The sequence below is a fragment of the Rattus norvegicus genome, chromosome 16, assembly GCF_021556685.1.
Source record: "Rattus norvegicus strain SHRSP/BbbUtx chromosome 16, alternate assembly SHRSP_T2T, whole genome shotgun sequence".
NCBI classification, from domain to species: Eukaryota; Metazoa; Chordata; class Mammalia; order Rodentia; family Muridae; genus Rattus; species Rattus norvegicus.
The window spans coordinates 9512856-9584313 of NC_141549.1; the positions used below are offsets into that span (position 1 = coordinate 9512856).

General features: G+C 47.0%; 1 protein-coding gene, 2 long non-coding RNA genes and 1 other non-coding gene across 11 annotated transcripts; 3 read left to right on the forward strand and 1 right to left on the reverse strand.

Annotated features, from left to right (window-relative positions):
• Positions 1 to 2353: 2353 nt before the first annotated feature.
• Positions 2354 to 2482, forward strand: LOC120097604 (small nucleolar RNA SNORA17). The gene has a single exon (XR_015640564.1). It is a non-coding gene; the product is annotated as a small nucleolar RNA SNORA17 (small nucleolar RNA).
• A 14676-nt stretch (positions 2483 to 17158) lies between these two features.
• On the forward strand, positions 17159 to 19119 carry LOC134482540 (uncharacterized). Of its 2 annotated transcripts, XR_015640486.1 has the most exons (3): positions 17159 to 17234; positions 17437 to 17591; positions 18872 to 19119. It is a non-coding gene; the product is annotated as an uncharacterized LOC134482540 (long non-coding RNA). The 2 variants fall into 2 exon arrangements; XR_015640485.1 differs by lacking the exon at positions 17159 to 17234 and having other exon boundaries at positions 17349 to 17591.
• An 11691-nt stretch (positions 19120 to 30810) lies between these two features.
• Positions 30811 to 42551, forward strand: LOC120097424 (uncharacterized). 6 transcript variants are annotated; one of them, XR_015640228.1, is made up of 4 exons: positions 30818 to 30941; positions 33223 to 33756; positions 38061 to 38185; positions 40829 to 41863. It is a non-coding gene; the product is annotated as an uncharacterized LOC120097424 (long non-coding RNA). The 6 variants fall into 6 exon arrangements; XR_015640230.1 differs by having other exon boundaries at positions 30823 to 30941; positions 38061 to 38384; positions 40829 to 41396; XR_015640227.1 differs by having other exon boundaries at positions 30875 to 31110; positions 40829 to 42551.
• A 581-nt stretch (positions 42552 to 43132) lies between these two features.
• On the reverse strand, positions 43133 to 51067 carry Npy4r (neuropeptide Y receptor Y4). Of its 2 annotated transcripts, NM_001444607.1 has the most exon segments (2): positions 43133 to 46430; positions 50820 to 51067. In NM_001444607.1, a coding segment is annotated over 1 exon segment (1128 nt). In that variant the 5' UTR covers positions 46374 to 46430; positions 50820 to 51067; the 3' UTR covers positions 43133 to 45245.
• Positions 51068 to 71458: the final 20391 nt, after the last annotated feature.

Sequence of the window (71458 nt, forward strand, 5' to 3'; positions counted from 1 at the left end):
GAAAGGTTAAATGGATTAGCTCTGACTCCCACTGGCCTATTAGGTAGGAACTGGAGGGAAAACCCCTGCCCTCCTCAGCAGAGGCTTGGGATAGTAATGTGCTGTCCTGTACTCCAGGTTCCTAGAGTTGGGTGCCTTAGAGTTGGGAAATCCATGTCTCCAATAAGAATTCAAAACCTCTTCACTGTACTGCAGTGACCCTCATGGGTCAGAGTTGACCTTGCCCACCCTGTCCCCTGAGAAGTGGCCTATCTTTACCACCTGGTTCAATAAACCAAAGTACTTCTACAATAAATCATACACTATGGGTTTTGGGGGTTGAGACAGGGTTTCTCAACCTTGGCTGTCCTGGAACTAATTCACTCTGTAGACCAGGCTGGTCTTGAACTCATAGGAATCTGTTTGCCTCTATCTCACAAGTGCTGGGATTATAGGCATGTGCCACTACCACCCAGCTAAAATAGACTGTTTTTAATCTCGGACTAGGAAAAATCCTCCAATAGAAAAATAACGATAAATTAGAGTTCAAACTTTTCAACTTTATCAGTAAGAAAATCAATCAACAAATAAAAGACTAGAAAAAATGCAAAATGTAAAAAAGGGCTTGTGTCCAGAGTATTTAAAAATCCCCATATCTCCATAGTGAAAGGCCTGATTTAAAGCATGAACTCCACAGAGAAATATCTGTGGGTCGCGACATAAAATGTGTGAGCATTTAAAGCCTTTAGTAAGACTCATGTCCCATACTGCTAATAAGAAAATAAAATAATGTGCACATTTGCAGAAGGCGTTGGTCCACTTCTTGTTAACTTTTAAACAAATACTTTTCTCTGAGATCCACCAAGTCCACTCTTGAGATTTTTAATCTGGAAGAAGTGAAAATATATTCTTTTCCTTTAAAAAATAAAAAGACTTAGACAGTGATACTTAGATAAAATTAAATAAAAGATAAAATAAAAGAAGATAAAAACCAGAAAGGATCCCAATATCTGTTTACAAGGGAATGAATAAGCAAACTGCAGTGTATTCAGACAATAAAGCACTGACAGGCGATAAAACGTGAGTAAACTTTACAGACTGCACAGGAGGAGCTCAAGCAGTCCAGAGCAGGAGATGTCAGGCATAAAGGAATATATGGTAGTCAATCCCGTTTATGCAAAATCGACCTATAGTGAATGAGAGGAGACTAGTGTTTGCCTTGGGGACAGAGTAGGAGTCAGCTGAGAAGATACTAATGCTCTCTCTAGAGTGCTAGATCTGTTCTAAAAACAGGCGGGCAACAGGGGTGTGGCACGGGAAACTTTGGGCTTACGGATTTAGTTAAATCCAACCATAAAAATAGGGCTGCTATGAACAGATGATGCAGACAGTGCAGACTTCTGTGGGACAAATGACTGGGGAATGGGGTTTCCGAGTAGTTTCTGTTTCCTTATACATTTCTGAGGGCGTTCTTTTCACTGGGACTCCATGGAATCCGTAGGACAGTTTCAGAAACACTGTCATCTTGACAGGAAGTGCTCCAGACCCGTGAACAGGAGGTGTTTTTTCATTGTCTCGAGTCTATCCACAATGCCTATTTGGTGTTCAGTGTACAAATCCTGCAAGGTTTTTTTGTTAAATTTATGCCTAAGTATTTTTCCAGTTCTAAATCATATGCTTCTATTTAAATGCAGACCATACATTGCTACTTCATAGAGATACAGTTGATTTATTTTAAAATTATTATTTATGTCTGTATATGGTATATACTCTGGTGTGTGCATGAGTATAGAGCCAGATGTTGACCTCAAGGTCTTCCTCAGCCAGTCTCCAGCCTGATTTTTGATAATGAGCACAATGCTTGCCAATTCAACTAGACTGAGAGACCAGCAAGCCTCGGGGTTCCTTCCATCTCTGCCTCCCCAGAGCTGGATTACAGACTTTTTTACACATGTGCTGTGGACAAAACTCAGACCCTTCCAGAGCAAGCTCTGTACCTCCTTCTCTCTCTTCAGCTGCAAGACACAATCAATCGATTTCTAATGCCGATCTCACATCTACAGACTTGTTGGACTCGGTGTGACTGCCTGCTGTGAATGCCTTGTGCGGGCATGTATCACTATGCCTGATGCTACCTTCTACTGTTGCTTTGGATTTTACAGGAAAACATTTTAACTTAGACAAGTAGTATCCATCTAACGTAATGTTACTAAGAGATGTTGCAATAATCACGTCCCCTTCCTTTGTGCTGATGTCATCAACAAATTACATCTTCGTGCACTGTAAGTTCATCAGCAACACCTTAGAGTGGCTTATTTAGGAAGCTGTCTTCTGAACCAGACAGTATAAAACGAGCTATAAGTTACATTAGACCCTTTCCCCTAGAGGCGTAGCTGGTGTGGCTGCTGTGTCACATCTGCGTCAGGAGGTGGCAGAGCGGAGAGAAATTCTATCTATGATCGGTGTTCTAACCTGTGAACATCTGTAATAGGAGTCTAACGGTCCCTGAAAAAAAGCAAGCCTGAGTTGACGACCAGTCCAGCCTAGTGTCAGGGTGCCCATACAGGGAGCTAGCCTTAGACAACCAGCCATCTGGTTGTCTAGACCCTGATGGATTTCCAGGGCAGGGAATGAGCTGGAGACTAGGAAAACCCCACCTGGGTCCTTCGGCCCCAGGGAAGGAGTGAGCCCAAGACAGATGACCCTCACACAATGGTCCTCAGACAGACCAGGGGCAAGGAACAAGCCCAAACAACCACCAGTCTGGCACCATGAAGCCCAGACAGTATGTAGTTTGAGATGACCACCATGCCAGGGCAGTACAGGCCTAGTGAAGCAGACCATGCCCAAGATGACCCTTGTTCAGTGCTATAATGTATGAGCGGGCATAGCACTCCTGAGACCATCCCAGATGCTCAGAGACCCTGGGCTGGCACCACTGAGAGGAACAAGTAAGTTGTGGAGAAGTGGAAAAGAAAGAGAAACAGAGGATTGGGGGACGATGCAGAGAAGCAGAACTGGAGGGGAGTGAGGAACAGCCTGGTCAGCAGCCAGTAATGCTCCCTGGGACAATGGTGGGGTCCAGGCCTTTGCTGCCACCAGGGGACCATGTCTGGGTCCTTGGCCCTGAGACAGCAGGGGTCTGTTACAACCAAAGGCTGGTGTTAATGTCTGTGGGGTGTGCACAACTGGCCCCATCCTTCACCTGGGCACCCTGGGAGAACTGGCCCCTTGGGAGAGCTGGCCCTGGGGATGTAAGAGCAGAAGAGCTGCCACCACCCTTAGCCAGCTGCAGAACTCCAGAGAGACAGCCCAGCATATTTGGGGAGCTGTGGGTTAGCAGCCCCAAAGGTATGAGCATGGGAGAGCTGGTCTCACCAGCTGTCTTCAGTGTCAAGGGCAGAGAGAGATGCCCTGCCCCTCACCCCTTACCTTATATCAAGCAGGAGAGTTGGCCCCAATGTCATCAGAGCGGGAGAGTTATCCCTGGTCCTCACCTACCTTAGAGCTCTGGAGAGCTGGCCCTGCGCGTGCGCAGGCACACACACACACACACACACACACACACACACACACACACACACACACACACACCTGCGTCACAGATGTGTAGAACCGGCCCTGGATGTGGTGGTTGTGAGCGGGCACACACAGTGTGAGCACAGGAGAGGAGCCTGGCCTCTTGTCTGCTATATGGTGGAGCTGATGGGGGAGAGATACACCCCACTCCCTCTGGTGAATTCATTCATAATTGGTTGTCTAGACATTTTTTTTCAAGGATGGTTTTCTAGACATAGAACTCCTAGGTGATGCCTTTTTCCTTTTCTGCTTTGACTCTGTGGCCCCTTAGCTTTCTGTCCTCTGAGGTTTTCATCAAGAAGCTGTAGTTAGTCATATTAAAGTTGGACATCATTCTTCTATGTGCCACTTTCAAGATTCTCACTGGCTTTGACTGATTTGGTTCTGCTGTAGGTTTGGGAGTTTATTTTTAATCATCCAAGTACTTACTGGGTTTCTTGAATATCTAAATCAGCGTTGTATGTTGAATTTGGGATATTGATGGTGATTGCCTCTTCAAGCATCCTTCCAGCCGTCGTCTAGTCTTTGCTCAGATCTCTGAAACTTGGTTTTTTTCGTCACTCTTCTTACTGTTCCTCACACTGTCTTCAACTCACAGACCATTTCCTGTGTGCGTTCTGAAATGCCATGCAACTTGTCACTTCTGAACTTTTTGCTTTTTAACCTCCGACTTGAATTTGATCCACTCTTTAGCTTCCTGTCTCCTCACTGAGATCTCTCTGCTTAGAAAGTGTTGCTGTCCTGTGCTTTGAGTCTTTAAATATGTCTCCTTTTGTTCCTCCCCTGTGCTTACGGAGGTTGATCTAAAGTCTTTGACAGTGTGTCCAGTGTCTAGGCTCCCACAGGGACAGTGCATACCGACCAATTATTATATTCATATTTTTCTCTGAAAATGGGTCATTACTCTCCTGGCTTTGCACTTCTCGCTATTTTTTATTGAACAGTCGATGCTTTTAGGAAAATAAAAGGCTGAAGTGTTCTCTTCAGTCTGCTTCAAGTGTCCCATGGAGCTGAGGAGAGGAAGATAGGAGCAAGCAACTTAAAATACCATGCTTACTCTAAGAATAAGACACAATTCTTCTCTAGGATTGGTGGCTGTTGCTGTTATTGCTGCTGGTGGTATGTTATGTTTGTTTTGTTTAGTGATTTTCCTGAACCACTTAATATTGTCTAACTAACTCGTTGTAATATATCTAATAACAACCTGGTCCTTTGTTATACACGGTCACAGAAAAGGTTCCTCAGCTTAATGGTTAGCTAACGCCTGCACAGTGCTAGCTTTAGATCCCTCAGATTAGTGATCAGTCTAAGACTGCACAGAGACCTCTTTAGATCCTCGGTGCCCCCGAGTCAGTTCTTGGCTGAGAAAGTTTCTGTGTGTTGGGTCGTACATTCAGAGCCCCAGCAAGCGCCTGCCGTTGCCGGTAAGTTAATCAGAGGTTAGCCCCTCACTGACTCTTCTACCTTGCCAGGAATGCTAAAGCTTTTCAAAGGCGTGGGCAGATCTTGTTCTCCAATGTTTCCTTTTAAATTTTTGATGTGCCTCTTATTAGATCCAACTCATCCTGGCCAGTGGCCTCAGTGTTGAACAGTTCCATGGGTTTGGTTTTCTGTGTTTTGTTCATTTATTGGAATTGCTTTTTATTGGGAGTGGGGATGGTTGGTTGGTTGGTTGGTTAGTTGGCTGGTTGGTTGGTTAGTTAGTTGGTTGTTTGGCTGGTTGGTTGGTTTGTTAGGTTGGTTGGTTGGTTGATTGGTTGGTTGACTGGTTGGCTGGTTGGTTAGTTAGTTGGTTGGTTGGTTTTCCTACCACTGAATTACACAAATGCCCTTGGGATATTTGTGCTCGCACAAATTAATCTCTGAAGCACACTAAATGAGAAAATCTTCCCAAACAGATCTCTTCCAGAGAACTGCAAGGCTGTTCACAGTGTCAGTTCTCCAAGTAGGAATTCACAGGGAGCATGAGCCTGTCCTGTCGGCACCAGAGGTCTCAAGACTTCTGTTCTCTTCAGTCTGCTTCAAGTATCCCATGGAGCTGAGGAGAGGAAGACAGGAGCAAGCAACTTAAAATACCATGCTTGCTGTTTTTACTTAGATTTCAGTGTTTTTTATCGCTTCTCGGCCTTTTGGCTAAGATCAAGTGAAGATTTCAGTGGTTTTTTTTGTTTTGTTTTGTTTTGTTTTGTTTTGTTTTTGTTGACTGAATGCTATTTAAGTTGCTGAGAAGCCCTCAGTTAATGTCCAGAGCTCTGAACCAATTGATAATAATGATAGTTGTTGCTGTCCGGAAGAGGGTTTCGGCCATCTTTGTCCAGCCTTTCAGCTTTCATGTAGCCCGGATCCCTTCGCACTGTGGAAGATGACTCAGTGGAGCTTTAGAGGGATGACGTTAGCACTGAGCACACTTGGGATTCTTTTTTTTTTTTTTTCATCTTTATTAACTTGGATATTTCTTACTTACATTTCGATTGTTATTCCCTTTCCCGGTTTCCGGGCCAACATCCCCCTCACCCCTCCCCCTCCCCTTTGATATGGGTGTTCCCCTCCCCATCCTCCCCCCATTACCACCCTCCCCCCAACAATCATGTTCACTGGGGGTTCAGTCTTAGCAGGACCAAGGGCTTCCCCTTCCACTGGTGCTCTTACTAGGCTATTCATTGCTACCTATGAGGTTGGAGCCCAGGGTCAGTCCATGTATAGTCTTTGGGTAGTGGCTTAGTCCCTGGAAGCTCTGGTTGGTTGGCATTGTTGTTCCTATGGGGTCTCAAGCCCCTCACACTTGGAATTCTTATAAGCAGGATGACCGTCTCCTCGTGTTCATTCCCTGTGCTGACTTCCCTGCATCATTTGCCCTCCAGCTAAAAAATTCAAGACTTCCTTTTAAACGTCAAGAAACCTGGTTTGATTTTTGACCCTACCATTTCTTTTCAGACCACAGTTTACATTTCTTGGACCAGAGGAGAGGGACAGGATACCATCTGCTTTATCTACTGAGGGCTGCCTGGAAATCCCTTCAATTCAATGGAGTCTCTCTGTAGAGTTTCTTCCCCAACAGGACAGTTTAAAGGCATGGTGTGTGTGTGTGTGTGTGTGTGTGTGTGTGTGTGTGTGTGTGTGTGTGTGTGTGTATGTGTGTGTGTGTGTGAAAATATATAAACACAACCTACTGAGTCCATTTTGTTGTTTTAGGGCTGACCACTCTGCACTGGACACCCAACAAGGGGGCTCACTCCTGAAGAAGTGAACTCCCTTTTTCCAGCAATCATTAGTTGCCTGAGTAAAATCCCACAAATTTCCCCTTTCACATTGTTGAATCCACTGATCTTGCCTTTGTTCTACCCTCACTCATGCAGCCATTTCCTGGAAAAAATTTTTCTCGGCAGACTTCCCGGGATCCTGGCTCTTAAAATCTTTTTGGCCCCTCTTCCTCAACATTCCTTGAGCCATAGCTGCTGGACTTATGATATAGCTGTATCCACTAGGGCCAGGCACCCCACGATCCACTGATCTCTGCATTGTACGCAGCTGTATTTTCATTGATGGTCTCCATTTGCTGCAAGAAAAGGCTTCTTTGATGATGGGTGGTAGCTACACTTACCTCTTAGGACGAGGATAAGATTCAGAGTATAAAGGAATTGTGCTGCTCTAGAAAAATGGCGACAGTAGATTCCTTCCTAAGGCCATGACCTTGCTAGCCCCAGGAAGCTGGCTGGGTTTTCAGAACTGGGCATTGTTTCTCTCCTGCTGTGTGGCATACACGATGCGATGCTACTCCGTTGTACAGAAATGTGAAAGTGGGCTAGAGAGATGGCTCGGGTTAAGAGCACTAGCTGCTCTTCTAGAGAGCCTGAGTTCAATTCCTAGCAACCACATGGTAGTTCACAGCCATCTATAATGAGACCTGGAACCCTCTTCTGGCCTGCAGGATTACAGAAAGCTGTATTCATGATAAATAAATAAAACTTTGAAAAAAATGAAATCACTAAATTTGCAGGTTAATGGATGGGTCTAGAAAAGATTATATTGAGTAAAGGAACCCAAACACAGAAAGGCAAACACTACTCATTCTCCTTCAGTCTCCTTTTATAGCATGAAGCAATTGCAGAAACTAGGAAGATATAAAGGGACCGTGGTGTGTGGTGGTTAGAAGGGGAATAACAGGGCATGGGTGATGTGAAGTGAAAAAGGAAAAATGGGGAAGGATAGAGGGACGACCAAACACACAAGGACCACAGGGTTAAATAGCACCAAAGTTGTTCGGTAAAGCCTCATGAAGTCATAGTATTTTATGTCAACCTAAATTATGCACAGTACATGTAAGTGGGTGGATATCTGTACACGCACACACGCACACATACACACACACACACACACACACACACAGAGAGAGAGAGAGAGAGAGAGAGAAAGAGAGAGAGAGAGAGAGAGAAACAGAGAGAGAGAAACAGAGAGAGAGAGAAACAGAGAGAGAGAGAAACAGAGAGAGAGAGAGAGAGAGAGAGAGAGAGAGAGAGAGAGAGATTAAAGGACATTAAGTCACTTGGACTGACATGCTCCCCACAAGAACCATAGACTAATAAAAATAAACCAGTACCAGGCCTGAGAAACCTCCTTTTGAATGGTTGGTCAAGGGAGTCTAAGTGACTCCCAAAACAACCTAGATTGTCACTGCAGCATTTGGTTACATCTCAGCGGTTGGAGGTGGCCCCTGACGCTGAAGACATCATACACTCAGGACACAAGACAAGGACAAGTCACGCTGGACCTGACCTGAAAGACTCCTTCCTACAGTCTAGCCTTCTATCAGAAAACACTATTCAAGCTGCCAATTGGGGAGGGAGAAGATGACTGAACAGTCCTACCCAGATGCAACAACTGTGACAATGACCAGCATGGCAAGGTATCCATCGGGATGCAGTAAGGAGCGTTCATGCTGGTGGCAACCAATGGCTGCCTAGTTGGACTTTTACGATAGTTTTCTTTATTTCATTATTTCTTGTGCATTGGTGTTTGTCTACATGTATATCTGTGTGCTACATACATGTCTAATGACCTTCGGAGGCCAGAAGAGGACACCAGATCCCCGAAAACTGGTTTACTGACAGTTGTTAGCTGCTATGGGATCCTGGGACTTGAACCTGGGTTCTCTTGACAGTGCTCTTAACAACTGAACCGCCTGTACAGCTGCCTGCCTCCCTGTACACACACACCTTTCTTTGTGAGGAACAAGATCTTGCTTTGTAGCCTCCCCTATCTGAGAACTTGCTTTGTTGACTGGACTGGCCTTGAACTCACAACCTTCTTGCCTCTGCCTCCTGGGGGTTGAGGTTAAAGGCATGAGCCACCAGGCCCAGCTACCTACTTCTATTTTGACATCTTAGTGTGATATAATGCAAAACTAGCCTGTCATTTATCAATGCCACCTACCACTCTCCTAAAGCCACGGGGGACTTAGCTAGCTAAAGGCAGCGTTCTTCTTTCCCTCCAAGCCCTGTAAGGCCACAGAATCCTGCTAGAGCCCATTTTAAAGCAGCTTCTAGTTATCTACTGATGCTGACCTAGACAGTTCACGAAGTAAGTGAGAAGGCCGGACTGTGGAGCAAATACAACTCATCAGAGATTTCAGATAAAGAATCTTCGATAGTACTAGAGCTTGAAAGTGAGTGTGAATTCTAGAACAGTCCAGAAAGTTCTGGCCGAGCCATGTGGCCTTTATCTAAAGCACGTTTGCATTTTTGCATGAACCATGCTGGTTAAGCTTACTAGAGATCTGTCTTGTGTGTTGTTAAAATCCCAACATCTGATTTTCTAGCAGGCTCTACTACAGTAGTTGTTGCCAACAAGCAGTCCGAGGGGTCTCCTGCTCCATGGCTGTGTGGATAGCCAGTGTTTGGAAGTATCCAGAACCTCCACAGCTTGGACCTCCATTCATCACTCATCAGCAATTTCCCAGAGAACCTCAGATCCTGGAACCAAAAGGTCCCGTCCCCTTAAGCCATGGCCCTGTGAGGGTCAGCCGCACAGCTAGGCAGCTGGTGGGAAGTTTGTGCTACAAACCCCAGGGAGCCTTTGACCAGGAAGAAGGAATGGTTGAAGCAACTGAAGGAAGGCTGCATGGGAATGAGAAATGATGTGGCCGGACTCTAATCGAATTCTGGATCTCCATGGAGTATGCCATCACTGTTTACAAATGGAGTCCAGCCACAAAATCGAATTATCAGCTAAGCAGGTTCTAGAAGCACAAAGCATCTGATCCTCCACAATGTGATTAAGGGCTGTGTGAGCAAGGAAGACCTCCAAGGCTGTGGACAGAAGGAACGAACGCTTTTCTCTGGCAAAGCATGTAGGGGAAGATTCCACTGCAATATCCAGATAAGCTCCAGAAGTTTGAGGGTACTGTCGGTCTGTCTGTCTGTCTGTCTACTTTATCTATCCCTCTCTCCTCTGTCTCTCTCTGTCTCTCTTTGTCTCTGTCTCTCTGTGTCTCTCTGTCTCTGTCTTTCTGGTGTATGTGTGTGTGAGTGAGTGCATGTATACATTCACATGTGATAATGTGCATTATCAGTGCTCTCTCTCTCTCTCTCTGTGTATGTGTGTGTGAGTGAGTGAGTGAGTGTGTGAGAGTGTGTAAATGCATGTGTGCACACTCACATGTAATAATGTGCATTATCAGCTATCTCTCTGCCTCTCTGTTTCTCTGTTTCTCTGTTTCTCTCTCTCCCTCTCTCTCTCTCTCTCTCTCTCTCTCTCTCTCTCTCTCTCTCTCTGTGTGTGTGTGTGTGTGTGTGTGTGTGTGTGTGTGTGTGTGTGCTGCATTATCAGCTAATAGAAGCAGGCAGATACAAGTTCAATCCATCTCTACCTTCACTCACCAAATTCTCTGTTTCCTTCACTTTAAAGTGATGGATTGAGAGCCAGCAAAATGGTTCATCACATAAAGTCATTTGCCACCAAGTCACACCCCAAGTGTACTGCCATGGTGCACACGCAGACACACGATAAATACATGAGAAAAAATGGGCTGAAATTCTCCTGTTACTTTTAAAATCTCACTTCTTAATCAACGTTTTATTAAACAGGCAGGTCCTACCTAAGCTCACCACAGAGAAGACAGATGTGATGAACAATTTTATGTCAACTTACATGAGCTAAAGTCATCTGAGAGGAAGGAACCTCAAATAAAAAAATGCTTCTGTGAGATCTGTCTGTACACAGCAGGCAAGGCATTTTCATAATTAGTGATTGATGAGGGACGTGGTCTGGTGATCCTGAGTTCTGTAAGACAGCAGACTGAGCAAGCCATGAAAAGCAAGCCAGTAAGCAGTACCCTCCATGGCCTCTGCATCAGCTCCTGCCTCCAGGTCCCTGCCCTTCTTAAGTCCCTGCCTCACTGCTTTTGATGATGAACTATTAGGATAGAACTGTGAGTTAAATGAATTCTTTCCTCCCTAAGTTGTGTTTGGCGTGGTGTTCTACCATAGCAATGGCGACCTTAATGAAGGCACCAGGGAAGGCCCCATGTGTTGGGGAAGTACACAGAACCCTGGACTCTGAGTGATTCCTTTAGAAGGATGAGCCCAGAAAGCTCAGGTTCTAGCTTGCCTGCGGTGCCTTCCCATGCTTCACTGGGGCCACACACACATTTCCACAGCCTCTGCTCTGCTCCACACAGTCTCCATAGCTTGTGGTGAGGCAGACAAGGTAGAGAGGACCACACCACCCACTCTGCAGTAGGAAGCAGGCGTCTTGGGCGCAGGAGCTTGTCCTTCTTGAGCATCATTGATATGACCTGAACATCTGCCGTCATGTTATTCTCCCCACCGAATCTTCATATCAGTATCTGCCATGGTGGCAGTGTAGAGAGGTGAGGCCTTAGGAGGGCACTGGGTCATTAAAACAGACTGACACCTTTCACACAAGACTGGGTCTGTTACTACATAGCAAGTCACTGTAGATCAAAGTCGCCCCTCTTGCTTGTCCCTCTCCCTTATCCATCTTCTCCTGTCCCCAACATTTCCTACCATTTTATGCTGTGCTACAAGACTCCCAGTGGGGGCCACCTGATCCTGGACCTCCCAACCTCAGGAATCATGAGCCAAATCCCCCTCTCAGATATTCTGTCCTATCAACAGAAAATTGCCTACTGTGGCAACCATTTTCCTCCTCCTCCTCCTCTTCCTCCTCCTCCTCCTCCTCTTCCTCCTTCTCCTTCTCCTTCTCCTCCTCCTCCTCCTCTTCCTCCTCCTCCTCCTCTTCCTCCTCCTCTTCCTCCTCCTCCTCTTCTTCCTCCTCCTCCTCTTCTTCCTCCTCCTCCTCTTCCTCTTCCTCCTCACCCCTTCTCAAAGACCATTCCTGATTTGCCTTCTTGAAGTTTAACTCATTCCCTCTACTGCCATTCTCCATCCCTTGGCTTTCTCTTCAGGGCAGTTTCTGCTTGGATGAACATTGTCTGATTCTTAGAGAGGAGACACCCATCTCCTCTGAAATCTGAACCTCATAAAGGGAAGGGACTGCCTGTGCTGTCATCCCCAAGGCCTGGGTTCCCCATAATCTTCCTGATAGTTCAGCATGTTTCCACACGATAAGGACAGAACAGCAATGACAACCATATTTCTATGTCCCTCCTCACTCTGAACCCACACCTCCCTTTCAGAGGAGAAAGAACCCTTGGCTTGAATCTAATCTTGAATTGAAGTGTCCAGGCCTGACTACCCTATGACCTCTGACCCTGGCTTGTAGCCCTTGGCCCACCTGGTCTTTCTGCTAGCTTGAAGGCTGCCAGCCTGAGTCCTTCCCAGCCAGCATTGAGCCCTCTTGAGCCACACCTTCCCAACTGTGTTCCTCACAAACAGCCCCCCTCCAAATCTCCAGTGAACCAGCACAGAACAAATGCAGGCAGGCCTTCTCATCCACTCCTCACTGACCCACTCTGAGACTCCCAAAGCCTTCTCTACCTGGTGCTGGATCCTCCGAGCCCCACTGCAGGGTTCTGAGTGAGAGCCCCTGGGTCTTCTCCGGGCCCCAGGACCCTCTTGGTCTCACTCCCACTTTGAGGAACATTTTGGGGTAGCATAGCTATCTAAGGCTTTTTAATTCTGGTGTTACAGTAGAGAAACTAAGGAGCCTAGTAGTGTCACCATCGAAGAGAAGAGTCATGGACCTCTCACTCAGCACATTACATCCTCCCCCCCCCCTCTCTCTCTCTCTCTCTCTCTGTGTGTGTGTGTGTGTGTGTGTGTGTGTGTGTGTGTGTGTGTGTATCTTCATTTGCCAAAATGAGAAGGGAAGTGCAAGCAAAGCTTCCCCCAGGCTTCTCCACAGCCTCAAAGTCAGGGTGGAGAGTTTGCCTAGGAACAAACCGTATTGAGCAAACACCATAGCCCATGTTTGAATACTTTTTTAAAGAGGATTTAAATAAAAGACAGAAACCATCGAAGCAAAGCCACATAGTCACTCTGACCCTAGAGATTCTAAAAGTCACAGGACCCTGGTGGATGGAAGGGTCAAAGAGAACAAGTTACCTGTCAAAGCCACACACAGCCCAAGGTGGACAGACCAGGACTGCACCTGCTGGCTGGGAGAACCTATTCTTTTGACTCCCCATGGTTCTGTGAGAGCTTGCCTGCTGTCAGGGTGTTCAGAAAACACAGTTGTGACCCTACTCCTCCACTCTTGTGTGCCTGGCTTTCTAAGCAATTCCTCCCCAGTGAATGTTTTATTCTTCAAAGTAGGATGGGTGTGCAAAACTCTCCAAAGAGTGACGATCAGGGGAACAAGAATACCAGTGGCAGGGAAGAGAGAGGCAAAGATTAAAACAGACACAGAAGGAACACCCATTCAGAGCCTGCCCCACATGTGGCCCATACATATACAGCCACCCAATTAGACAAGATGGATGAAGCAAAGAAGTGCAGACCGACAGGAGCCGGATGTAGATGGCTCCTGAGAGACACAACCAGAATACAGCAAATACAGAGGCGAATGCCAGCAGCAAACCACTGAACTGAGAAGAGGACCCCCATTGAAGGAATCAGAGAAAGAACTGGAAGAGCTTGAAGGGGCTCGAGACCCCATATGTACAACAATGCCAAGCAACCAGAGCTTCCAGGGACTAAGCCACTACCTAAAGACTATACATGGACTGACCCTGGACTCTGACCTCATAGGTAGCAATGAATATCCTAGTAAGAGCACCAGTGGAAGGGGAAGCCCTGGGTCCTGCTAAGACTGAACCCCCAGTGAACTAGACTGTTGGGGGGAGGGCGGCAATGGGGGGAGGGTTGGGAGGGGAACACCCATAAGGAAGGGGAGGGGGAGGGGGGAGGGGGATGTTTGCCCGGAAACTGGGAAAGGGAATAACACTCGAAATGTATATAAGAAATACTCAAGTTAATTAAAAAAAAAAAAAAAAAGAGTGACGATCAGAGACGGCAACTTTCTGGAAATGTCCCTGACTTTCTCTTACCAGAAGCTCAGCCACCAGGCTGTGGAGTACAGGGCTGTCTTAGTTAGGGTGTCCATTACTACTGTGAGGAGACACCATGACCAAGGCAACTCATAAAGACAAACATTTAGTTGGGGTTGGATTACAGTTTCAGAGGTTCAGTCCATCATCTTGGCAGGAAGCATGGCAGCATACAGGCAGACGTGGTGCTAAAAAGAGAGCTGAGAAGATTGTCTTCCAGGCAGCTAAGAGGAGGTTCTCAAAACCCACCCCCCACAGTGACACACTTCCTCCAACAAGGTCAAACTCCCAATTGTGACACTCCCAGGGCCAAGCATATTTAAACCACCACAAGGGCCCAGGGTGACCCTACGGGAGTGCTATACTCTCTCAGCACTCAGCTTAACCAAAGTGCCACCTACTCATTATGTGTGAATCCTCTTCATCCTTCATGAAGCTGTCAACTACTCAAGAGGAACCGTGCTACTCAGTGCGAGCACACCATCAACTGAGGCCTGACTGTGAATGGCTGAGTGAAGCAGCTGGGAAGTGAGTGGAGAGAGCAAGGAAGTAAAAGAAACGAGTGAGGGGAGTGCTGGAGTGAGCCAGCTAGTGAGGCAAAGGGTGCCTCTGTTATCCTGAGGGTGAGGAGATGAATAGCAAACAGACGAGTGACCAGAGAATCAAGTGATCAAGTACCGGTGTGAACCAGCCAGTGAGGGAGAGAACGAGTGAATGCTAACTCAGACCTCACCTGGCCTCACACGGTCATTTTTAAAACCTTTGAGTTTTCCTTTCGATGAGCACGTTATCCCCAAGTCACGGGGACCCCAAAGACCATTGAGGAGCCAATTCCAATGTAAACACATAAGGGTCTTTATTACAAGATCTTGGGCAAGGAGTCTCACTATCACCGTAGCATGAGAGGTGAGAACCTCGAGTCTAGGAATGCAAGGTATTTATTGATTGCTTAGGGAATTTCCATATGGGAACGAGTCCTTCATCCTGTGTCCTTTCGTGTGCTTGCTTTAGCAGAACATGTTTTCACCTGTGTCTGCTTCAGCAAAACATTCCTCCATGAGTATGACTTAGCCTTTCACCTGTGTCCCCTTCAGTAAAACATTCCTTCACGTGTTTGCTTTAGCAAAACGGCCTTTCACGTGTGTCTGCTTCAGGAAAACACTCCTTCATGTGTTTGCCCCAGCAAAACACAATTGACTTTTCAGAGAACCCTTCTTAAGTTTCCACTTCGGTTCAATAAGCCATTGTCTCCCCTGTACTGGTGAGAGAGCTAGGCAAATCAATTGGTATCGAGATGAAACTTCGAACTGAAGTAACTGAAGCGAAAGATGACTGGGTGTCATGGCAGATGATCCAACCACTTTTCTCACTATGACTCCATCTCTCGCCAGCTTCCTCTCTCTGCTCTGTGGGTTTTTGCATTCTTTTGATAGGAAAGCTCTCATCACAAGGAAGGCCTTGCAAGGAACTTACAAAACCAGCTTGGAAAAACAGAGCAGAGTTCATGGAGAAAGGCCTGGGTCTTCAGGAGAGAACTAACCCAGTATTCACCCATGGCCAGGGTGAAAGTCTCAGTGTGTACCAGCTGGCCAGCCAGTACTGGCCTGACCAGGATACAGGGAGGAGTCCTTCCAAAATAGAATAGGATTTGACCAAAACCAGCCGTCATCATCTTTTACCCCTCCCTGAGGCTGACAAACTGCAGAAGCAAAGTAAAATGCCATAGTTTGCCAGTTTAAAAATAAATAATGGGAGAACAAAAAAATAATTAGAACGAGAAGAAAAGCTTTCAAGGGTGAAGGAAAGATGTGCACACAAAGCCCTCTCGTTTTCCGTGGTAGGAAGTCAATGCATTTTCTACAGATGAGTCAAAATAGTGTGTGTGCGCTGCTGGGAGTATGGCGATGCACTATAAATGGAAATGTTTAGAAGAAGCCATAGAAGGATGAGTCCAGGGCAGGGTGAGGCTGGAAGCTGATTGCCTTCATCATAAACCTTTCTGTCTCCGTTGGCTGAATCCTATGTGTTGGCATGGCACCCAACACAAGCCACCGGAGGGAAAGATTCCAAAATATTTGGATGGATGCCTGAGCTTCAGTGAGGTAACACTGATCTGACCATTAGCTAGCACACTGGATGAGTTGCGGATACAAGTTTTAAGGTTATGGAGGGAAAATGTCCAATTTAGGGCCACCTTCACTAATACTAAAGTTATGGTTTTTTAAGATGAAAACTGCTTTTCTATCTACTTGGATCAAAAAGCTGACATTCCAAATCAATTTTCTCAAAAGAGAAAAGGAATCTCATAGTCAGTATTACGTTGTATAGTTCAAAATAGCTCGGAAAGGGGGCTTTGGGGTACTTGCATCACAATGAGTGACAAATGTCAAAGAAGAGGGATGGGAGTTGGGGATTTAGCTCAGTGGTAGAGCGCTTGCCTAGCAAGCACAAGGCCCTGGGTTCGGTCCTCAGCTCCGGGGGGGGGGGGGAGAGAAGAGGGATGAACTAAATACCCCAGTCATTGCTCAATGAATAGATTCCTTACTAAATGTACTTGTCCATTACTTAGTCTAAACATGTACCAAAATACCACACTGGTCCCTACGAAGACAGATTATTATTATCTCAACTGATAAACAGATTAAAATAAAATAAAATGCAAGTATTTCTAAAATCTGCTATAATAAAAGAGCACACCTTTACCACTCTGAATAGCACATATGCACACACAGTGACAGATAGGTGGCCAGCACATAAAGGCATACAGTGATCACTGTTGCTCTCTAGGAGGCGGTGAGGTGTGAGCGCTCTCCCAGGAAGTCCTGCCTCTCCTCCTGTCTTCTGTTTCACAGGCATGTGACCTGCCTGTCCCCACCACTGGTCAGAGTGCTGGACTTGACCCATTCAGCTCCTGCTGTATAGCCCTACCCCCTCCTTACCTGCCAGCCCTGCCAGAGGAGGTAACTGTCCAGTTGTGAAGGGACACTGGCTCAAGCCCATTCCCCTTTGCTTACGAGGAGCCTGGATTGGGCTTCTGGCTTCGATCCTTCCCAACTTCTGCTTGTCCGGAAGTCCTGGACTGGCTTCCTTGTCCTCACATCTCTGTTGACTCATGGGTCATAGTCATCCATCCTCCAGGCCAGGAAGCTCTGAGAGGCCATCTGCTTGGTTTGTGCCCTTCCCTGACATCTGTATCACTTCTTGGGAGGTAAAGACTCCTAGATCACACTGATCACCTTCAGTAACACAGTCTTCCCCTGTGGGTGGCAGTTCCTCCCGTCTGAACTACCAGATAAATACTTCCTGCCAGACCTTCTTCTGTGCCTCCTGAATCCACACTGAGGCCAGAGGTAGCCTGCCAGAGCCCTGGGCACTGACTTCCCTGTGCTCTGGCCTGGCGCTCCTTACAGGGAACATCTCCAGCCAGGCCTGGCACACATGCAGGGCATCTGGACCAGACACTCACAGTGGGACACTCTTACGATCTCCGGGGATTAAAAGACATATGCAGCTAACCTTCCCGAGTCTGTTCCTGAGCCTGCCTCTGCAGCTCATAGTCACAAAGGTAAGCCCTGGCTGCCTCTCACCTCTAGTACTTTCCTGCTTTCCGCTCAGACGCCTCCCCTGCTGGCTCTTCAGTCACAGCTCACACTGAATACTCATCACTGTACTCCTTGAGAAACCAGTTCCGGAAAAGAAGAAAAAAGAAGACCCTGTCCGTGTCACCAGGCTCTTTCTAAAGCCCCCTCCCTTCCAGGGGCTGTCTTTGAACACTCTGTCCTTCATCATGAACCTTCCAGTCCCTAACATTCGGTTTGGTGGGAGATCAAGTCGGGGGACAGTCTGGTCTTCATGCTCTTTATCCCACCACCGTGCCATTTTCTCTCTGAAATCTAGCTGCGGGGTCTCCAGGACTGCCCCTGTGCTCACTGCGTCCCTCTGCACCAGAGATATGGATGCTGGTGTCCCAGGGACAGGCCGTCCCCACCCAGCCGCCTTGAAGCTCCTAGGCTTTCCCAGGAGCATGCAATTTCCCAACCAGGCTCCTTCTTTTGCCCCAGCTGCGGCCCCTCTTCCTCGGGCATCCTCCACCAGGAATCTCAATCAGAAAGTAGATCTTCCGCCCGCTTTACGCAGGGCCGTGGCAGAAAACAGCATTTGTTCCGGATAGTTCAAATAGCGGCATGTTAATGACCATTCTCCCTGTGGAAATGCGTCCCAGAAAGAGAACTAATAAAGACTGAAGGCACATTGAGAGATGAGCCACTGTGGGGTATACTCACACCCTCAAACCAAAGGACCAAAGACGTCATAGGATCCTAGAGCCAGAAATGGCTAGACCCGTGGGCAAGGGCTGATCGTAACACCTAGGAACCCAGAAGGTTGTGACCTGGTGTGGGAGGGTGTGTACCCTGACTTCTCCTATACCATTCTCACCTTTCAGTCAGAGCTTCCCGTTGGCTGATTCTAACCTCTGACCAGACAATGGGAAAGCTCTGGAGAGAGCTGAAAAGTCAGGTCTTTATCAGTTCCAACTAGGTAGATGCACAGGAACACGGGAGAGTAACTACACAAAGTCCTGAAAATGTTCCTTGGAGTCCAAGGCCTCCTCTCTCAAACGAGGAAGCTGAGACTAGGGAAGACTGATGATCCATTCAAGCTCCATGGAGTTTATGGCCAAGCTGAGGGCAGACCTCCCATCACTGCATCCCCTGTGGCCCATCGTGTGACAAAGTCCATGACTGTGACACTCCCTTTTATGTAGTCTCTTGAATTGTTTATGGGCTAAAAATAATTGTAAGCCGTTTTAACCGGGCACATCGCTCTGAATCTCTTCCCCCACAGGAAATGCGCTAGCTGGCTGGTGGGAGACTCGGCAGTTGGCCTTGAACTCCCTTGACCTCCCATGCCCAGACAAAGACTTTCCACTCCGTGCTACTGCTGAAGTCCAAGATCAATGAAGCAGCGGGGGAAGAACCAATGCCCCTCCCAGGCATTCTGCAGCCACCGTCTGGATTGATCTCCACACAGGTTGGAGGAGGTGCATAACCGAATTAAAAGCATAATAAATTGAAGCCAACTCGTTCGATTAATGGCAGTGTCTTCTTTTAATTTTGCATCGCATTCATTTGGAAACAATGAAATTAAGAGGCCCATTAGCAGCTGAGGTAAGGAGGCTGAAGCCACAGTCAGGAGGCAATGAAATCTCTGCTTCAGGGTGATCTAGGAGTCAGCTGGGGGTGGGGTGGAAACTGGAAGGGCAAAGTGGTAATGGTCTCCGTAGAAGGAATGTTGGCGGGAGGCGTAAGAGGTACATTTGGTGAGGATGGGGTATATGTTCCTGTCTCGGGTCCCTGGGTTTCCTCCTTCTTGTTGTCATGATAGTGGCAGTACCAGGCCACACTTCTGAAGGTCGAGTGAACTGGGTCAAGAGCTATTAGCCATCTGGTCCTCCAGATGTCCAGAGCACCACTTCTGCCAAGTGACTCCTCCCCACCCAAATCTTTCCCACCCACCTTGGCTTAGACGATGGCCTTGGACAGGATGCCCATTGATTGTAACTGGAGCCATTCTGAGGGCCCCAACCCCTTACGCAACCTGAACACACAAAATTGGCCTGGGTGACCTGACCTGGGCTGGCAGAGGCCACCCAGGTGACACCCAAAGAGAGACTTGGCACAATGAATCCCCAAGGAAATTCACAGGATCTCTCACCCATCCCTAGCCCCTATGAGGAGTATGGAGGCCAGACAGCTTGTTCTTACTGTTTAATGCAGCCGAACCTTCACTATTTTCCTTGTGGTGTATGCAAGGTAGCACATAAACTATAATCCTATTTTATCCTTCTTGTCCCTGAAGAAGGCACAAACCCATCCCATGTGGAAAATAAGAAAACTGAAGCCACAGAAACAGGACAGGGGAAGATGGAGTCAACCTGAGCAGAGCCAGCCCTGCAACCCATCCATCCCAGCAGGGGCACCAGGTCTTGGCTGCCCTCCATGACAGTCAGAAATTTTGGTCCCATGGGGATCTCATCAGTATGTCTTCTTAATCACTTCTGTTCCCTCCTAGAAAGGACTATGCATCAGAATAGGCAAGGATGCTAGGAGAGAGAGAGAGAGAGAGAGAGAGAGAGAGAGAGAGAGAGAGACAGAGACAGAGAGAGACAGAGACAGACAGAGAGACAGAGAGAGACAGAGACAGACAGAGAGACAGAGAGACAGAGAGACAGAGAAATGGAGAGAGAAACAGAGAGGCAAAAGCAAAGAATGTGTCACCAGAAGTGCAGATGTCACAGAGTAAGGGCTCCAGCTGTGCCCTCAGACAACCTGTACTTGTGGTTACAAACTTGCAGGCTCCCATCAAGATTTGAGGCTCAGTAACTCACCAGACTGTCACTGAAGTCAACGATTTTGTCATGAGGAATATAAGTCAGCAGTACCTGAGTGAGGAGATGTGACGTGAGATTTGGGAAGACTCAAATTCAAAGTGTGGATGCCTCATCCCCTGGCACATGAATATATACTTACGCTCAGCCTGCCCCTCCTCTGTGCCAAAGACCTAGCTCATAGCTGGGATTCTACATCCCAACCTTCTAATCACGTGATGGGTTGGCCCCAAAATCCAACTCTCCAGAGCCTCACCATGGACCACTCTGTTAGCATAAACAAGGCATATCACAAATAATGAAGATTCCTCCAACCCTGGAAATCCCATGAGCTTGGAAACTTTCTGCTAGGAAGCCTAAACAAAAATCAAATCCCCTTTTCCCTAAGATGTGGCTCCCCATCACCTCTGGGGAAAACAAACTCCAGTCTTGCCAAGAGAACTCTTTCTGTCTGCCTTCCTTTGTCCTCTATAGCCACACTGGGTATCTCTGCTCTCCTGCTGTTCAGAAGCAGTGGCCTTTCCCATCTCTACAGGGAAGAACTCCCTCTCCTCCCTCCTTTCTTAACGAAGCTTCCATGTGGCCATCTTTCGATTCACTTTCCCAGCTCCCTAGTGAGAGGCATCCTGATCACTGGCACATTTAGGACCCGTAGGTTTGCTCTCTCGGTTGACCCAAAGATACACAATGAAAGGTCCACAGAGGTAATAGTACCTCAAATCTGTAAGGCTCCTCTGCTGGGGTTGGCACTATGGCCCTTCCCAGGCCAACAGATAAATCGCACCATACTCAAATCATGCAGCTTTTACATCCGTGATCCTAAGGCTGTGCTACCTGCTAATCCAACGGCCTTTTGGCAGAGGTCCTCTTAAGTTATGATTCTAGTTAGAGAAGAGCCTGGCTATATGGTCAAGGTATTTGTAACTATATTTTGAGTCTGAGTCTTATTTCTGAGAGCATGGGGCTGGGAGGAAGAACTACATTTAACTTCTACATTGGACAAAGCATGTATAATGGCTCGCCTGACTAGAACATCCATGACCAGGACTATGAAATGTGGCTGGATCAGGAGTTCAAGAGGTAGTCCTGGACCTCTCTTTCCACCTCTGGCATGTACAAGCCTGTCTGTCAGGTAGAAGCAGTCTCTCATAAAGCATCAGCCCAAGACCATGTATTCCTCAGAGCACATAGAAAGAAAACTATCGAGGTTCATCTTTCCCAAAGCAGACTCTGGCTGGCGCTGCAGCTCTGCCACTGCGCATGCCCAGTGTATGAGATACTCTACAAAGGTCGCTGCAGGCATAATTCAGTGAAAGATCTTCATATGAAGTCAATCCGGCATGTCCATTTTTAATCAGGTTGCTTTCATATTATTGAATTTCAGGGTTTCTTTTTAAACATCCTGCGTTTGTCTGATAGATGTTTGGGTACTAAGTGTCCTTATCAGAGAGGGATGAGAAGGCTGTGGATGTAGCTCCATGAAAGACCCTTGTCTGGCGAATATATGTAAGGCCTAGGGTCTACTCCCAGCACGGCCAAAAGGAAAAGACATAAGCTGGGTGTGGTGGCATGGCCTATAAATCCAGCATGAGGTCACACAACAAAAGGACAGTGTACTGAAGGCCAGCCTGGGTGACACTGAGTATCAGGGTAGCCTAGGGTAGGGAGGGATAATATGCCTGCAGTGTTTGAGGCTGGAAGAAGACAGCAGGGTCCCCCCTCTCTCTCTCCCTTAGAGACTGGGAAAGAAGCAAGCACAGCCCATGACGCTTTGATCTTTGAGGGGCTTTACCCCCCCAAAAAAATTACAAGAAGACAAATTTATGTTTTTATAAACCATGATAGTTGTAGCAATTGAAAAATAATAATTTTTTTCCTTTCAGAAGTCTCTTAGTTGGGATGATTAAAGGGATGTGGGGCAAAGAAAATATGAAGTAGATTTGCTAACACTGTACTTGACAGGTTAAAGACCAAGGACTCAGAGGTGCCAGAGAGACCAGCAGGGGTTTCGGGCATCTCTCAGCCTGAGAGGTGGGAGAAGGAGTCACATGCATTGGAGAGAAACGTGTTCCAGACTGACCATTCGGAGTTTTCGTAAGAGACGGAGAAGAGACTTATGGTACAGTGCAGTATTTGCTAGCATGCACAGGCCCTGGGTTCAGTGCAGTCCTCAGGCGTAGAGCATACGCACATTCCCTAAACCTTAGTCCTGGTGGCTTCTTAGCCACAGAGAGTGCTGGGCTCACACCTTGAAATCTGCATCCTTTGGGACAGACTCATGAACATTCATAAACTAACGTCTGTGGTCTAGGCACTGAGAACTTTGTTTCTCTAAGCATCACAAGACCAGGTCAAAGAATGTAAAAATCAGTCAGTTGCAGCCTAAGGTACCAGGTCCACATCTGCAGCACAAAAAGCCTCTCTGGAGACAGTTTCAGCGTCTAGGGGTAATCACACTCATCTCTGTGTGTACCTGAGATGTGTAGATGAGTTGAAGCACCATGAACGACACTGACAGTGCCAGAGACAGTCCTTAGTCGGTCTTTCTCTCCTTGGCTGCATCCTGCATCTGATTTTATTTACTGAGTCTTCTCTCTGTCGCTTTGCCAAAGGGCTGTCGGTTTCCTTCACGACCTCAAAACCTAACATCTTTATTTCATCGATCTTTTTGTGGGTTTCCTTCTCTATTTGCTTTATTTCCTCTTTGATTCTTCCTTCTACTAACACAGGGTATTAGACTGCCTATGTGAAATCTTCCTCTTGTTTAAGATGTAGGTGCACGTAGCTGTGAACTTCCTTCCGAGCACTGCTTTTTCTGCATCGCACAACTACTGGGATGTTACGTCTTGATTTTTCCTTGCTTCAGGAAATTATTTAGTAGTGGTAATTCAGAGTTTCTAGAGTTCCTCCCATGGTTGTTTTTTGGTTTGCTTCCCTAGTGGTCAGAAAAGACAATAACGTACTAAAGCAGTTTGATACAATGTTTAGGCTTGTTTTGTGATGTATTGCACATTCTGTCTTGGAAAATGTTCTGTGTCCTGATGGAAGGATGTGAATCCCAAAGCTCTTGCTTGGATGGCATGTTCTAGAAATGTCTGTTAAGTCCATCAGTCCTCGGTGAAGTTTAACTCTAATTGTTCATTTTTGCCTGGATCTCGATTGACAGTAGATAACAGGGTGTTGAAACACTCAGGCATTCGCGTATTTGATCCATTAAGGACCCTTTAGAACCAAAATGGTGGCTTTGCATACCTGGATACTCCAACACTGGGTTCGATGTGGCCTTTATATCATCGCTTTTCCTTCTTACTGGATTACTTTCCCTGTCGATGAATTCTGGTCTTCTTTCTGTCTCTTTTTGTTCTGTTGTTTTCCTAAATATAGTGTTCCTTGAAAAACTACAACTATTTCTATTTGGTTTGCATGGGCCATCTCTTCCAAACCTTGTGTGTGTGTGTGTGTGTGTGTGTGTGTGTGTGTGTGTGTGTGTGTGTTTGTCTGTGTGTGTGTGTGTGTTTGTCTGTGTGTGTGTATGTGTGTGTGTATGTGTGTGTATGTGTGTGTGTCTGTCTGTGTGTGTCTGTGTGTGTGTGTCTGTGTGTGTGTATGTGTGTGTGTATCTGTCTGTGTGTGTCTGTGTGTGTGTGTGTGTGTCTGTGTGTGTCTGTGTGTGTGTCTGTGTGTGTGTCTGTCTGTGTGTGTGTGTGTCTGTGTGTGTGTGTGTGTGTATGTGTGTGTGTCTGTGTGTGTGTGTGTGTTTGTCTGTGTGTGTGTATGTGTGTGTCTGTGTGTGTGTATGTGTGTGTATGTGTGTGTGTCTGTGTGTGTGTGTGTGTTTGTCTGTGTGTGTGTATGTGTGTGTCTGTGTGTGTGTCTGTGTGTGTGTGTCTGTGTGTGTGTATGTGTGTGTGTGTGTCTGTCTGTGTGTCTGTCTGTGTGTGTGTGTCTGTGTGTGTGTCTGTGTGTGTATGTGTGTGTGTCTGTCTGTCTGTGTGTCTGTCTGTGTGTGTGTGTCTGTGTGTGTGTCTGTGTGTGTCTGTCTGTGTGTGTGTGTCTGTGTGTGTGTCTGTGTGTGTGTGTGTTTTCTGACAAAGTAAGTTATTTTTTATTTTTTAGGCAACCATTTGAGTTTTGAAATCTCCTCAGCTGCTCTGTGTCTTCTGACTGAGGGATTGAATCTATGTGTATTCTGGGTTGTTCTTGAGAATTTACTCTGTCCATTTTCATAAGTGCCGTCTGACTTGTGTATCGTTTGTTCTCTCGGAGTTTACTTTTCGGTTTGTTGCATCTCTTCAGTGATTATGTTTTCTTTTTTCTCTATCTGCTGTGCTCATGAGTTTGACTCTCTTGTGTGTCTCCAAAATTGCAGCCATCATCTTTCTGCTGAAGATGGACAGCTTTTCTGTGCATTTCCTGGAGAGTGGTAAGTATCTGCTTTTGCATGCCTCGGGAAGTCTTTACGCTGTCATTCCTGGAACTTAGATTTCTGGTGTATAATATCATTGGTTATTAGGGGGCTTCAGGGTTGGGGGTAAATTTAAGAACTTCCATTCCTTTTTGTTTTGCATGGCTTTTATTCTCCAATCTTTCGACTAAGAATAATTTTAATAATCATATAGTTATGTGGCTTATAAAAGGGAAAGGGAACATCTGCCACTGTGGAAAGAGAAAGCAAATCTTGACCTAACACTTTAAATATTACAAACATTTTAAGATCCTATTTATGCAACTATGATTTATCTTCTAAAATGCCCTTAAGTGTCTCTTCATAACTAGATTTAAACATCTTGAGCTAATCTGACTATTTTGAAACACTTGTCTGGCAGTCTAAGTCGTTTGAAGTAATACACCACCAGACTCCCAAGATTGCTCACAGGCTAAACACACAATCGCACACTTTAAGAGTGCAGGGCCACTAAGCAGGCTTTGTATACGAATACTTATGTGGCCAAAGTACGGCCCGTCAGACGGACTGACCGAGTAAAGGCAGCCATCACTGACCAACGCAACAAAACGGTCTTCAACGTTTGAAGATGTAACTTCCTTCCATGGAGCAGTTGCCTCCCCCTTTTGCCTAAAGAGAATAAAAAGCTAACTCTTACCTAACCAAACCAAAATAATACCAACCCTCCCACCATGAGAACGCTAATTCACCGTTCCATATTTGTCAGGCTGAAATGAATTAACTCAATGCCCCAAATGTGCTGTTAAGCGATTCAACACATTGCTCTGAAATTACAGATACAAAGCAACCATTTGCTGTCTGTTACTAATACTAGCCCCCCGGACCCGATTGTCCCCAAGGATGAGAGAATCCACATGGAAACCCAAGTGACACTATGTAGCCCTGCCCCCACCTTATCCCTAATGAGTGAATAAAGATGCCTACAGCCTATACCTGGGCAAAATTGAGAACCAAGATTTGGGGTTCCTAGGCTTGGGGTTGGAGGAGAACCATGAGGAGAGAGAAAGAAGGTGGAAAGAGAAGGAAGCCACCACGGGGTAGGTGAATCATGAAAATATAGCCGGGAAGGTTAGCCAATTAGAGCTAAGAGCTGCCCAGAGGGAACATGGCAAATTATAAAACGGGGTTATCGATGGGGAAATAGATTCTAATAGCACCCAGGGCAGATGTCTGCCCTCTGCTGCTGAATGAGGCTTCTGATCAATGTAAAGGTGGCCTTTTATCTGGGAACTGAGTGATCAAAGGTGGGGTCAAATCCCCTGATTGAGATGAGATGTTTTCAACATCAGCTATCACCCTAAAGATGCAGATCCAAACTGTAAGGTAGAAACTGGAATAGATAATACTAAATCTAAGTGATATCCTTGTACTTCTAAATAGGGCACACCTTGGATATTTGTTTGATATTTTTAGCAATACCAACTACTATTTAATAAAGAAAACCACAGGACATCTCCATTAAGAGAAAACAAACGTTTGTGGCTAGGAAAGCTAAAATTATAAAATCTGGAGCTAGGAGCATAAATGCCCATATTTGGCTATTGAAACCATTTAATGCAGGCTTTCTTAACATTGTCATTATATTTATTACAGGGTTAAAAGATAAATGTATTTATAATGAAGCCCTGTCTTAAACGATGGCTTGATCTTAAAATCTATACCTCTAAAGGGAATTTTCCAAAATTTAGTTTCAGAAAATAAACGCACAGAATTAGTGAACAATTTCTCCCTGCTAAATAGGCACTTTGATGTGAATGTCCTAAGTCATCACATCACTCCCTGACTGGCATCTCAGGAGTAAATGTTTCATTTTATTTATAGTGAATGGAGACTTAAGAGGTTTATTTATAGTGAATGGAGACTTAAGAGGTTACACTAAACAAGCATGTTTTGTTTCTCTAAAATTAATCTATTGACAAAGCTTTTTTAAAAATCTCTACATTTTCATTTGTGTACACACAAAAAAAAAAACACAGACAGAACCAGTCATAGAATTATGTCAAATCTGTAATAAACCACAAATAACCAGGACTCAATTATAAAAGAAGAACTGAAGCCAACATTGCTGTACCTTCAGCAGACTTAGGGTCAGGGTCAGGGTCAGGGTCAGGGTTAGGGTTAGGGTTAGGGCTAGGGTTAGGGTTAGCAATAAGGAAAGGATTAGTGTTATGGGTAGGGTTAGGGTCAGGGTCAGGGTCAGGGTCAGGGTTAAGGGTTAGGGTTAAGGGTTAGGGTTAGGGTTAGGTTTAGGGTTAGTTTTAGGGTTAGGGTTAGTTTTAGGGTTAGGCTTAAGGTTCAACAGCAGAAAGTCTATTTCTTGGCCTTCTTCAGTCTATCAGCCTGATGACTCACGCCTGTACCTTCAGCTACCCTGGGGGTTGGAGTAGGAGGATTGCAGTTCAACTCCAACCTTGGCATTGAGTAAAAGCCTTGTCAAAATAACATGTGAGAAGTGTAGGAAACTGGCTCCAAACTAGAGAGCTTTTGACATTTCTGCCTCCAATGCCCTTTGCTGCAAAAAAGATAGAATTGAGTTCTTTGAAACTCAAATCAACAACTCAGCTTTCTAAATTAAATATTCTAAGACAGTGCAGCCCAAAAGGACACTCTAATTTCATTCTTGTATTCTGACAAATGAAAGTAGGGAAATATTAAAATCTTTGTGTTCTGTAATGAAACTAGTATTAAGAGCAGAAATTTCATTTGCACCGTAAAAGCACTGCAAATTCCTAACACGGGTCCTGGATTTGGGTCAATGCTTCAAGCTGTCTATTTGCTGGTTTTTATAGATGAACTCCATGCTCAGAACAAAGTGTGTGTATTGTGTGTTTGGGACCAAGGCTGCAGTGAAGGCATGTAAGGCAACATAGGTAAACATTGTCATAAACATCTCAGACTCATTACACATTTAATTTCGGATTCATTTTAGTTGTTATAATATTCAGAAATGTTTTACTGCTGCCATATTTTTACCCTTCCGTATGGGGTCACTAAGTCGTAAACTACAATAAAAGAAGCTGCAGTTCAGAGTCATAATTTACAAATAAGACAACTAAATTCATTCACAGTTCTAACGAATGCTGGCTTTTTTGGAATATCCTATGAAAAATGTGTACCACCATTGCTTAGCTATTGGGAATAATTCAATGTCCTGTTCGCTCGGGTAGTTTTAATGCAGTGACTCTGGATCCACTTTAAAGTATCCAAGGAAACAAAACTCAAGTGGTCACTTAGTCTCTGGCATTCTCTACAGCAGTAACCCACGCCAGGAGCCGGAAGGAGCCATAACTCTGAGGTGCCAGAACAGGAAGGTCTACAGAAGTGGCCACAGCCATAGACATGCATCATAGAAAACCTCCGCCTTGGGCTGCAGAAGAAAGAGTGTGTGTGCATGTGTGCATGTGTGCATGTGCATTGATGTGTAGGTGCCCACAGAGACCAGAGGAGGGTGACATCTTCTCTGGAGCTACAAGCGGTCGTGAGCCATCTGACATGGATACTGGGGACTGAGCTTGGCAGCTCTGGAAAAGCGACAAGTGCCCTTTGGCCACTTAGGATTACAAAATAGACGGGCACAGAGCAGGTAGATCACGTGCAGATGGTTGGACGGGTCACCCAGGCAGCTGATTCTTCAGCCACATCTGAAGCCCTCCCCTTCCAAAGCACCACAAGTATGCCCAGAGCCAATTTTATGATCTGAGGCATAAGTCACATCCTCAAGTAGTCAGGCAGGGCTCAGACACCTGCCGTGACTGGGGGGGGGGGGGGGGGTTGTCTTCCTAGAAAACTCTGGAGAGAAATCCACTTGCAAATCCCTATCCATAGCCGGCCACCCTCTATGGGGAAACAGCATCCTAGAAATCGCAGAGAGCCTGAATAAGTCGTGGCCATCAAACAACCCAGAAAGCATCAGGTGACACTGAGCAAGCCCACTGAGTTTATCCAGACATCCAGGTCACCCTGACAGTTCATCTGGCCTTGTCAATCCCAGGATAGGCATAGTACTGGATGATATGGGAGGGACCGGAACACAAATTAAAGATACATTGTAGCCAGTACAGAATGTTACATCCCAAGATCCCCCCACTGCCTGGCCTCCTGCTGAGTGCTCTCTCCGCCCTAGCCCTTTGCTTCCTGTCACCTGCATTCTTTGTACAGCCATAGCTACAGTGATAGCAGATATAGTGCAGGCCTCTTGGAGATAACCATCCATTCAAAATTACTCACTGCCAAAGAAGAGAGAGGTCCCTAGTAACCTCAGACTCATTAACTCTCTGAGTAACGCTGCTGAGGGCTGAGTGATATGTGGCCCTGTCTCTTGTCCCCATAGCATGCTGTTTCTCATCTCTCAACAAGGCCTGAATGTCTGGAGATACTGCCTGAGCAGGAGTCCCAGGCTAGGTCAAGAGATAAAAAGGTTGCCATCAAATGTCCCCAGATGGACCGCCCACATTGCCTCTCACATTAGCAGGTGGGGGGAAAGGTGACTAGGTAATTTTACGGCAGCTATCAGAAGCTGAGAAACTGAGTCCTGTTTCAGTTCTCTAGGGGATCCTAAGGAGCATCCCCACTGGTCTTTCCCACATAGCTTTTGTTAAAGCATCTTCTTCTGATCAGGAATGTAACATCGTGATATTGTATCAATTATTGTATTGATATGCAAATCAGGGCTGGAGAGATGGCTCAGTGGTTAAGAGCACTGACTGCTCTTCCAGAGGTCCTGAGTTCAATTCCAGCAACCACATGGTGACTCACAGCCATCTGCATCACCGATCCCAGATCTCACTTCTTCTTTCTGGTGCCTACAGGTACCAGACACACTCATGGTGCATGAACATAAATACAGGCAAAACACCTATAATCAGAAACACCAAAGGGGCAGGATGCCTGGCCTCCTGGAGGAGTGCATAGCAGTTCCTACCTCCTCTGAATTCATGCTTGTTAAATATTTCTAAAAATCACCCCAAATGCCTGTTCAGTTTCACCTTCAGAAGGATGTCTTTGTGCTTGCACAGGAACACAAGCCTTGGCTTTGTAGCCTCCATGCTAATAGGGAAACATTTGGTAAATCCCTGTGTCAACAATTCTGCTTAGCGAAAGTATGATGTGTGATAAAGTAGAAGCTGCTTCCACAAAGGACTGGCAAGATCCAGTCACCTAACCCCTTCTCCTCCTCCTTTCTCTCCTTCCTCTCTCTCTCTCTCTCTCTCTCAAGTCTCATTGCTCCACTTGCTTAAATATGAGTAGTTAGTCTCATTCTCCTTGACCCCCAAGACAAGTCAAAGTCTAGCTCAGTGCTCTGTAAGAACCTCACTTGTCACGCTTGATGCTAAAACACTGACTGTCGTTGTGAAGATGAGGTTGGGACCTGGCCTTTCCTTGCTCCCCTGTTGGAGGCTAACATCAGCTCCAAGCATCTGTTAACTCCTTGTCTGTTCCTCAAGGTGAGAACCAACCCACTCTCCTCTCAAGGAGCAGTAGCTGCCCAGGAGACAGAGGCCCCACCTCTGTGCTTGATCAGTAACAGGCAGGAGAAAAGCCAGCAAAAACTTTCTTCTTTCTGACTCTCAAATTCCCTAATGATCGACAAAGCCGTGAGAGCGTGCTCAGTGGATGCAGAAATAAGCAAAGGAGCCCGAGAGGCGAAACGTACACTGAGATAACTACAGGAACCAGGTTGGACAGAAGGTGGCACATTAAGGAAAAGAAGACAAGGAGTGTGCCAGAAGGGAGTGGGAATGGAGATTAGAGCAAAACAAGACGAGAAGGGCAGCTATAGGAAGGCCGGCAAAGGCCCAGGGTCACGCATAATAAGCACAGCATCTTTATCAGTAGATTGCAGGAACCATGAAATGGCACAGTCAGAGCCAAGGCTGTGACTGGTGTGACAAGACCACTAGCCTGTAAGACAGGAGATAGTCCGTTGGGGGAGACTTCCACAATGGGGCAAGTCAGAGGGATAAGAGTGAGTCAGATGCTCCTAAAGAAAGAGGCTCCTGACAGGAGGGGCTGTGACAGCAAGTCCAGCAGGAAGCCCAGAAGGAGCTCCTGCCTGCTTACTGGTAAATGGGCATGGAGGGAGGTAAAGAGGGCAGACAGACGCCAACCTCGAAGCCTGGGAACATGCACGATCTCTCAGGAGGAGAGCATGATGTGGGACAGAAAAGCCAAAGCAAACCCAGGAACTGCCGAATGTCTGGGGGACAGAAAGCCTGCCCAGGAGCATCAGAGGTAGGAGGACCAGACAGGAGTCACATCATGAAAACCTGGGGGGTGGGGGAGCTTGAAAAAACACTCAAGCGCAGTGAGGATCCACACTCCACAGCTGAGGCCAAGACACTTGGGATTTTCTGAAGGATAATTAATTTCAGCAGCTGTTGAAATCAAAGTGGCAGTCAGTTGAGAGCAGAGGGGAAGTGACAACGGTGGTCAGGAGGAGGAGGGATTGGCAAAGTCGTGAGAAGCGTCTCTGTAGGTTGCAAGGACAGAGACTGCAGAGCAAGAGAGAGAATGAAGATGACTTTGGTGTTTGGCCAGCTGGGAGGCTGCACAACTGAACTGATGCCATAGCTGTAGGGTAAACTCTCCCAGAGAGGAGACCTCATGTTCTTTTCATGAGGATTAGCCACTGATGTTTCCCCACCCCTGAGCCAGGCCTGACAAAGGAAGCCAGAGTGAGGTGGAGATGGACAATTCTATGAAAAAGCTGCCAGGGAACTGTCTACCCTGACCTCATGGCTCAGGATCACTGGACCCCAGGCTAGACCCTAGGCTGGATCCCAAGGTAGACCCAGGCTAGACCCAGCCTGGACCCCAGGTTGGACCCCAGGCTAAACCCCAGGCTGGACCCCAGACTAGACCCTAGGCTGGACTCCAGGCTAAACCCCAGGCTGGACTCCAGACTAGATCCTAGGCTGGACCCCAGGCTAGACCCTAGGCTGGACCCTAGGCTGGACCCTAGGCTGAAAGTACACCAGTCATTCATTTGTTTCTCAACTTGTTGGACATTTATGGCTCCTTATCTAGTACCATGTGCAGAACACTTTTTAGGAATAATTGGGAACAAGGAGGCTGTTGTCTGGCTTTTAACAGAGATTTACACAGCTCAGACACACTAATCTCAACTTCAAAGAATAGACTAACTAATTGAACCACAAAATCAAACCCTGGTCTGGGCACGCCGGGCAGAACAATGAAGCAAGCACTCATGAAAGCCTGGCACCCTGGAGCGTGACAAAACCTGAATTCCTCCACGTGTCAGGCGCTCCACTAAGTCCTGACTCTTGCTTAAGGGTCTCTGCTCTGTTCTGTGTAGAGAGTCAAAACCATTACGGTTCAGAGATAAAGAAAGCATGGCATTTGAGAAGCACAGATTACCGGGTGTGTTCTGGTCCAGGTATCTATTTGACTCATGTGGAAGCTGAGACCTAGAGAACTACTGACTTCCGGTCCCCCTCGGGAGGAAGGTGGAAGTCACTACACAGTGAGACGACCACCAGGATCCACCCAGGCTCCCTGGAGGCCCAGCTCAGTTCTAGACAAGGATGAGGGTTGGGACTAGATGCAGAGCTCCCTTAACCTCGGGCTTGGGAAGAAGTCTGGATAATGCACTCGAGGGTAATCTCAGTACAGTAAGGGGAGGACTCAGGGCAGGGGGAGCACGGCCTTCATGGGATTTTCTGTGCAGCCTCATCTTCTGATTCCCTGCACTGCTCAAGACTCTGCTCGTCTGGGGCAGGGCAGCCCATGATGCTCAAGCCAGAGCCAGAGGCTGTACACAGGGCCCATAGCCCACACTTCCTACAAAGTAATTGCTCTGCAGCCCACAGGCAGCCTTGGGACAAAGATAAGTTAAAAAATAAATGTTCTTTCCCACTCTGGGGCAACGACCTGCACTGCTGAGTTGACACCATCCAGGAGAGTGACAAGACCTTGGGCTGAGAGGTTCAGGGAGGTGGGCCATGCACCCGATGGGACACAGTCTTGGAGTCCAGGTCGTGGATGCAGAATTGTGGCCGTCTTCCCTGCTCTTGGCTCAGTGGCATCCCCCGGCATAATTGGTGACATCCCATTGTCCTCCTACCAGACTCGCATTAAGAATGTAAGATAGGACATTAGTCGAGCAGGCAGCTTAAAGGATCCCTTGTTCCCTTGACACAAAGGAACAGGTTGGGGTGGCTTTACAGCAGCGCTGCCCCTAAAGTGAGATAAAAGCCATGACTATAACTGTAAATTTTTTTGAGACAGGTTTTCTCTGTGTAGCAGCCCTGGCGATCCTGGAACTCACTTTGTAGACCAAGCTGTCCTCAAACTCACCGAGCTCTGCCTATCTCTGCCTCCCAGGTGCTGGCTAAAGGTGTGCGCCACCACGACCAATGTACACGTAAACTTTAAAAAGAAGACATGCCTCAGATTGGGAAAAATATTCCCTCCTTCTGGGAAGAGTGGATTTCACGAAGGATTCCTATATGAATATGCAAGGAACTCTGAAAACAAGCAGTCCGATTTAAAATTGGACAACAGGTTTGCCAAACAAGACGCACAGAGGCAAGTGAGACACAAGAAGACACTCTGTGCCATATGTCATCCGAGAACTATAGAGAACGATGAGGTGCCACTGCGCGAGTATTAGAACGAGCGAAGTCTAACATCTAATACTAGGGGGAGAGCAAAAATCCCCTTCATTGCTGAAGGCGAAGCAAGACAGCAGGGCCGTCTTGAGAAACGGTTTTGCAGACTCTAACAAGCTAAGCAGTGTTACACCTGCGGTGTCTGCTCAGAGAAGTTGAAAGCTCACTTCCACAAAACCCTGCATCGATGTTCATGGCGGCTTTCATTACTGCTACTTACAGGCCAGCAACATGCACTTCAAGACAGGTGAGTGACTACACGGTGGCGTGTTGAGAAGACGCAATAGCATCCAATCCTAAAAGAACTAGGCTATGATCCATGAAAAAGGCATGGAGGAACCTTATGTGCAGCTAACGGAGTGAAAGAGAAGGCTTCATGGCTTGTGAACCCAGCTTCACAGCAGCCAACCCAGCACACAGAGAGAAGGCATTGCCAGCAGACAGGAGTGGGAGAGAAGGCAGAGCACAGAGGGTTTCTGTGTGCGAACCTAGAGCTCTTTTCTTATTAAAAAGAAGAATATAGGGGCTGGGGATTTAGCTCAGTGGTAGAGCGCTTACCTAGGAAGCGCAAGGCCCTGGGTTCGGTCCCCAGCTCCGAAAAAAAAAGAACCAGAAAAAAAAAAAAAAAGAAGAATATAATAAGTAAATGTCATACCTTAACCCAATATACCTAGACTATTACCATTTCAATATATAGTCAATCTAAAAATTTTTATGAGACATTTCACATTCCTTTGATGGTAAACAAGCTTTGAAAATTTTTGTGTAATTTACACTTTGCACATCTTAATATGGGCACGTCGCAGGTGGCCAGAGGCTACCATAATGCGTATCGTGGACGGCTGTGTTGTTTGAAAGACATGCTCAGAAGGAATCCAGCACCTCCCAGTGCCAATGGAGAGAGTGGCATACCCCAGACACATAGTGGGGTATGGAATAATCCAGACGCCTCTTGACCTTAGTAAGTGTCACACAGACATGTTCAGAGAGTATCACAGGGTTAAGATGAGAGGACGAAACACAAGGTAATGCCACAGAGTACCCAGGGGAGTGTGACAGCAGAAGGACCAAGGCTTGGATTTCAGGTAGAGAACGGATTCGGCATGACACACAGACACAGACTCGAGGTGTGTGCTGCTGCGAAAAGCTTTACTTCTTGGTGTATATTTAAGCAATTAGAACAGGTACATAATAATTGGCAGTCATCCAGCTCTTATTCATCACCCCACCAAATGTCCCTTGCAAGGAGGAAAGCAGAATGTACAGTCTAGGAAACAATTCTCATCCGCAAACAATAGTTTAGAAAACTGCAGTTATACTGTCAGATTTGTGGGCACCAGGTATGTATTCATCATTTATCTTTGTCATAATAAAGTTTAAACTCTATATTTATGGCCCCTCAGAATAGTAAGGAAACTTCTGTAACCATAGTTAACTCTTGATAAGTTTGTTCAACTTGTTGGAACTTGTCTATGATCTTTCTAAAAGAATCATCACTATTCTGAATCATGCTAAACAAAACTTATCCAAAAGGGTGGAAAGGCTTTTCTGGAACAGTCATGTTGTTAGTAACTGCAATGAATTTCTCTCCTATTTACTGGGAACTAATGGGTGCAGCAGTTGAGTTCATCGCAGCCGTTGAGTTCATCAGGATCATGATGGTGTGAGACGTTTCCGTCTCTGAACTCTCAGTTCCTGAGACATCTAAAGGTACATGACCATCTTCCCACACTGCTATGCTCTTAAAATCAGATATTGTTGACAGGCTTAAAGTTGCCAAGATCACCAAGGCTAGAACACAGAAGGCACCTCCACCACAAGCACAGACCCCCTTTTTGTAGGGAGACGGCCAGGACCTCCAGGAGGCCAAGCCATTCCAGGCACAGGCCTCTGTCTGGATAGAAACAACGCACAAAGAGCTTCACGTCACAGAGACTCCACTGGAGTGGGTGTGACAAGGTAAGAACTGTAGCTCCTTACCCAAAGGCACTAGAAATCTCCAAGAATCCCAGAGAACTCTGGCAGCACACTGACACACAGTAGGCCCACACCTGAGCAAGTGTCACAGGTACAAAATAGACTAACAAGAATGTAACACATGCCAGCTTCCAGGGAACCCTGGGTTGAATAGCCCAGCTTCTACTTGGGCTCTGGGTCGGGCTTCAGATCTTCGGCAATCCTGAATGGGGTCCTACAAGGGCATCAGCTGCAGGCAGGTCTTGCTGTAGGACACACTGTAAAGCTCCACAGCCTTGAACAAAATGCTCAGTGAGGCCTTCTCTGAGTGGCACTGCCAGTCAGTTAGCACCTCCCACCAAGCTCCAAACACTTTGTGATCAATGGCTGGTGCTCTGCAAGCTCCTTTCTGTGTGACCAGTTCTTCCCAAAAGAGTCTGCCAACACAGTGCACTAGTGGGAATCCAAGAGGCTGGCTAGGCAAACGCTCTTCTATCTTCTGCCCCTCCTGGGAGTACTTCCTGTTGCTCCTTCCCCTGACAGTGGCTGCTCTTCCCAAAGATGTGGAGTCCAGTTTGTATATTTACGCCTTTAGAGCCAGCCTCAGGGTGTGTCCCTATGAGACAGCAGCACAGACAGGTCCCTTCTCCAGCTTCTCGGTTTTATTTTATTTGTATTTATGTGTATGTGTGTGTGTGTGTTCATGTGTGTGTGTGCATGTGTGTGTATATGTGTGTATGTGCATGTATGTGTGTGTCTGTGTGTGCATGTGCATGTGTATATGTGTGCATTGTGTGTATTGTGTGTCTCTGTGTGTGTGCGTGTATATGTGCGTGTATGTGTGTGTGCATGTGTGTATGTGTGTGTATGTGTGTATATGTGTGTGTGCGTGTGTGTATGTGTGTGTGCATGTGTGTGTGTGTGACCGTGTATGTGTGTGTGTGTCCATGTGTATGTGTGTGCATGCGTGCATTTGCATGGGTGTGACACATACACACATGCACAGAGGCACTCGCCTGTGCATTCGCTTGCAGAGGCCAGAGTGGAACAGCAAATATTCTCTTTGTTGTTCCCCCCTTACCTTCTGAGGCAGCTCTCTCGACATCTGGGCTAGGCTAGCTGACCACCATGCTCCCAGAGCTTTCCTGTCTTGTAGGCATGAATGGCTATGCCTGGCTTTTATGTGAATGGTGGGTGTTTGAACTTAGATCCAATCGTGCTTACCCACTAGGCTCTCTCCTCAGTCCCCAGCCTCCAAATTTTAGCTCGTCCAACTGGTCCCTTTGTTCTCCAGTCTTAGGATGGGAGCTTCCTACTACGGTTTCTTCTCCTCACACACCTAGAATTCTCACTTTGTTTTGTGCACTCAGACAACAAATTAATACAATGATTTATAATAAATTTAATAGTTCAATTTAAGCTTGTGAGTATTTACAATAAAGTCTTTCTGGTAAACAGCTGGTAGATTTTGGTTTCTGAGTCTTTTTTTTTTTTTGGTCTGGTTTGGTTTGGTTTTGTTTTGTTTGGTTTTGTTTTTCAAGACAGGGTTTTTCTGTGTAGCCCTGGACGTCTCGAAACACACTCTGTAGACCAGGTAAAGTTGTGCACCACCATCACCTGGCTTTGAATTCTGAGTCTTAAAATGCTTTGTGCAGTGACATCACTGTCATTATTATGGACGGGTGGCTTCTATGTCTGAGGAAACCGTCAGACACTAGACAATGTATGCTTCAGTCCTCTCACCGCCCCGTGAGCTCTCTGCCATTTCCACCAAGTTCTTAACCCCTTTCCCATGCATGGTCTTACAGCACTCCACTGCTCCTTTGTCCCATTAGCTAACCAAACATTTTAAACAAACCCTGTCTGTCAGAATCCTTCCCAGAACACCTCAAATTGGAACTAAGAAGGCAAAAAAAGTCATTTCCGCATCAGTAGCAGAAACCATTCGTCTCAGGCTGACTGACATTGATCCTTGGGCTCCTGTCTTCCCCACGAGGAGTCTCATGGGACTCAGGAGTCCCTGGTTTCTTACCCATCCTTCCCACAGTTTCACTGTTAACTCCTTTGCAAAGCAGGGACCTAAACGAGCACCCTGTTTAAACAAAACCAAGCCAGGAGGGCTCCCGGGCCAGCCAGTACTGCCTTGCGTTCCTCATTCCTCAAATAGGAAGCTGAGACTGAAGAAGGACGAGGTGGACCTCAGACTGCAGATCATTCTGGCTCCAAAGCCTGTACTCTTCCCAGTAATTCACACCTAAGGTGACGGCTAGGAAGAGCTAAGGAGGCCGCACTCAGCCTCACAGAGACCCACAGGAAGAAGAGCCTGAGCCTCGCTGAGCTCATTGGCCCCGAGCTTAGTGGGAGGTCCACTGGGCTGTCTTAACCCACTGGAGTAACTGTGAAGATAATGTGATGTAATGTTTGCTTCTCTGGGAGACGGGCCATGAGTTCCGTTTCTGGAGAGCCAAAAGTCATGGTGACAGAGGGGAGCAGTCTGCCACAGGAGCTGACTGCGTGAGACAAAGTCCTGGGGAATTTGAGTCTACTTCCACACGCAGGCTTTTCCCATGCTGATTTGTACATCTCTCTTTCCAGGGCTGCAGAAATGGCTGCGGTTAAGAGCGAATAGCTCTTGCAGAGGGGCCCAAGTTTGGTTCCCAGCACTCACATCATCACGTGCTGCATGAGTGTCTCTACCCAGTCCATCTACACCCTGAAAAGTAAGGAGCTAGAACAGAACATAGCTGCTTCAGGATAATTAAAGACAGCAAGGAGAGACCGCAGGCTTTCCGGCACTGGGGGGAAGCTCCCCTGCTAAATGTAACATGCTCTGCCGATGACCAGGAACCTGGGGAACAGTCAGTGCTCACAACCAATGACGCAAGCCTCTTGTCTCCTGCACATAGGGAGGACGAAGAGGTGTGTGGTATTCATAAAGCAAAGGGTGTGTGTGTGTGTGTGTGTGTGTGTGTGTGTGTGTGTGTGTAACACAGATGTTCATGGAAGACAAAGTTCAACCTTGGGTACTTGAGCAGGGGTTTTCAACCTGTGGGTCAAACCTTAGGGGTTTTCACCTAAGACCATCTGCATATCAATATTAACATTATTATTAATAACAGTAGCAAGATTGCAGCCACAAAGTAGCAACAAAATAATTTTATGGTTGGGGGCCAAGGCAACACGAGGAACTGTGTTAGGGGGTCACAGCATTAGGAAGGTTGAGAACCACTGCTCAAGAGTCATTATCCTTGGGTGTTGACACAAGGTCTCTCGAAAGGATCTAGGGCTTGTTGATTGGGTTAGACTGTCGGGCCAGCAACACCAAGGGTCTGTCTGTGTCTGCTTCCCATCGCTTAGATCATGAGCACACACCAGCCTGCCTGGCTTTTCTATTGGTTCTGGGCTTCAAACTTGGGTTCTCTGGGTTGCATGGCAATCACTTTACCAACTGAGGAATCTCCCCAACCCCAAGCAAAGGATTCTTAAAAGAGTCCATCTCTCTGGGAAACCTACATCCATCTGCCATGCTCAAAAACAACAAAGGCCATGTACAAGGTAGTGCAGGCTGGCCTCACAAAGCACATTACCTCACAGGGGCTATCTCAATCACCTCACAGGAGCTATCTCAATCACTTCACAGGGGCTATCTCAATCACCTCATAGGGGCTATCTCAATCACTTCACAGGGGCTATCTCAAAGTCTTCACCATTACATTAGTAGTGTTTGTTCTGAATGTGTGGCCTATTTCCAGTCTGATTTCTTTGGAAGTTGGAATAATAACTAACAGAATGCCCTATTCACGTATTATGGATGAAGGGATATGCATTTAAGAGAGCTCTGGACTGGCCTTCAATTGATTACTTGGATAAACTCTTTTCAGAATCAAAGAGAACAAATTTCAAGTGAGTGGTGGTATTTAAACAAGAAAAAAACAAGCCATGATTGCCCAGCCACACACCCTCCTGGAGTCACAAAACTGAGGACTGGGTGGAGAGTTCTTCAGGGTCACTGGAGACTCAGTTTTTTCTCTGATTACTCCTACATGGGTTCCTGGAGAATCTTGGGTGGGTTTCTTTTTTTTTTTTTTTTTTGGTTCTTTTTTTTCCGGAGCTAGGGACCGAACCCAGGGCCTTGCGCTTCCTAGGCAAGCGCTCTACCACTGAGCTAAATCCCCAACCCCCTGGGTGGGTTTCAAAAAAGAATGTCCTCTTTAATCTAAAAGAACCTTCTTGATTCTGTACTTGGCCAGGCTCTAGCCACAGGCACATGAGAGCCACAAGGATGTAGGAAGGGTTTCTTGGGCTTTGCTCCCATTGAGTTCAGATCTTGTAAGACGATCCACAGCATGGGAGAAAGCACAGCCCAGCGCAGTGCCCACCCCTAGGACCATATATAAGCCAAGGGGCCCATAAAAGACAGTATTAAGAATATCAGTTCATTTAGCTTCTCTGAGTCTGTGGAGTGTGGCACGGTTCCTGTATTTTATGACTAATATCCACTTATAAGTGAGTACATGCCATGCATGTCATTTTGGGACTGGACTACCTCACTCAGGATGATATTCTCAAGTTCTATCCATTGGTCTGCAAAATTCATAACGTCTCTGTTTTTAATAGCTGAACAGTATTACGCTGTGTAGATGAACCACATTTCCTTTATTCATTCTTCAGTTGAGGGACATCTATGTTGTTTTCAGTTTCTGGCTATTATAAATAAAGCTGCTATGAACATGGTTGAGCATGTGTCTTTGTGGGATGTTGGAGCATCTTTTGGGTCTATGCCCAGGAGTGGTATAGCTAGGTCCTAAGGTAGAACTATTGCCACCTTTCTGAGAAATCACCAAATGTATTTCCTAAGTTTGTAGCAAGAAAGGTTGAATCTCACTTAGAAAAGAGAATAAAATAGTCATAAGAGGCAGGTGGAGGGAGAGAACTGGAGAGGAGGGGTATGGGGAGGTTCAGGATCAGGTATGGGAAAGAACAGGAGAGACAGCTAGATGGCCATGGGAATCTGCAACTGACAGGGGTGAGAATGTGGAGGGCATCTCCAGGATGAAACAGATATTTGGGATAAAGGAGGTGTCCAAGAATCAATGGGGGTGATCTTAGATGTAACTCACTACATTGAGGAACCTAAAGAGGCCACCTCCTTAGCTAGGCAGGAACCCCAGTGGAGCCATAGAGACACCAACCCACCCACAAAACTTTCAACTGAAAATTTATCCTGTCTAAAAGAAATGCAGGCATGGGGAATGGAGCAGAGACTGAGGAAATGGTCAACTAATAACTGGCCCGGCTTGAGACCCATGGGCAAGCACCAATCCTTAACACAATTAATGAATGATACTCTGTTATGCCTGCAGGCAGGAGCAAGTTGTCCTCTGTGGGACCACGCCCGGCAGATGACTCCAACAGATACAGACACCCACAGCCAAACAGTAGATGGAGCTTGAAGACTCTTATGAACAGGAGGAAGAATTGTGGCCCAGAAGGAGAAAGGAAATCCATGGAAAGACCAACAGAGCCAACTAACCTGAACCCTTGGGGCTCTCAGAATCTGAAACACCAACCAAAGAACATACATGGTCTGGACTTAGGCCTCTCTGCACATGTGTAGCAGATGTGCAGCTTGGTCTTTATGTGGGTCCCAAACAAGTGGAACAGGGGCGATCCCAAAAGCTGTTGCCTGTACATGGGGTATGTTCTTCTAACCAGCCTGCTTTATCTGGCCTCAGTGGTTGAGGGAGGGCCTAGCCTTGAAGGTACTTATAGTGCCATGGTCAGAGGAGAAGGGGTGTGGGGATGAGGGAAGGATTGTGGGAGGGGGTGACCAGGAGGGAATCAGTGATTAGGAAGGATGTAAAGTGGATAAGTAAAAAAAAATGTTTAATTAAAATAAAAGATCCTCAGTTGAGATGGCGAATTCCTTACAGAACAATCATGTGTCTGCCACATTCAGTCTTTACTGGATGAATGCAATAGCTAATAGTGACAGTGGGTTTCTGTTTTGAAGGAAAAGTAAGATTTAAACTTACTTAAACGGTGAGTGAATTATTAGTCATTGATAAGGGCAGAGGTTTTCAAGAAGGCGGGAAGGGAAATAATGACAGTCAATATAGACATTTTAAAGCCCAGGCATGTTAGGGGATTGTATTTCCTTTCATGATGCAACCAGAATGAAAGGACAGGAAAGATGGGCTGGCGAGAGATTTCTGTGGTCAAACTGTGTTAAAGGGTTAGACTTATCTACAGTGGGACGCCCTCCCATTCCTGTTTCCTGGGGCAGTTTTTCCTGTTGTCGCAGAATGGATATTAGCAGGACTCAAGTACCCCAGTTTAGATAATGAATTATAAAGTCGAGTTAGTTACTTTTCTGTTACTGCAATAAAATATTCTTTAAAAAGCAAGATGGGAGAGAAAGGGTTTGACTCATGGTTCCAGAAGTGTAGATCCACAGAGTAGGGGGAAGACAGAAGAACAAGAATGATCACATTTCATTCACACACTGGAAGTCAAAAGACACAGACAACAGAAAGTACAGCAAGGCTATAACCTTCCCCCCGCAAAGCCCACCCCCCAATGATGAACTTCTACCAGCAAGGTTCTATCTCCTAAAGGTTTCACAACCTCCCCAAACATTTCCACCAACTGGGGACTAAGTATTCAAATACATGAGCCTAAGTTGGGCATTTCTCATCCACACAACCATCGCCATCTTGAATGGCCACATGGAGCCCCTGCAGCTTCACAGAGAGAGGTAGCAGATGAACTTAGAAAGGTCAGAGTTCACAGCACTGGGTGGATCGCAGAAGGAAGAACAGAGATCTCTAGTCCAGATAACTCTGCACAGACTTTGTACTAATAGTAAATCTTCACCAGCAGCCAGAGCTGGAGAGATGGTGGGGATTGGGAACTTTACAGAGGACCCTCGCCAGGCTCCCAGCACCCATGTCAGGTGCGACATAAAAGGCTATAACTCCAGGGGACCCAATGCCTACGGCCTCCATGGGCACTGGGACTCAGATTCACAAACAAACCCATAGACACACATTCTTATACATGATTCAAGATAAAACAAACCTTTTTAAAAAATAAATCTCTCCTCCCACCTCCGTCTTTTATGGCTAAACCCTGAACACAGCTTCGGAATAATTAAAGATAGCAGTGAGAGGTCACTGTGCCTGCGGTTGTACCCTCGAGGCTAATACAGTATCTAGCATTATCTGATGAGAAAGTTAATGGAAAGAAGGAAGGGGGAAGGAAGGGAGGGAGGGAGGGGGAGGAAAGGAGGAAGAAAGAAAGGGAGGGAGGAGGAAGGGAGGAAAGAAGGGAGGGAGGGAGGGAGGGAGGGAGGGAGGAAGGAAGGAACATTTCTAGGGTGGAACAAACAAAAAACTAAACTAACCTGTGGTGGTGCCAGCCTATAATCCCAGTACTCGAGAGACAGAGGCGGGGAACCATGAATTGGCTTAGACTATATGGTGAGTTCCATAGTAGCTTCAGTCTCATAGCAGTACCCTTGAGTCAGGTGAAACAACCCTTAAATATTATGTCCTTAGATGGCACATACACGTAAATATAAATGCATACACATTTCATTTCAATCAAATCTTCAAAACAGACACATGCGTATACTAACTAAAAATGAGTACCAAAAATGACAGTTTCCTTTGCTTTCAGTTTATTTTATAATATGATTACTTTTATAATGGAAAAGCAAGTCAAGTCTGTGTACTTAAGAGGAAAAGGCCAGAGATAAACAGGATTGAGCTCTTACTGCCAGGCTTTGATAAGGCTTCACACAGTCTCAGAAACCCCAGGCCTTCCTGGCAGGAATATGGCTCCAACTCCAACTGTACCACTCCTACATAGGGAGCAGCTACTAACTTCCCCATAGGAGCCCTTCCCGGCAGACCTGTGAGGAGTTATATAGAAATACTGAGAGGTCCCAGCTATGACTGGAGCGGTTTCTGTTAAGCAGCCATGGAAACTGATGGAAAACAGATAACGGTACAGGTTTAAGTGAAACAGAGCAGAGTGCAAAGGGCAGGCTCCCTAGGAATGGAATTTTATAAGCTACGTATTTGGCAAGTGTTTATTGAAAGAATGAAAAAGCTTCACCGGTCCACATGCGGCCAGAGAAACGGCTACCAGAACAGAGCATACTTTTTAGCACTGTGAAGTTTAAAGATGTGGTCGGAACATGGATTTGCTGAAAACCCCAGAGTGCACTTTCTCACCCCATAACCCCAAACCCTGGGGTTTCTGTTTCCTAAAGCAAAACTTCCTGACTGGTGTGCCTACAATTAATTAACCTACATATTTTGACCAGACGCAGACTTGCGTGTCAACAAAGACTCTGTGTATCTAACAGCCTCTGGTTGCGAGGGCTGCTGGTCTTCAGAACACACTTCGGATAGTAAACATCAAAGAATCTGGCAACCAAGAAATCCCAAGGGCCATTAGACACCAGGACACCAGGATCAGGAAACAACCATCTGGGTAGACTAATGTCATTCTAACTAAGCTGGGGGAAAACAGAAGACGCTCCGTGGAGCTCCTATATCACACCCTTATTCCTAAAACCTTCACTAAACACCTCATCTGGACCACTGGCAACTTGGCGTCATCGAGCCTAGTTAAAAAAACTTACATTCTGGAGCTTCTGAGAAGAGAAGAAGTCTGAGACCTCAGGTCTTTGTAAGTTCAGACGATGTCATCTTACCAGGGTGGGCCTGAGAGTCCGGCCTTTGCTCAAAGTCGATCATATGAAGTAGTCAGAAAACACTATACCAGATAACTAGAGTGCTTCAAAATCTCACCTCTCATCGTGTGGGATGGCTTGTGCCTTAATCAGTGTTCAGAAAGGAAACTTGGCAGGAGCGCTAGACAAGCCTGTCTATGCATTAAGATCCCACTTCTAAAGAGAAGAAAAGAAAACGTCTCAAAATCCAGGAACAAAAACTGGAGATGCAGCCAAAGCTGAGACAGGTAGGAGTGGTGGCTCCAAGATACCTGCCCAGGCCATCGGTCACACACATGTTTGGTAGGGACTAGAAAGTCCTTCAGACCTGCTCAGTGGGGGGATACATCTCCTGTGGGGCCAGTGTGGTCACTGCATTGGAAGATTGCTCTATTCAGACAGAACTGGACTGCAATATCCTATCTTATGTGGGCCAAGAGCAATCTTGGCATATCCTTCTTTCTAAAGACAAACTGCCTAGTCCACACACGGAGGATGCCTTGGACCCCATTCAGCAGGCAGGAGGGGCACGGAACTTTAACCTCCATAGGAAAGGCAGCCACATTTATCATAGCCCACTTCTATTGCCCCTGTCCTTTTCAGTAAGTACTTTATTAAGCAGACTCCCAACTCCCAACGCCTACTTCTACCAACACTCAACCCATACTGAAACACCCAGCATCACTTGGAAGAGCACAGCACATCACCAAGGGCAAGGTAGCTGAATGGTCAGGACATGGATGAAGGCTTTTGTGCCAGGCATCTGTGCTGAGTGGCTGTTAAGAGTCAGCCATTTCCTGCTCTAACACCCTTGCAGCTCAAGCCACTAAGTTCACTCTGTGATCTGCAGAATCTGGACTCAGAATTCTACCAGAAGCAAATGGCTAAACCATCTGAATGCCAAGCTTCAAGTCTCTTGCCGCCTGTCTGGGCCCCAAAGACCAGAAATGGCAGGATGATACCACAGCTTGCATTGTGTCTACTTAGCTCAGTGAAAGGGTGTGTCGAAAGAAAATGGCGGAAGAGCCTAGACATGACTACATGACGTTAGACTTGCTACCCATCCTCATAGATCCCTTGGAGAGGTCCGTGTGCACAGTGGACAGGGGCAGAGGCTCAGGCTCCCCTTGAGGTGGCCTGCAACGGCAGGTCAGAACCAGAGCCTTGATGTCCTTCTTGAAGTTGATGTTGAGAAAGCCATAGATGAAAGGGTTGACACAGGTGGAAGCCATGGCAAACAGGTGGCACATCAAGAAGATGAGGTTGCCATGGCAAGCAGGGATGGCTTCCTGGTACCAGTCCTCCAGAGTGTTGAACACATGCAGGGGCAGCCAGAGAACTGCAAAGGCAGTCACCATTGCCATGAGCATGCCATTGATCCGCTTCATCTGCCCCACTCGTGAGCTGCAAGTGTGCGTGTGGAACGCACGCCTCTGCCTCTGCAGGCGCTGATAGATACGCATGTAGCAGACCAGGATGAAGGCCAGAGGGACGCAGTATTGGAAGAGCAGCAGAAAGGTGGTGTAGATGAGGCGGTGGTGATCCGAGGACCAGGACACAAAGCAGACAACCTTGTCTTCCAGAAACTCCACAACCTTAGAGTGGTTGTAGTGGAAGAGGTCGTTCAGGATGCTATTGGCCAGGAAGGGCAAGGAGAGGAAACAAGAAATGAACCAGATGACCACAATCCCCAGGTAGGCCTGGGAAATGCTGGGTTTCCAGCCAGTCGGGTTGATAATGAGCTGGTGCCTCTCCAGGGCCACAAGGACCAGTGAGAGGATGGAGACTGTCACCGACATACACTGGATGAACGTTAACATCTTGCAAAGGACTTCGCCGAAGATCCAGTAGTCCATGATGGTGTAGGTGACCGTGAGCGGCTGGCAGATGAGACACATGAGGAAGTCAGAGAAGGCCAGGTTGGCAATGAGTAGGTTGGTCACATTGGACTTTTCCTTTTGCCTTGTGGTCACAAATATCAAGCAGAGGTTTCCTAGGACCCCCAAGACGGTCTCAACGCTGTAGGTGGTGATGATGAAGGCCAACAGATCTGCCGAATCCTGGCAGCCGTCAGAGAGATTATAGAGGGAATCCAGTGGGTTGGTCCCATTCTTACCTTGTAGGAATGCCGGAGAAAGGGAGGCCATGAGATGAGAGGTATTCATGGTGGGTGTGAGAAGACCAGGAACTTCAAGACTAAAGGGCCCACTTCTGAGTGTAGCCTGCAAAACAAACAAATGGAACTCAAAGGTCCAGGCATGTAAAATGGAACCAGGTAAGAACAAGGGACAGGGAGAGGGAGACAATTCTTAGCTACTTATATCTTATGGCTTGAGAGCTATCGTATAAGGCCTAAGGTAAGAGGCAGGCATCCAATAATCACGACCTTCTAGGCCGCACTTGCTGCATATCAGAGGCTGTGCTCAGAGTTTTGTGTATTTGCTACTTTATTCTGGCAAGCATTATCAACCTTGCCCACTGGAGCAGGGAAGCCATTTGCCCACACTCACAGCTAATGAGACGTCTGACTGTCTCAGAGGTGCCATAACTTGCCCGACAAGCTCCCTCTAACCTCAGGGTTTGAGGCTGTTCTAATGAGAAAGAATTTGGAACACAGAAAGCCCTTGTATCGCTTTATCACAAGAAAGAGAGCAATAGATCCTCTAAGGTGACCCTCTCAGTCTTTCAGGACACCCATGGAACCTGAACTTTGGGACTTGGCACACAGGGCACCCTCCTGGCTTCAGGCCCTAGTGACCTGTCTGCCTTGTTTCTGAGGTAGCGCATGGCAAAAGTGAGGACAGCGAGTGATGAAGACAGGTTCATTAGTCCACTCCCTTCCCCGTGCTGCCCGCTGTACTCAGGCACACACCGGCCACCAGCATGTGATGCTCATCACCCCCCGTTCGACAGACCTATGCTCAAATCACCTGACATACCCCCATCCCCTGGCACTGGCTACCCTTCCACTTAGGCTTCCTGAACAAACGGATCCTCAAACAACACTGGCTCTTCAGACCCTGGGTTCCAAATCCTTCAAACAGTAATGCCAGTGATGCAGCCTGACATCTGCACATACTGTTACACATCCTCTTACATATCAGCACACGACTCTTCCAGGGGTTACTAATCCCACAAGTTTGCCATTCTCAACCTTCTGCAAACATTGGGGTCATCACAAGGGCGTGTTCAACGTGAACTTTCCAGGAGAAGCAGGGGAAGTAAGCTGGTCATGGAGCCAAGGAATCTGTTCTTTAACAAGTAGCCTGTAGGGGTTTGCTGAGCATGATTTTGAAAAATGGTATTCCTATCAGAATAGTCTCTTTGAGGTCATTCTTCGATGCTGTGTATTAATTAGCCAGGCCTGTATTTGAATATATATCTAACTCTCAATATGTACTCATCTTTATGATCAAGTGCAGTTTTGACAGAAAGGCCAAATTAGCCAGAGATCAGCAGCATTGGTTTTCTAGCTGTCACTCACTGTTCACTTGGCCTGACCCCTGGACGTGAGTCTCAACTGGCCATTTACAAAACCAATGAGTCTGACAGGCAGTTGACTGTCTAGTTACTTGGACTACCAATTCTCCAGGGGAAGAAGGGTTGTCTGGCATCACTGTCTTCTGAACACAAAAGCGTTTGGCCAAATATAACAAGATGAAATATACAGGGACAAGGATCTGAGGGGAAACAGAAGCCACGGCTCCATGAATCTGTGCCAGAGGCACTGGCTCAGAGGTAAAAAATGAAAAGAAGACCAGACCTTGTCTGGCCATCAGCCAGGCTGAGGACATCAGTGTAGGGTAACACCAGCACGGCCAGAGGGAAGTCAGGAGACAGGGAAGGCTCCGGGCAGTGATCGCTGCTTCCTGTATCTGCTTGACCGATGTGGTAAGGACAAGGGCCACGATGCTCTAAGATGGAGAAACTGGGCACACAGATGGACCTCAAGGTCACAATGCTACTGCCATAGTCAGTACTGTGGGCACCTGGGGGATCAGAGATGGGGCCAAGGGCAGGGAGAGAGAAGAGATGGTGTGGAATCTAGAGCTCACAGACTGAAAAGGAGAAATGAACGAAGGAGAGGACAGAGTTCAAGGAATGGAAAAGAGCACACAGGGAGGCACAGAGGCAGGAAGGATGGCAGCCTCCTAAGACAAGCAAGCTGTCAGAAGAGCTGGAGCTGAGGAGGGAGGAGGAAGGAGAAATGGTGAGGCTGAGGTGTGAGGCAGACCAGTGAGACACTGAAAGGCTGAGAGCAAGCACGTGCGGTCCAGAAAGATCACTTCAGTGTAGACGGTAGGTCGAGACTCTGAAAACGCCAAGCCAGAAGGGAAGGGACATTTAAAAGGGCAGCATGCAGAGTTTTCCTTGGCTCATGAGAAACCAGGATAAAGCTAACTCACATGATGGTTGCCTAAGACCCCGGCCATCACAGACCAGCACTGCTCTCCAGTCACTTAAACCCTGAGCCCGAGGTCATCGGGAGAGCTGCCTGAGCCCGAGGTCATCGGGAGAGCTGCCTGAGCCTGAGGTCATCGGGAGAGCTGACTCCTTGCTGAGGGTGGAGTATCCTTGAGGGCACATCTGAAGAGAGACAGGTAAGGAAGGAAAGAGTAGATGCCACCAAAGCCTGAGGAGAAGCTACCGTGACTCAGCCTACTTGTCACCAATTGGGACTAAAGAGATTAAGATTAAGAATGACCAGAGCAAGACCATGAGGTTGAAAGGAACAGGTTACCAGGCAAAGGTGGGTGGAGGAGCCTAGGCTTCATTCAAGCGCCTATGCTTAACCCCCAGGCCATCTGAGAGCTTCTGGGGTCAATGACTGGATTCCCTGCCAGGCAAACAGACCATCCCATGTGTGTAAGAAGTGAGCAGAGTGCCGTGCCAGGACCCTAAGCAGGCCAGGCTGGTTACTTGTCCTGGGTTTAAATAATGGCTCTGCCACCTATCAGCCCCCTGACTTTGTGAGTCACTAAGATTGCCTAAGCCCCAGTTTCATCAGCAATATAAGGGAGAGACAGTGAGTGGCAACTGTGTGGCAGGGCAGTCTGGCTCAGACCTACGGCAGGGGACTATAAAGAAACTGGGGAGAGTAGTGAGGTGAAACATGGACCTCCTATCTGCTGGACATCTTTCGGATCAGCGAATGATGCAATTGGTGATTGAAGAAGTTCCCATCTGTGAACTTCCTTTGCCACCTCCTGACAGGTGGAGGTCCCCAAGGCCACACTGCCTCATCATAAGTGTCCATCAAATATAAACCCCCTTCCCATTCATCCCACCAACTCCGTCCTAAGGGACTTCACCCAGCAGGAGCTGGCCAGAGGGCCATACTTCCTATCTCAGAGCTGAGAATCTACCCCACCACAGTCAGCAATTCACTCAAGATCATTCAAAGTGGAACCCCATGTGCTTCCTCCACCCTCCGCCCAAAGATGAGGCTCCAGGTGGACACAGAAAAGGCCATGGCAACAAGGTTGCAAACGTCACTGCTAGAAGCACACTCCCGTGGACAACCTGGGGGATGCTGGCTTGAAGAGGAGCTGAGCCCACTGAAGTAGGGTATTAATGTAGCGTTTGGGAGGAATGGTGGAAGACGGGCTGCAGGTGCCCTTCCTCAAGAAGACAAGGCCTTACCTTACCCTGAGAGTTCATGTTTCCGAGGAGACACGGGGCAGAAGAAACATTGGGTTTTCACTTGCCATCCTGCTGAACGATAAGCTATGCCACTGTTCCATCAGGAAAGCACTAGAAGGCTGAGCCCTCTGGCATGGTCAGTAGTTGAGCTGTAAAGGTGGCAAATGCGAGTGGTCCCGTCTAACGCTAGCTCCAGTTAAACTTTAATTTTTATTTTATGTGTATGAGCATTCTGCCTGCATGTATATCTGCATACCACATGCATGTCTGGTGCTGATATACACCAGAGAGAGAGATGGGAATCTCCTGGAACTGGAGTTACAAATGGCTGCAAGCTGCTAGGTGGGTGCAGGCAATCAAAGCCAGGTCCTCAGGAAGAGCAGCCAGTGCTCTTAACCACTGAGCCATCGGCCCGGCCAGGAGATGCTGAAGACAGATACACTGATCCCTGATCCACTGACAAAACCCCATCTACCCATCCTCTATGAAGCCGGGTCCCAGGGGAGCCTCTACGGATGCTGGGATGTGGTTTTGATACATAAGAATGTGTCCCCGGAGCCCTCAATCCTCTGATAGACAGTTCACGGGCCTGTCCCACGGGACAACTCAGAAAGCCCAACAATGAGTGGCTTGCCTCTTCAGCCCTAGGTCTGAAGAAATGTTGACTTGACTCTCCTGGTGACCACACTCATTCTCCAGGGTTGCCCTTGTCAAGTCCCCCTGGGCTTCATTTTGAAACGTGGATGCAAGTGTGCAGCACCAATCCCACCCCTGGCCCAAAGTTCTGCTGTGCCCTTTCCTAATCAAAGGAAAAACAATGAGCACAATGTGTCAGTCACCCTAGGAAGGACGGTTGCTGGTAGATAATCCTCTCCTAAAATCTCCACAGCCAGTCACCAGTTCTGAATGCCTGCCTGCACACACATCGACACTTCAGATATGCAGCTTACTTCCTCAGATGCACTCACCTGGCGAGGTACCGTGTCCCAAGTGAAGAGACTGGAGCGCCAAGCCCTGGTCCACTGCCTGTAAATATGACCCAAGTCCGGGCTGGGAAGCCCACCAGGCGTCCTGCTGCAGGGGCATCAGCCAAGCAGCGCCCTCAGCTTCCCGGAGGGTACCTTGAGCTCTTCCTGAATCCCTCTGGGTGAACACCGATTCTGCACTGGCTCTGTTTCTCAGCCCCGGCCGCGGCCTCGGCCACCCGCTGGTCTTTGCCAGAGGCGCCCACACCCGCCCACAAAATTCTAGCACCGCCCACTTCGGGAGCCGCACCCACAGCCAACCCCCAGGAGGCGAGGTGCAGGCCGCACAGGAGTCAGACCCACCGCGCTTTCGCTCTTGCTTGTCCTCCTCCTTGTCTCTCTCTCAACCTCTGTTTCCTCAACCATGGACTGGGCTTAAGAAAATGTGCTTTCCTATAGTGGGGCGTGGTGGCATTTTAATCCCAGAACCTGGGAGGCAGAAGGCAGAGACTCTCTGATTTCCAAGAACACCGGTGAAATCCCATGGGGGACAGTGAGAGGGGGACAGACACCAGACACCTTCATAATCTCATTCTACCTATTCGGCCCAATATTAAATACCATCATTTCAGAGTCTGAGGCCTAGAGAAGCAGAAAAGGGATGAGTTAAGCACAGAAACGAGTTATTCCAGAAAGCAAGTTAACCTGTGTCTTCTTAGATGATGGCCCAAACAGAGGACACAGCAAGGCCTAAGGCAGAGCTGGGGCTCTGAGGGCAGTGTGGCCAGAGGGAAAGAGGTGGGCTTCCAAAAGCAATCAAGAGAATCCTGGACAGACCGGCAAGGTTGTGGCAACAGATTAGATTAGGTAATTGATTCTAATACACTAAGGCATCCCTTCCCCAAAGAGACCACAGGATGAGAGAGAGAGAGAGAGAGAGAGAGAGAGAGAGAGAGAGAGAGAGAGAGAGAGAGAGAGAGACTCTTACGTGTCTCCCAGTGGAAATGGTTCCCGGTACTGTGGCCAGTGGTCCTTTAGTTGTCCCTTAAGGTATACTGAAAACTGTACAGAAATTATCTTATTTAACCACCACAGCTGCTCTGAGAGGTGGGTATCATCAGCCCTGCCTCCCAGGTGAAACAACAGGACCACAACTGAGCAACTTGCCTGAAGTCAGTCTGCCAAGAAGCAGCCAGATTTAGGACAGGAACCCTGCCACACATTCAGGCTTCTGCTCACTGGCTGTGGTTCAGTCTGTTCCTTAGGGACCACTCCCGTCCCAGGTGGACAGGCTACAATATGCTGCTTCTCCCTCCCTCGGGCCAGCTTCTGTGTCCGTGCTGTATCATGCATTCATTCCCGCCAGCCTCTGGCCCTGCTGCAGAAGCAGACGGAATGGCTGGACGATACACTCGCCTCCTCTTCTTGCCTCTGGCCTTGCATAGGTGCATAAATGACAGCAACTTTGATGGAAGGCGGAATTTATTTTATACGGCCTGATTACAATGGTGGCTTCTGGGAGGAGAACTTCGGAAATCATTGCCCATATCGAAGCCACTCGGCTCCAACAGAGGGATCCATGAACACCGGCTCCTGTGCACAGGCAACAACTCAGACACTGTCACCGCCACCCGGCAGCTACAAAGGGCCTGGGCCGCCCGTAGAGCCATTGGAGGCCAGCTTCTACACGAACACAAGAGAACCACTACCAGTTTCACAGGCCTGAGCACCCATGGACTCAGCAAAGCTCAGCAGGCAAGGAAACCAGCACCACTCCTGTGCCGGCCGGAGTACTCACCCTTGCTCTAACTAGCTGTGGTCATCCCATTTCACTGGTGAGAAAACTGAGGCTCAAAAAGTGGGGTACAAGTGGAGCATGGTAGCATACACCTCAACCCCAGCCCCTGGGAGGCAGAGGCAGGTGGATCTGTGTGAGTTCCGGCCCAGCCTGGTCTACAAACTGAGTTCCAGGACAGCCAAGGCTGTTACACAGAGAAATGCTGTCTTGAAAAAAACGAAGAATTAAAACAGGAGGATGAAGAGGACAAGGAGGAAGAGCAGGGGGAGAAGGAGGAAGGCAAGAGGAGAGGTACCAGAAAATTTACCTGGTACCTGGGAGGACAGGGATTTGGGTCTAGGATTAAAGGTCCTTCTCTAGGACCATATGACCCCCTTAGAAGGGAGATATCCTCTTGTCATTATATCCCTAGTGTGACCCAGCATGTTTCACACTAGCTGTTAGACACTTGGTCTCTGCTGGGGAAAGGAACGGTGCCCTCTAGTGGCCCCAGAGCCAGGCCTTAGCGCAGTGGTTCTGAACCATTGGGAGAGGGGATGGCATATCAGGTAACCTGCATATCACGTATTTACACTCTGATTCATAACAGTGGGAAAATTACAGTTATGAAGTAGCAATGGAATAATTTACGGTTGGGGGGGGTCACTGCAACAGGAGGATCTGTATTAAAGGGCCCCAGCATTAGGAAGGTTGAAAACCATTGCCCTAGTGCAAGGGGAACATCTAATGAGTGGCCCATATGGAAAACCCAGGACTATCCCCCACTCTCTGGCATCCTCGCCCTCCAGCATCCAGGGCCAGCTGACCTATCTGCAAAGTTCTGCTGGCAGGCTGCCGTCCCCAGTCCCCAGCTGTGACTTCCCTTCTGCTGCAGGGACAGCTGGCTCACCTGACCTCCCTCAGTAACTTGGAAACGGACCTCACTGCTCATCCCTCAGAATGTTCCACGAGAATCATTTTGGAATGCGGGGGGGGGGGGGGGGGGCGGGGGGCAAGCATCAGTGCGAACCAGGTTGCTGGTAAGGGATTTCCTAATCTCTTGATCTCTGAGTTTCCCCAAAGTCAGTACATTCCTTGGCCCGGTGAGCCAAGCTGGGGGTCAGAAAGACAGACTTCTCCTCGATGGAAGGTTCCTAAGCCTTGCAGTCAGGCCCACACACGGCTGCTGTCCCCACTGTGACAGCCAGTGTGGGAAATGGCCGCAGTCTGGACACAGAGTCATCTCGTTGCTTGCAGTTGAGCTGCAGCTAAAATGCACAAGGGCTGTTGTGAGAAAACATGAAGTGTGAAGAAGCACCCACAGACTGCATTCCCACACACCCCTCGCTCTCCCCTCCTAAGGACCAACCCCTATCATTTCTAGTTTACAGCCTACCCAGGCCCAAGTCATGCCTCACACTCCTCACTGAATTATCCATTATAGTCCTCAAGCGGGGACTTGGGGCTCGGGTGTGGTGACCAGCTAAAGTCACCCTGAGCATTTTTCTTTGATTGTTGCCTGCCTTAGATTTCCCCTCCATTTAACACTTTGTGTTTAGTGACTACCATTGAGTTAATTTGTAGATAAAAAAGGCTCATCTAACCTATTTTTGACATAGGAATGTGCTTTTCTTCCCCTCTCCTGTGCAAGTGCACACATGAGTGCATGCACAGACAGACAGGCAGGCAGGCAGACACACACACACACACACACACACACACACACACACACATACACATCTGCGCATTCTAAGCAAGCCATCCAAGCATGTCCTAAGAGCACAAAGCTCCCAGGGGTAAACCAGTTGTCCTAATTTTCCCTAGAAGATGGAGCAATGCCACATCGGCCACCCAAGGGAAAGCACGTTTGCTCGCTCCTATAAACAGTATGCTTAGAAAACTAACAGCACAGAGAGGACGTATCAAAATGACCTCAAAAAAAAGGAAAGCATGTCAAGATGTCGAAAGCTTCCTGTTGGGTTTTGGATTACAGACATGGTTGTATCCATGTAACAGAGGCAGATTGGCAGGAAGCAAAAAGAAACAACAAGGGGGTTGGGGATTTAGCTCAGTGGTAGAGCGCTTGCCTAGGAAGCGCAAGGCCCTGGATTTGGTCCCCAGCTCCGGGGAGAAAAAAAAAAAAAGAAACAACAAAAGCAAGAAAGGACCCTTGAGGCAACCAACAGATTGGGGAAAGATCTTTACCAATCCTACATCCAATAGCAGGCTAATATCCAATATATACAAAGATCTCAAGAAGTTAGACTCCAGAGAGTCAAATAACCCTATTAAAAATGGGGTACAGAGCTGAACAAAGAATTCTCAGCTGAGGAATACCGAATGGCTGAGAAGCCCCAAAAGAAATGTTCGACACCCTTAGTCATCAGGGAAATGCAAATCAAAACAACCCTGAGATTCCACCTCACACCAGTCAGAATGGCTAAGATCAAAAACTCAGGTGACAACAGATGCTGGCAAAGATGTGGAGAAAGAGGAACACTCCTCCATTGTTGGTGGGATTGCAGACTGGTACAACCACTCTGGAAATCAGTCAGAGGTTCTTTAGAAAATTGGACATTGCACTACCTGAGGATCCAGCTATACCTCTCTTGGGCATATATCCAAAAGATGTTCCAGCATATAACAAGGACACGTGCTCCACTATGTTCATAGCAGCCTTATTTATAATAGCCTGAAGCTGGAAAGAACCCAGATGCCCTTCAACAGGGGAATGGATACTGAAAATGTGGTACATCTACACAGTGGAATATTACTCAGCTATCAAAAACAATGACTTTGTGAAATTCATAGGCAAATGGATGGAACTAGAAAATATCATCCTGAGTGAGATAACCCAGTCACAAAAGAAAACACATGGTATGCACTCACTGATACATGGATATTAGCCCAAAAGTTCAGAAATACCCAAGATAAAATTCACAAACCACATGAAGTTCAAGAAGAAAGAAGACCAAAGTGTGGATGCTTCAGACCATCTTAGAAGGGGGAACAAAAATACTCACAGGAGGAAATATGGAGACAAAGTGTGGAGCAAAGACTGAAAGGCCAAACTCGGGCAAACCTCGGGGACCCATCCCATACACAGCCACCAAACCCAGACAATATTGTGGATGCCAAGAAGTGCATGCTGTCAGGAGCCTGATATAACTGTCTCCTGAGAGGGTCTGCCAGGGCCTGACAAATACAGAGGCGGATACTTACAGCCAACCATTGAACTGAGAATGAGTTCCCCAATGGAGGAGATAGAGAAAGGACAGAGGTAGCTGAAGGGGTTTTCAACCCCATAAGAACAACAATATCAATCAACCACACCACACCCCCCCAGAGCTCCCAGAGACTAAACCACCATCCCAAGAGTACACAGGGATGGACCTATGGCTCCAGCTGCATATGTAGCAGAGGATGGCCTTGTCAGGCATCAGTGGGAGGAGAAGCTCTTGGTCCTATGAAGGCTCTGTGTCTCAGTGTAGGGGAATATCAAGGCCGGGAGGTGGGAGGGGGAGGGTGGGTGAGTGGTTAAGCACCCTCATAGAAGAAGGGGGAGGGGATATGGGGTTTATGGATGGGAAACCAGGAAAGGGGATAGCATTTGAAATATAAATAAAAATCCAATAAAAGCAAAAAAGGGAAAAAGAAAAAAAGAACAACAAACAAAACAACAAAAAAGGACCCTTGAAAATACAACACGATTGCTGAAAATTTTAGAACATTTCAAGTCAAGTGTGACGGCAGAGTCCTGTCATCCCAACAGCAGGAGGATCATAAATTCGAGGCTGCCCTTGTGACGTAGCAAGGCACTATTTCAAAAGTAAATAAATAAAAGTGAATATTATTTTAAGTACATAATGTTTCATTGCAAAGGGTGGCAGAATGGGTTAAGGAAATGTCTTGTGCTCTGGGGCAAAATCACAGCAATGTGGAGAAGCTCAGATAAAAACAAGAAACGATTAGCATAAGTGCTCATAAACATAGGCCATGATAATACGTTGTCATTGGGCGGTTAAGAAGGTGTCTAGGAAAAGAAAGGTGAGACCCTGAAAGAGAAATATGACCGTCTCAGTCAAGGCAGGAAGCAGAATTCTCTCTCCACAGTCTGCAGAAGAGACTCTAGTGGGAAGGTAATTTAATGAGACATGGGTGGCGGCATACAGAACTAAAGCATGAAGGGAGGCCACCCAGACATGAGCAAGAGCGGGAAGCAGCTACCTCTTCACAGCTTGTGAATGAAAGGAGATCAGGCTGCCTGGGCTGAGGGAGTGTGAAGGAGTGTTTTGCTATTCCCAGCCTCTGCCTGAAAACAAGGCAAATAAAACACACACCAGCTTTCATTCCCAGAATCCCACGGGTCTCTCCCATTGGCTAAATGCAACTGCAGTACATCAGCAAGAGCTACCTGCCCTCGCAGACACGGAGCAGAGCCAACACCTGGAATGGAAAATAGATCTGTGCATGAACAATGGTATTCTCTCACCCTACTCATGGGGGATGATACATCCCAAGATCCTCAGCGAAAGCATGAGACAACAGATATGTCGAACCATGTACCCACACACAAATATATAGACATATGTATTTAAACATATAATACCTACAAACTAGGTATACTGAGAGATTAATGATGGCTAATAATAAAAGACAGCAATTTTAATACATTTATTTCTGATGTATTGATGTTTTTATTTCTGAAAGTTTCTACTTAATATTTTCAAGCTATATTTGATGTAAGAACTGAAACTTCGGAGTATAAAACCAAGACATGGGGGAGATTCCTGTCACCCACATATAGAATTATTACTAATAAAAGATGCCGCAGACGGGTGGGATCCCTGAGTTGTCAGCATGATTGGATAAAGAATCACGTAGGATGAGTGGTGTGGGACCTAAAGTGAGTAGTGGCAGTTGTGTGAGTCAGGAGTGAGTGTAACACACTTGAGAATTCGGTTTTAGTTCCTCCAAGCTGTGGAGTCCAGAAGAGGACGTCAGATGACCTGGAGTTGGAGTTAGGAGCAGTTGTGAAACATCTTGTCCTCCGAAAGACAATCCCAGATGCCTGTGGATCAATATTGAGCTGCTAACAACCGATGACATCGGAAGAGGACACCAGTGTCGGTGTTGGTCCAAGAAAAGATAATGTGACCGGTCAGTCAAGGACTGTAGGACATTGGCATCCAATCCTGATCCAATACTGCATCATCTTAGGGGCAATGTTTTCAAAGTTACACACTCCTTATCTCTTAATATCTCTCACATGCAAGGTGGCTGTAGGCTGAACAAGGTGGCTTGTGTCTATAATCCCACCCAGGACAGTGAGGCAGGTGGATGGCCGGGGGCTGGGAGTTAGAATCCAAGGCCAGCCTGAGTTATGTAATGAGTCCAGGCCAATTAGGGAAACTTTAACCAGGCACTGTCTCAAAACTAAAACAAAAGCACAGCTTCGGGGGCTCAGGGGAAGAGTGGTATGTAAGTTGACATAAAGGATTACCTGCAGAGGGTCCCCACCTGCTGCCGTGGGCTGGGTGCAGGGGGAGGCCAGGGAGCCACTAGGGTGAGCAAGTAAGTGGTGGAGAGATGGGAGAGAAAGAGAAACAGATTGGCGTGGACTCAATGAAGGGAGGTGGGACTGGAGGTAAGAGGGGCAGCCATTCTGTACTGCAGATGCCTTCACACGGTGCTGATAAATGTCACCTGAAGCACCTCGGCTCAGATCCAAGACAACTGTGCACTGTGAATCTCAGTGTCTTCACTGTACATACAAGCCTTCTGCTCTTGTAGAAACATGGTTTAACATAAGAAAAAAGATTTAATACTTTCCCACTGTCATTTCTCAGCATGCAACTCTCAAATTAGTGTAATCTGTGGGTAATACTTTGTTAGGAATTTTGATTAAAACGTGCTGTTTGAGTTTGACTCCCTTTACATTTATAAACAATTATTGTCCTCTTTGGGAGTATGTTAAGGTCACCACAACCAAAGGCAACTTCGAGAAGAAAAGGGTTGAGTTCATCCCTCAGTTCCAGGTCATAGTCTATCACTGAGAGAAGTCAGTACAGGAACTCAAGGTAGGAACCTAGAGGCAGGAACCACAGGGGAATGCTGCTTGCTGATTTGTTCCCTGGCTCATGCCAGCTAGATTTCTTATATAGTCTAGGCTCGCCTGCCTGTGAGTACGCCACACACATCGAGCTGGGCCCTCCCACATCAACCATTAACCATCCATCAAGACAGTCTATCGCAGAGATGGCCACAGGAGAGTGTAATCAAGCCAGCCTCTCAATTGAGGCTCTCAGATTTCTCTAGGCTGTGTCAAGTTCCCATCTGAAGCTAACCAAGGTCATCATTAAATGAATTTTGGCTTAGAATTAGGACAGAATTTCAACAATTTCTGAAGTGGCCCTAATCTTATTTCTTTCATTGTCTCCTATTCATTTTGGGAACAATGTTCTCAGCACAGAATATTAATCAACTCTGAAAAAGGTTGAAGATGCGCTAAGCCCTGTAGAATCAAACATTCAGATAGATTTCATTCTTATTACATTTTATCTAACTAACTAGTGTGTGTGTGTGTGTGAGAGAGAGAGAGAGAGAGAGAGAGAGAGAGAGAGAGAGATATGGAGGGGAGGGAGATGGAGGGGAGAAGGGGAGGGGAGAAGGGGAGGGGAGGGAAAAGGGAGAGGGAGAAGAAGAAAGAGAGGGAGTGGGAGAAGGAGAGGGAGAAGGAGAGGAAGAGAGCATGTCAGAGGACAACCTGTTGGACTGGGCTCGATCCTCTCTCCCAGGATCAAACTCATGTCACCAAGTTTGGCAGCAGGCCCTTCTACACACTGAGCCCTCTCACTGGGCCAAGATTTAATTGTTTACATGAAAATAAACAAGTTCACTCACCTCTTTAGCATGTAAGTTTTCTCTCATCTTTAATAAATGGTGATGCTTATTAACTGTTCTAAGAGGGTTTGGAGATGAGCAGATCTTCTCAGGGACCCTATGCCTCCAGACATGGATTTGGAGGGAAAGCCTTTTTCTGTGCCAAAGAATCGATTTAACATAAATTTATTAATGGCATTATCAGAAAACGACTGATTTGTGTACTAACTTGTTATACCCCTAGAGCCAGGGTCATGTAGAACCTTTTCATCCTAAAGAGTTTGCTGGTGAAAAAGGTTCGGGAAGGGACTGCTCTAGACCATCGTGTTTCAAGTGACTGGGGACTGGGGTTCGACTTAGAGAGCTCGCTTTCCACAGCTTTCATAAGGCTTTGTGCTTTCTGAGTACTTTTGGATTGTAGCTGTGGAGGCCTGGGAGGAGACAGGCTCTGAGCCCCCTGCTGAGGCAGAGACAGTTCTAAGCAGGCCTTTGGGTTGATTTTAATTGTGCTCTGATGTGTGTCAGACTGACCTTCGTGTCAGCAATTACTCCCAGTGCTGGTAACCATGGAGCTGCGTCTGCTTCCCCCACTCCAAAGGCAGACTGAACTGCCCCACTCTTCCCCATGACACATCCCTGAGGGATCCACCTGCTTCCCTGAGGGACCCACCTGCTGCTGGGAACAAACGCGGCTGGTTCTGAAAGACAGACATGGTCAAGGTTTTGCTGGTCTCCACTGAGGGTCCCTCAGCAGAAAATCAATGCCAATGCCATCCTCAGAAGCCCTGCGGCCAGGCCAGGAGCATTCCAAACACCATCTTCCCCAGGGCTCTCCCTCTACTGCCCACAAGGTGCAAACCCTGGACTTCCGCAGGACACCATAGCCAGTGCCAAAGCTGGGTGGATGTGGGCTAAGACCCCTAATCCCCACATACACCATCAGGACCATCCCCCACGCCGTGGTATGCTGCCATAAACCCAGACCCCCATCCACTCGCCTAGAAAGGTCTACTGTTGCAAAGGCCGAAATACATCACAGACCAAGGCCACTAAGCAGGCTGGAAAGTCCTGTTGCTCTCATAGTGAAGTTCCTACAAATAGGTCCAGTCCTTCCTCGGGAAGCTCTAGTCCTGCTGACACAAGCTAGAGCTGGGATTTTGCTTTGGAGACATCATGGACTCTCAGCAGGCATCAAACTTTGCTTCCCAAATGCCATTTAATGAATAGATTCTAAATCCTGCTGTCAGCCACATTAGGCACGAGAAGAGTCATCCATAGATTGGAAAGAGTGTGGTATGTAATGTAGGTCACAGGATATGGGATATGAGCATGTTGTATGTGTATACAATGCAAATCAGGTAAGTGTGTGTGGTGCAGAAAGTATGTATACAATGTATAAGTCATATGTTTGGTTTATGTATGATATAGGTACACTGTGGGGCATGTATTATGTATGTTCCATGAGAAAATTGTAGTATGTATAAGGGGTGTGTGTGTGTGTGTGTGTGTGTGTGTGTGTGTGTGTGTTATCTGATGTGTCTATGTGGTTGGTGTGCCTGCGCTTGAGTGGAGAGTTACTGTGATGATGATTCGAGCTTTCCTTTGATATCCATGCCTGGCTGCATCGGGTCTGTGAGAAGATCTACTTGTCTCCACACCCTCTTAGAAAAGCAACTCACCTCACCTCTTCCTGTGGGAGCGGCCATCTCCCCCCAGTCCCAGACACAGTGGTTTGGAACTCACTGCCTTGGTCAATCAAGTTCCAGATCCTACTGTTGCAAAGGCCTGGATATATCACAGGCCAAGGGTCAGAAGCTGGAGAAATCCTTCAGTGTTTGGGAAGGGGACTGACGGCCCCGAAGCCTGCCTGAGGAGTCGACTTGAGCTGAGCTGTGTTTATGTCCACCTCTGACTAAGACGCTCCGAACTCTAGGCTTCAGCCTCAGTTTTTCCCTTCCAGTGGTAAGGAAAAGAATGCTGAGAAACAGGGCTGTCAGGAAAGACACCAAACTTTCTTCTCTGAGCGATGTCTCGACTAAGCTGCTCTCACTTCCGATCAAGCCCTGAAGATAAGAAGAGAAACTGCAGGGCTCCAAGTCTCCGCCTATAGGAGGTGGGTAATCGAATTATCAAGGCTTATTTAGAGGATTCATTGCAGCTGTTTAAAACAGAAAAGGACAGGGAAAATGTACTATTGTCCTAGCAGGGACTCCAGGACAGCTATGTAAAGCAAGTTTAGAGCAAGTCTAAAGACTAAAATATGAACAAGGGAGGCAACCTAATTTCAACCGCATCACACTGAGACGGGGAGAACAGCAATTAAGTAACTACTCTGCAACTGTGTCTTCCTGGTGATTGTTATGTCTTGGCAAAGTATTTTAGCATGAACTGGTTTTCAATTCTGAGGATCAGAGCTCTGGATTTGAGAGAAAAGAAAGACACTCAGAAAAAAAGGACTTTTGTCTAAAGCTAGAAAAACAATTCTACCATTCCTTCCCTGGCCACAAAAGGACACAGGTTTGGGAGGCATCAACCCTAAGTTTCCTTTTGAACCCTTGACTCCTAACTTCCCTTTACCTTGACTTGCAAAGGGGCAATGTTATACCCTCCTAAACCATCATAGGCTGAAGCTAGCTTAAATACAAACTGCACCCACTCTACCTGACCTAGACAATATCCCAGCTCAGTAGCCCAGCACACTGTGGAGAGCCATCTCTGTATGGCTCTCCATGATCCTCTGACTGGCTAGGAGCTGCAGCTCTTTGCCACTTGCCTAGCAGTGAGTAAAGATCGGACTATCCTATATCCTATAACTCTAGCCTCGAAAAGCTCCAAATTTAGAATGGGATTGTAGCTCAGTGGTAGAACACTTGTCTACCCTGTCAAACACCCTGGGTTCAATCTCGAAGAGACACAGCAAAAATAAATTACTTAATTTTCCGAAGTATGATTTCTGCTAAGCCCACATCGATCGGTCTTGCAACATCCCGGGGTAAAAAAAATCTTAAGTTACCATGCAAGTTGAGAACCACCTGTAAATTGTTCATTTTACCCAAGAGCTCTGGGAAAGTGGCTGAGCCTGGGAGTCTTGTGTTGCTACCACATCAGGATCCCTGTGTGTGGAGCTGTAGGCCCCAGTTAGTGCTTTACTAGAGAGCATCTCTCCTTTCAACCTGCAGACTCAGCTCCTCACTGTGCATCCCTGTGACACCGTAGTCTTCTGGAGGCATTTCCCTAAGGTGTAATTTCCATTCGGATGCTTTCCCTCCCTGGGACATCCAGATCCTTGGAAGTAAAGACCCTTTGGGGCTATCATAAAGGCGCTTAGTGTCTTGCTTATTTATGAATTTTCCATGAATTGACAAGATTAGAAAGCGGCAACTGAGAGCCCAGGAAGACAGAACAAGATGAAGGAAACCCGGGTCCCTTTGGAGGGCCTGGCCCGCTGCCAGGAGAACCACTCTTAGACATGTCTTGGCCTGTACAAGCAAGAATGAGCTTTGAGCCAATGAGTGAGCCTGCTAAGATCAGTGCCTGGTTGGGTTTCCTGTTGGAGTCGCATTGTAAAGAATAGTGAGCTGTACGGCCCTCAGGTTCTACCTGAGCTCCTATGATGACCTCCTTCAGTGATGGGCTGTGACCTGGAAGTAAAAGACCAAACCCTTTCCTCCTCTAGTGCTTTCCGTCAGAGCATTTTATCTTGGCGTCGGAGTAAAACTAGGAGTCTATTCATGTCTATTCTTTTCTAATTGAATTTTTATTGTTGGTTTTGGGGTATGTTGTGTTTTCCATATTGATCTGATACAATATAGTTTTCAAATAATTTCTTGCCTCTTATATTTTGACACAATAAAAAGTTTAATAAATTCCAAGATATCCACATTTTTTTCCTTATGGATTATGCTTTGGGGTTGAAATCTAAGAACTATCTCCTAAAGATTTTTCTCATATTTTTTTTTGCTAAAGGTTTTATATCTTACCTTTAAATCCATGATACACTTTGAGACACTCGTAGGATTTGGGTTGAGTTCCCCTCCTTTTGTTGGCCCGTGGAGGTTGAATCGCGTCATGTGACTTGCTGACAAGATTGTTCTCTGCTCATTGAATTACTTTTATTCTTCATCCAAATCAGCCAGGCATGTTGCTGTGGATCTATTTCTGGGTTGTGCTTCCTGTTCCTTGATCTATGTGTCTGTCCTTCTGCCATACCTCATCACTGTAGCTCTATGACACACTAGGGAGTTAGGGAATATCAACCCCCACCTTTATCTCCTTCAAAATTAATCCAGTTTTCATAGGCTTCACGCTAGGAGCCGCCGCCGGCTTTCTGTCTCTTCTCCTGCTTTATTCTACTGAAGCATGTCCCACACACACACACACACACACACACACACACACACACACACAGCCCTTTCCTTCATATTGCAGCTCCCGACACTGCTGCTGCTTCTGCCCCAGTCTGTCCCCCAACCTCTGCAGGAGAGGCCCAGCGGCTGCTGACATCTCCGCAAATGCTCAGCCCTTTAGGATCCCAATCGCTGAGTCCAGCTGTGTGAGGCAGGGGTTCCTCTTGCCTGCATTCTGGTTTTCCTGGCACAGGACGTTTGCTGCTCTACTCCTGGTTCAAGGCACACCTGCTCCACACCGGCATGCGGTACAATATAGTCTAGATCTCAGTCTAGATCTCTTTGGGGTTCAGATGTACCTACAACATACCTGGCTGGTCTTTGCACTTCTATGAAAGAGGGAGCACTAAGCCCTACAAAGCTCTGGTCCAACATCTGGCACATGGCTTGTATGTAAACATCAACCTAGGAAGGGAAGATTATATGAGGGTGGGAATGATGCCAGTCTGCAATTCTCGTGGGATGAGCTGTTAGTTAGACCAATGCTTCTGCTTCTGTTGAGGCCATAGAGAATTGCTCTGAGAAAGTTCTACTCTCTATTTTCTGTTATCAGAACACCTCAAGATGGTCTTCACCAGGCTACAAAAAAGCATTCAGTGGAAATTGTTGTGCTGGGGCACATGTGATGTACACAAATTAATCAGAATGGATCTACAACATAAGTATGAGACCTACGTCATAAAACTCTTAGATTGAAGTGTGGAACAACATCTCCATGACCTTGGATTTAGCAGTGGGTGCTTAGGACATGAAAACCATGAAATAAAATGTAAACAAAAATATGGGACTTCCTAAAAATAGTAAACTTTTGTACACCTACAGAAAATTTTTAGGATAGCAGTGAATTAATTATTTTTCAAAATAATGGAGGGCAATGGAGAATGGGAACGAATGAGAAGAGAGGTCATTGCCACTAAAAATTAAACAGAAATTACCAATAAAGCAAAAAGACTACCTAATAATGGGGGGGGGACTATTTCCAAATCAACATTCTGATATCCAAAATACAAAGTCTTATCATTCAACAATGCAAACACCCCTATTAAAGAATCTATGAAGGAGTCTTATATTCAAGTCTCCAAATTTAAAAAAATCTATAAATGCCAATAAGCACATACAAAGATCGGCAAGGTCATTGGTGATTAAAGAAACATGATTAAACACAAAGAGACACACGTCATATGCTCCAAGATGAGTAGAGCCAACCACTGGACACTAACAGTGTGGACAAACATGTGGAAAACTAGAGCCCTCATATACTATGGATAGGAGTGTAAAAAGTACAGTAGTTATGGAAAACATGCTAGTGCTTCCTTACAAAGTCAAATATAAAACCACCACATGACCCCACAATCCCAGTCCTAGGTTTACATCCAAAAGAATTAACAATTACTTCAAGCAAACATACATCCACATCTGTCTACAGCATTTGTCTTAGGGTTTTACTGCTGTGAAGAGACAGCACTACCAAGGCAACTCATAAAGGACAGCATTTAACCGGGGCTGGCCTACAGGTTCTGAGGTTCAGTCCATTATCATCAAGGCTGGAGCATGGCAGCATCCAGGCAGGCCTGGTGCAGGAGGAGCTGAGAGCTCTACATCTTGTTCTGAAGGCAAACAGACGACTGAATCTGTCAGGCAGCTAGGAGGAGGGTCTCCAAGCTCACCCCCACAGTGACACACTTCCTCCAACAAGGCCACACCTCCTAATAGTGCCACTCCCTGGGCCAAGCACATGCAAACCATCACAGCAGTGCTGGGTATCATGGTTAGAAGCGGAAACGCCTTCTTATGGTTTACCAAATAGAGAAACAAGATGTAGTGTAGAATGGAATAATGTTTGGCTGCAAATGTGAATCAAGTACTCATGCTGCTCTGTGCCACAGTGTGGATGAGCCTCGGAATCCTGCTAAGTTTACAAGAAATACAGCAGGTAGGGGTCAGGTTGACCGTCTTGAGAATGTAATAAGCTAAACCCAAGCTCCAGGAAACTAAAAAGGACCTGCGTCTTTAACAAATAAACTAAGGGGGAAAAGAAACACTCAGTGATGATTTATTTGACCTGTAAAAGATGTTCAAGTTTTTTTTTTATGAAATAGGCAAGGCTGTAGAGCATAGATACACATACATGGGTAAAAAACTATGAAGTAAAGCAGGGGAGTGATTACTGGAGGTCAGATAGGAGCTAGTTGGATCAGAGGGAGGAAGGAGAAGTTGAGATTGTCTGCTGGGAACAGTCAGTGTGTGACATGAACAGCTCAAAGGGGGAGATGACAAGCTGTCAGGGGTGCTGTGGCATCTGCAAGGGCCCTTGGCACCAACAGAAGGTCACTGAGGCTACTCAGGGTCACTTTTCCAGCGGTGAAAGGCTAAGTCTACCCAAGAGGCTTCCACAACAGAGCTCTCCCCCTGCCCTTCAGTGTCACAGTTGTATTGTTCTTCCACCTCACTGACAGAGGAAGGTTCTTGAGAAGTGGCCAGCATCTCTTCACTTGTCCGTAAAGAGGAAGGGGAGCAGGATCCCGGAGAGAGGTGCTCCAAGGAAGAAAGACACCATCTGTGCTCTTATCTCAGCTTCACTCACCCATCGAGGTGCCATGTATATACCTTTTCCTAGTGGCCCTCACTCTCTCTTTCTACAGCTGAATGTCTCCTCCCAAGTCCTGTGCCACTCACTAGGAAACTCAGATGACAAGGAGCCTCACAGTCTAGCCATCTCAATTCAACAGCTGGAGAGTGAACAGTTGGCTCGAGAGTGTGCTAAACCACGCAGGATTCATATAAATCCTGGGGCACAGTGGGCCTCCAGAAGGCAGAGGTCAATTTCCATAGTAAAGTGTATGTTTACAACCAGAGCTTCCTCGGGTAAGTAGATGGGAAACACAGTCAGATGCTAACACACACCTGTGTAGGGACTGGTGCTGATGCTAAGGTCCTCTTCCCCAACTGGCTCTTGATCGGCCAATAAAGATACCAGCGACCAATGACTGAGGACAGGGCAGGACACTTAGAGTTGCTAGGAGAACGCAAGGTGAATCTGAAGAACTGGGGAAGTAGAAGGAAGTAGTAGAGGCAGGATAAAGCCAACCAGCCATGAGAGTTTTCTGTTGGAGTGGCCAATGACCACTCTAACCCATTATCCCTGGGGTGGCTGGGGAGGTTTAGTACCCAGTCATTGAGTTGGAAAGGCATTTTAAGATTGACTGCAAGAGCACACCAAGTGTGTGTGTGTGTGTGTGTGTGTGTGTGTGTGTGTGTGTGTGGTGTTGTTGTTGTTGTTTTTTATCTGTGGATCCAAGAGTATCTAGGCGGGACTGGTATCAGTGTCCACCTAGAGCTTAAAATGGGGTAGCGAAAACTACATGCTACATACCTGTGCAGTATTACTACAAGGTTTGCAAGCAAGCAGACAGAAAGATTCACCTGTGTGGCCACGTCACACAGAGACAGAGCCCAGTCCACCTCCAGTAAACACTGGAAAACAAAACAGAGTCTTGTCCTGCCTTGCTCTGTCACAGGATGAGGAGTGGACCTGACCTCCCGGCTCCTGTTTAGTCTTCTCTCTCCCAGCTCACTGGGACCCACCTCAACGAACAACCTCATGTCTCTGACTCCTCCCACTGCAGACATTACAGAGCATGTTCTCTGCAAACGAAGTCACACAGATAAAAACCGAGAGGGGCCTAGTTTGAACTTCAGGGTATCTGTACAGAGATCTCCTCCTCCTCCTCCTCCTCCTCCCCCTCCTCCTCCCCCTCCCCCTCTTCCTCCTCCTCCTCCCCTTCTTCCTCCTCCCCCTCCCCTTCTTCCTCCCCTCCCTCTCCCACTCCCCTCCTCTTCCTCCTCCTCCTCCTCCTTCCTTGCTTTCATCATTTTGAGACCAGCTTTCCATTTGTAGCCCTGGCTGACTGTGTACTTACTTACATCAACCAGGCTGACCTTGAACTCACAGAGTTCCACCTGCCTCTGCACGCCAAGGCTGGGATTAAAGGTGTTTGCCACCTTGCTGGACAAGAAATACTCGGAAAGGCAGGAAGACCCTGGAGGGGACTGTTCCAACAGGTAGGCAGGAGTGAGCTTTCATCACAATCTAGACCGTTCCTCTCAACACAATTCATCTCCCCTTGGCTGTGAATTCCCTGAGGGTGGAATCCGCAAGCAGCCAAAAACAGCTGAATGTCTGGCATATGGACGGCACACAGAAATGGGGGCTAAGTGAGCACCTCGCCAAAGGCCAATTGTTGATTCTGTGAGCGGATGTCTGAGAAACACAAACTGCCGTCACCTTCCACGCACTGCTGGCAGAGCTGCACCTCTGCCTGTCTTGTATGCAAGTGCTCCAGTCTCCTGCTCTCGGCTGCAGACAGAAGTGTGGCGTCTGTGACGAGACAGGCAGAGAGCGCAGATCTTGCTCATTGCTCCGGTGGCTTCCTCTGGTAGTTCCAGTTTAATCCTCTGGCATTCTTTGTGGGAAAGATAGAAGAGGAGGCGCTTAGATTTAAAAACAGAACAACTACAATGGAAGGGTTCTAGGCTTGCTCCAGCGGGGCCTGATTCCCTGTGGGTTGCCCACAGGTCTTCAGCCAGTAGATGGTAGTCATAGGAATGGAAAGAATAAACTTTGAACACACACACACACACACACACACACACACACACACACACACACACACACACCCCACTCTGGTAAAACAAAGTCCTAAACAATAGTGAGGACTCTTGAGTGCTTTCCCCCACATGTGGCTTGATGTCACCCTTTCAGGTCTTTTAAGACCTGTTTTATTTGTATGTTTGTGTCTGGCACATATGTGCAGGTGCCTGCAGAAGGCAGAAGAGGGCAGAGTAAGCTGTGGAGTTTCAGGTTGTTGCAAGCTGCCCCATGAGTGCTGGCATCTGAACTCCAGCTGCCTGGAAGAGCAGCAAGTGTTCTTGACCACTAAGCCGTGTCTCCAGACCAGGCTTTGAAGAAGATGCCAAGCACAGACAGCAACCCCAGCTGCACAGCTGCAGCTAAGGAGATCTGGATTGCGTCGATGCAAAGCCAAGGGATCCACAGCCTCTCGTTGCTACAGCATTCCAAATAATAATAACTCCTGTGGCTCAAGGGAGCCATGGGGAGTCATGAAGAAGAAAGTAAGAGTGCTTGAAAGGCCACTGTGAGGTGTCATGAACACAGAGCCGTAGTGACCTGTGGAAGGGACCTGTGAAAGACACAACAGGGAGGAGATAGGATGTCCAGAAGCCTCCCTGTCCCTGAACGGAGAAGTAGTTAGCGTTGTTAGAATTGTGGGGGCCCTTAACTAGGTAGTCCATCCAAAGGCAGTATAAGAAAACCTGGAGTTGGGGCTGGGGATTTAGCTCAGTGGTAGAGCGCTTACCTAGGAAGCGCAAGGCCCTGGGTTCGGTCCCCAGCTCCGAAAAAAAGAACCAAAAAAAAAAAAAAAAGAAAAGAAAACCTGGGGTTTAAAAGGTTAACCAGAGACAAACCAGTGCCACCATGAAGAGAAACCACAGAGGACATAGAGAAGGCAGTGTCCTTGCCTGCCTCTGCTACCCTCCCTGACCCTGTCACCTTGGGCAAAGCCTGGGTGAAGGATTAGTAATGACATCTGAGTTAGTTGTCCGGGCCACTGGCATTACTAAATGATACACGTGTAACATAGGGTAAAACAAAACGAAATTAATTACCTTTGTTTAGCAATGGCCTATATGATTTGTGAATGAGGCTTTACTCAGAATTGTCCATTCCAGGGAGAAGAAACTGAGATATTGTTCCTACCACTTACCGACCCTCGATAATCGCAGGCTATTCCTGAAGTTCTTGATTTGCTCAAATTTGGGGGCCTGTGGGTGGATTGGACTTACTCCTGTGACCACGGAAAACCCTGGGACAAACTGATCCAGGAGATCCAGGTTGGAAGTTCTCGGCCCTTCAGGACCAGAACCAGAACACAGAAGTGTGGTGAAGGGGTCCCGGGAGTGTACTATGAATCCCTACCCAAAATTGGAGACAACTTTCAGGTTCCTAGATCTTAAATTTTGATGTGCATCACTTTGGGTCTCGGTGGCTTTTTTCCAGATGAGAGGCTTTCCTTATATGCAAATCAGCAGCGCAAAATATACTCAGAGCTCTTTCTCAGTGTTCAGCTTCTTCCTCGCTGGAACTTAGGTCTGGTAGGCCACTCTCGGAAGGCTGTATTTTGATGTTTTAAAACTCTGTGCTCCCTTTAAGGCCGTCCTGAAGGATGTGTGCTGAGGAACAGACCTTCGAACCAGTGTCCCCATCTCTGAGAAGTTCACAGTGGCATGAGGAAGGTAAAGTTCTAAATTATTGTAAAGGTAACTTATTGGCCAGATGTAGTTGTCATCTAGGAGGCTTACTGCTGAATCATCTCACCCTTTCTACGTTCTTTCTGAACTCCAGCTGGCTGGTTCAATCCACCTGTCCTGCCTCAAACTCCTCTCCAAGCTGACTGATTCAAACTGACTTCTCTCAGCTTCTCAAACTAACTCCAACAATCCGTTCTAATCCTCTGGCTCCTGCTCATTTTCTGGCTTGTTCTGTCTTCACCTACAAAATCAATCTCTCTCTCTCTCTCTCTCTCTCTCTCTCTCTCTCTCTCTCTCTCTCTCTCTCTCTCTCTCTCTCCTGCTGCTGTTGCTCTCTTAAACTGGCTGCTCTTTTCCTCTGTAACACTTTCTTAAGTAGCTTCTCTTTCCTGTGTTGTTCTCATGAGAGTCGGGCATATCCTATCTCTGACTCACTCTGTCAAATCTTTCTCTGATTCAACACTTTGCCACTCAATAAAACATCCCTTTTGAATGTGGCTGCTTCCTTCTACAAATTAACCTGGCTTTCTGAGTTTGGGATTAAAAGTGTGTACTAAGGGGGTGTCAGTACTTCAGCTGGATCACATAGACTTAGAAGGTCTTTTGATATGATTTGCCCTTGCCAGAGCAGCCATACTGCTGGATTAAAATTCCACTATAATTATTCCCTTAAGAAATAACATACTCTATACTCAAACAGTTAAAGAAAAGGGATTTGTGAGTTTGGGGCTTAGGATATGATATTTAGGGAGTTAAATATATTTAGCCTGATTTAAATAATGTAAGTGGCATGCATGCATCGAGATATCACACGGTAACATATACAATGTTTACATTTTCATGTAACGGTTAAAAATAAATTCAGTTTCTAAAAATATGAACAAAGAAAGGACGTACCATAAGTCTGTCACACCAGGATCGCAGGCACCATGGCGAGGGCTCTGGGCTTCGTCTCTTGCTTGATGACAATTACATTTCCTTGTCCATACTGTGGTAGGCCCAGGCCTGCTGAAGCCTGATTTTGTCAGCACTGGAGATGGCTCATTCCTCAGATGAAGAGGATCCTCCCCAGAGGGGTGCTCAGACAAGCTCCTCCAGGCCTCACCAAGATTCCAACACCAAGTCTGGAAGGCATGTGGTTACAGGATACCTAGCTCTGGGCTCCCCCAGAAGGGAACCATCAGATAGGGAGGCTCTACTCCCTCCTCATAAGGCCACTGTCCAGCTGTGGACTTCCCAGGCTTCCA